At 33.9% G+C, this 72,089-nt stretch overlaps 3 protein-coding genes and 1 pseudogene across 3 annotated transcripts; all 4 read left to right on the forward strand.

Moving 5' to 3' along the window:
* Positions 1-14,656: 14,656 nt before the first annotated feature.
* Positions 14,657-15,298, forward strand: LOC130612794 (putative nuclease HARBI1). The gene has a single exon (XM_057434148.1). It carries the CDS (start codon positions 14,657-14,659, stop codon positions 15,296-15,298), a length of 642 nt encoding a protein of 213 aa, XP_057290131.1.
* Positions 15,299-17,831: 2,533 nt separating this feature from the next.
* LOC130612795 (uncharacterized) lies at positions 17,832-20,074 on the forward strand (annotated as a pseudogene).
* A 3,447-nt stretch (positions 20,075-23,521) lies between these two features.
* LOC130612796 (putative uncharacterized protein DDB_G0271606) lies at positions 23,522-26,414 on the forward strand. The gene is made up of 3 exons (XM_057434149.1): positions 23,522-23,622; positions 24,455-24,551; positions 25,297-26,414. Exons 1-3 carry the CDS (start codon positions 23,522-23,524, stop codon positions 25,861-25,863), a joined length of 765 nt encoding a protein of 254 aa, XP_057290132.1. The 3' UTR covers positions 25,864-26,414.
* On the forward strand, positions 26,349-27,808 carry LOC130612797 (uncharacterized; the record flags this gene model as incomplete). The annotated part of the gene is made up of 5 exons (XM_057434150.1): positions 26,349-26,866; positions 27,078-27,114; positions 27,208-27,282; positions 27,478-27,495; positions 27,740-27,808. Coding segments are annotated over 5 exons (717 nt in total), but the record flags the coding sequence as incomplete, so codon positions are not given.
* Between the last annotated feature and the right edge of the window lie 44,281 nt (positions 27,809-72,089).

The following is a 72,089-nucleotide window of genomic DNA, read 5'->3' on the forward strand; positions in this document are numbered from 1 at the left end:
AAAATACAAAGTTAAAAATCACCATTTGCGAGGAATGAATTAAACCAAGCAAATTTGAAAATTTTATGAATTATGTCCAACACTGAGAATTAAACACAGATTTACCTGTTGCAATATATGCTCAACTCTTTATTAAGAAGCTGCCTAACAAACTGAATAATCTTTTTTGATGCTAATTTTACGATAGCCCTTTTTCATACTAAATTTTACATATTACACAAAATTTTAAACTACTTAATTTTGTACAATACATGGTATCACAGTCCCAATATTTAACATGTTAATGGTAAACAACAGTATAAACAAAAAAGACTTTTGTTTCGGATGGGTCATTATTTGACAGTAACTAAAACTGACTAACTTTTCACGGCAAGAGGTTCATGTATTTCTGAATAACAAATGTGATCTTGCTTGTCTTTGCTAAGTTCAACAAAATTTATAAATTTCAATATCTCTTTACCGTTTTTTGAAAACACACGATCCTATGTGTATAGGACCATGCGTTTACAACAACAAAATTGTGATCAGGGTTTCAATCTCTTCACTTGACATATAACATGTTAACAAATTTCTAAAGGGAAATTGTGCAAATTTAAAAGACGGATCTTTTTTACTGATTTCTTTGCCTAAGCAGATTTTTACACGGAACCTTGTTTTATGGTAATTTGCTAAGTCTGAGTTTAATTCTTATAAAAAGGATGTTCTTCGTTTTATTTGTTAACTGGCGTGTTAGGGAACACTTGGGATCAAAACGAGGCCAATTTCCTTAAGATTGGTCAATCACCCGTTTCAGAACAGGCGGGTTTATAACGTCATAACAAATCTCTTTAACTGTGGTTAATATAATGTAACACTTCAACCCTTATAGACTTTAAGTTAATATTTTTTTTTATTATTTGCTGTTTGATTATTTTGCAGCAGCTCCAAGCGTTGATGTCGATGTTTTTGCTGCCTTTTGCTTTTCTACATATTAAAGGGATGTAAATTATTTTGATTAAGTCGTCTTCTTAAAAGAATTTTCAAACACAAAATAAAATAAGTATTTGAACTTTTACATGAGGCTACCCTCTTTATAATTATCAGGATGTTTGTTGATGTTCTTCTTCTTGATCACGTTCAGAGTATTTGCGACCGCCTAAATATGCAACGATCTATCATTGTTGTGCAAAATTTATAACATGCTAAGTGGCGCGAAAGGAGAAATGCAAAAATACATTGCAGCCGAAATTCTGTACGAGTTTGCTGCTGCGATATTTCTGTACAGCTTTGATTTCTATGACGTCGTTAACGCTACTCATTTGACACAAAGTTTGTGCTGTTACTGTTGTTGTTGATAATCTTCTTCTTCTTCTTCATGTTGGTTATATTACTTAAAGAGAAGGAAGATAGCAATCAAAAATTAATCTTGCTCAGCTTTAAAAAAAAAGAAATTACCTGTAATATTGACCAAACAAGGTGATTCTTATATGTCAACTTGGAATTAAAATCTTCTTCCGTTAATGTTATCTTCTTCGAATTTTCGTTTTCGGTCTGAATTAACTTAAATGAAACGTTAGTTATATTAAAGCTTTTGCAAGTCCGCCTGGTAAAGAAACAGTAAATTTAAAAGCTAACAATAATTTACTTTCATTTATAATATCCCTATAATACTTAATGTATAGTTGTTTATAGTAAGTGACAGCTTGAATTTTTATTTTCTAATAAGCAACAAAATACCCCTCTAGTGCTACATTTCCAAGTGGTAATTGATACTAAAGAAAAATTTCAGGAAAATATCGCATATCTTTTTTTCTACTGCGCTGTAACTGCCAAGCATTAATTGAGAAAATTATTATAGCATCTAAAGTCATTGGCTGGAAGAATTGTCGCGATTTTTTTTCGCCTAGCGGAGATTAAGTTTTAAACTAAAACCCTCATCAATACAAAAACCCGTAAATTATTCCATGTCTACTTAGAGAAATAACAAGGTCAATTAGGTTATATTTGACGTTTTAATCGAAAATGCAATAATATTTTGTTACTTTTTCTAGCAATATTTTTTTGGGTTTTCCATTGAAAAATAAGAACACTTCTATCTGAAAAAAAAAAAAAAAACAAGAAACATTTTGAACATGATCAAGCCGAAGAATTCCTTCAGAAAGATGTGTAATATATTAAAAATAAATATAATATCTTTCATATCCGACTGTAAAACTTTGTTTGTGGCACAGATTATAAATTAATGCAGCAGATTATTGTAGCAGGTTGTTTGTTGTTGAAAGTTTTAGTTGGAGGAAAGCTCCAGAACATCGTACAACACTAATCCAAAAAGGTGTGTCACACGAGGATATTTAACTATATAAAAAGTTACTCTTCTAACATTCAGGTATGAAATATCTTTTCCCTATTTCATCTATGGACAACTGGCTGTTAGCATCCCTGTGAGTAAAGAGAGAACTTCTGAATAAATATTTTTTTTAAATGCAGCAAAAATACACATTTTTTAACATAAAGATTATAAATTATTGTCATCGAACCTTGTTTTGATACAAAATTGAAAAAACATAACATGTTCTTCTGTTTTATACATTCTACTCATTGCTGATTTGTGCCACAAAAAAGGAAACAGGAATTTCAAACAAGGAACATTGATGAAACTGCAATGACGGACATCTTTCAATTTTCTTATATTAATAATACTTTAACGCAAGGCACATATTTTGTCAGTTTAACTTTAGAAGTTTCTAATTGGGATATCCTTATTCACATTCAAGTTAACGATGACTCTGGTTCTTCTTTCACTTATAATGTTGAAAAAGAAAATCTTACAGTTCTTATTCGCACCACAATGAACAATTTAACGTCAGATTTTTGCTAATCGTTAGTTATCCTTAAAAGCAATTTTACCTTTGTTACCTTAAAATCATATAATGTAACTAAAAGATATCTCATTATGAATATTTTTTTTTATTGTGGATTGGATAAGTATAAAGTTTTAGTATGAATACTAAGAGTAGTACTCTAAATCAGAATTATTATGTTCCTCTTACGCCTCTTACTGAAAAGAAATTTTTTTTTGTCCTAATGACGTGGTGAAAGAAATTCAGTTTTTTGATTGGCTCGCAAAATGTATGTTTTTTTTGCCTAAGAAAGATCAGGTTTTAAGCTATAAGTTTTCGCGAAGAAACTATTATCACAATGCTACCAAATTTATGAAAGTCGATCTGCAAGTGAGCTGTATTGACCCAATAAACTCAGTTTTAAAGCGAGAATTTTAGTATGGCTGTTTGCCTCAGTTTATACTAACTAGTTCTGTTGATTGTTTCGTGTTTTTAAAACGAGTGTATTACTAAAATATCGCTTTGCATGTATCCTATGACTTTATATCATATAAATTGATGATTATCCTATTTCGAAGTAAGACATACGTATGACAACAAACGGTATAAAAAGTAAGTACTTTACATGAATTCTAAGCAAACTGTATATGTATTTATAACATGACGTTTTTTATATGCATGCAACTAGCTGATGAACAATACTGCAATTTCTTTATCGTCGGTTTGGAGCTAACACAATTTATATGATCCTTTGCCCAGTGCACCATCGTGAATAATTCTGTTGACCAGTAAATCTGAGTGCAACCCTGTCAAGCATATTCACAGATGGTTATTCTTGGTAAGCATTTCCACAATCTTAAATCGTGTTTTTGGCATCATTATTACGTTTCTATGTGAACTAAAAATCTAGTTATTCGAATTTGATAAAATTCCTTGATTGTTGAGGAGTATTTGGCAGAAAAAGGAACTTTAGGTCCTTTTGATTTTTATAGTTTCTCTTATTCCATAATTCGCTTTAGTGACATGGGGAGCTCTGTTCTAGTCGTATAGACTTTTAAATAAATTATTTTACTAATTTTCTCATTGTTTTGAAAATCTTTGACCTTCGAAACCTTTTGTTTACAAACCTGTTTGTCCACAATTCCAGAAAGTTATGTGCCTTGTTTAACTGGTATATTTCTTATGAAAAATTAGAAAAGTTTATGATACACAAGATTGTTTATCTTTGTCTTTTCTTCAGGAACCGTTGAATTCATGATTATCCTTCCAACAGTGTCAAGGTTTCAGGCATTTGAAGCATGTAAACATGTTGAGACGCCGGATTTGCTGTTGCGGCGTCCTATCGTGATTCGAATTCGCGTGATAGTGGCCGATAGACATATCAAATGCATTTGTAGCATTTCAAAAGCCAACTTATGTACTTTTTTTTGTAGCATATGATATAGAGCCTTTGACAACAAGAATTTTAATTTACATTTTTAACCCTAAAACCATATATTTTAAGCATAGAAAAATAATTTTGTCTATTTTTGCAATAACTTTGGCTATAGCAGGTCAGCTAACGTAGAAAATTAGATAGCCAAATACAGACAGACAGGTGCATTTTGACGCTAGCCATCGTTAATACCCTTGTGTTATTTTTACCCAACCTGAAGCTAGCTACAATAGAAAGTAATATGGAGGCGTACACTTTTTAATAATAATCCAGTAAATTTTAGCTACAATACTCAGTTTAACATATTTTTCTTTTCATACATCGTAATTTATTGTTTACGGTTTGACAAGAATCCCACGGCTGTGATAAAATCTAAAATTTTGACAGACAATAAAATTCAGACATGCTAACCCGCATCTGAGAATAAGCGAAGAAAGTTAACAACAGCCATGAAGAACTGATAATTAGCTTTAACTATGCGGTAGATGCATATACAGCTAATACCGAAGAGATACTTTCTGTATGAGATTTCCACACTATACCTCATTTCTCGTGTCATGTTAATTCGATATTTATTATGAAATTCATGATATGAAATTTATCAGTCATTTCAATTTTTCTAACGAACATTTCACTTGCTTTGTTGTGTCCTTTATTTTATCGAGCCCTTAACAATATGATGACATGTTGTATTTGATTTTCCGCGGTAGAAATGCTTAATGCGTTACTATCCGACAGAGAGGGAAGGTAATTATTTTTTAAATTTTCGTTTTTAGTGGGACTTAACGAAAAGTCCAAGAAACTTAAAAAACCTCTGGAAGTAAAACTGCATTCAAAGTTGTGATATAGCAACAAAAAGAAAGCAGCGTATATCGCTACAAATATTTGAGGAGTTAAGAAATTCGTACTCACAGTTAAGAAGGAGAAAATTAAAAAACAATATCATAGCATATTGAGAAAATGGAGGAAAATACTGATGCTGCATGGTTTGATAACAGCTGATCTGAAAAAGAAAGTACGCTTTAAAAACGAGAAAAAAGAATACAACTTTGCCATAAACTGAATTAACACCAATTTATTTAATTATTGTCTCTTTAACCTCTCTTTTCATTTTTGAAAAGGAAATTTATTAAAAGGATACAAATCAATGTCATGTAATGCACAACGTATATTACATATATAAATGTATGTATATAAATTTATTCAAGCTGGCTTTTGATATCTTTGTTGAACAAGTAACATATTAAGCAGGCAGTACATGATTTTAAGCAAAACCTGTGGACGAAACAGGATTTATTTTGTTGAAATCGATTATTGAATTCAAAAAAATTGATTGTTTATTATCCTTTTTTGATTCAATTTCTTGAATTTTAATTTCTTTCAGGGAAAACCTTTTGAGGAAACTGATTGGTCATTGTTTCGTTTGACAAATCCGAAAAGTTGAAAATATCTAACTTCTGAAATTTAAATTGACAAATTGAATTCAACAAGTTGAAGCAAAAAAGGGTAAACACACAATTATTAAATTTGTGGATTTGATAAATCGATGGTCCTTTTGTGAGATTTCTGGTGGACTCTCGATGACTCGAACAACCACAGGGAATCAGAAACTGTTCAAGTTATAAAGAGGTTCGGGTAATATAGTGTTGGGAGTTTTTGTATAAATTTTGTATAAAAGAACAATTAAGCGTGATTTTTATGACTCCATTTTCTTCTTTACGTTTTGTCCCAGCAACAGACGCCATGATCGTAAAACTTTAATACCAAAGAATCATGTTTACGTTTTGTTTGAATGACATTTGAATCATTTGAGACTCCTTACACACGTAAATATAAAAAATCGAATCAGTTAAGACTTTATTTAGGTTTACAGTGCCAAAACAAAGCAACAACGGCAAAGTTCTAGGTACATGTTGCGGCACTGGAGTTTTAAGGAGAGGTTCGAATTATAGGGGTTCGAGTAATAGAGAGTTTTTATGAGAGTTTCTTAGGAAATTATACAACAGATATTTTTTTTACTTAAATTTCCACTTTTCTTCTTTATCAATGTTCCCATAGCCATCCATATTTATATAGACCCACATACTTCAATTAAAACCAAAAATAGAAACAAGAAACGATTGTGAAAAAAAGTTAATTTTACTGTATTTCGCAGATGTCGTATTGTTAACCAACAACAATATTCCAATTTCAAGTATAAAAATGGAAAAAATGCGATAGCTGTAAAGAACACAAAAAAGCTTTTAATGGCTAATTATACTAAGCGTAGCGTCTAATAATCCTGCACCGGCTAAATACATATTCTGTCACAGGCTAATTATCAGTTCACCCAGACTTTTCAGTGCAAGTAACAATAAACTGTTATCAGGTTTCGACAGTTTTTCTTTGAAAAAAAAAAGATCCTGTGGGAATATAAATCTTTATTTGATAGAAGTACCCCTTTTTCCCATAAGAACAGGAGTTGTGTGTCCACAGGCATGAAAATATTACACAAAGCAAGACAAAGGTTTTTTGTCGCTGGCTCTTTAAGAAAAAAAGGCACTCTGATCAAAGCACTATTTTATGTAATTAGCTCTAGCTAGCTCAATAGCTAAGTAACTTCACGAGTATTAAAAGGGGTATATCTCCACCAATCAAAAGGATTGTGTTTAGCTTCCAAAAACTCAATAAAGCCATAACGACCACTTTTAGTCATGGACGTACACAAAATGTTCTGGCCACAAGAAAAGTACACAAACTTTATTCACATTGGTCATTAAATTGGCAAAGATTAAAATGAAGCAACTCCATTGGCTTGCAAGATAATAGAAATTTTCCGAGGCTTTGGCCTGAACACAAATCTAACAGCGTCCAGCCTAGTTGCCCTGTCTATATCTATCTATCTATCTATCTCTATCTCCTCAGGCGATTTCAAAGATTCCGCCTTCGCTGGCGGCAATCAATAAGAAATAAAAGAAATAATAAAAGGGTAAGTTAAAACAACTATGAAATTTAATTTAAAATAATTTCTTACAGGAAATATGAATTGTTCAGTTTTCTTCGACTTTTTCAAATTCATTGCTTGCAGTGTGTGTAATTTTCTTCCCGCAATGTGATCGTACCATTTGTCGTGTGGTAAAGCTATATCTGTATGTTATCAATGTGTTTGTAATTAAAATAGAACTAGAGGAACCACCAAAACTAGTGTCTTCTAATTTTTACTCTACATAAGGTTTAGGATGTCCACATATATCTTGCATAACTGTTACACTGGCAGTCTCATTTATATTGTAACTAGATATAAAACGTTTACCACAGATTCCAGGGCTACCTTTAATATTTTAATACATTTGTTAAAAATAGATTATAGAAGAGGTTCAGTCTAAATTAAATAAAGTGTTTATATATTGTTTACAATATTCGACTACTAATCACATAAAAAAATTCATATTTTTTTAATCCCAAAAGTAGTCATGATTGTTGACAAGCGACTTCTTTTATGATATAAACTTTCTTGGTTTAGTTTGCTTATTATTACTTTGCGTGGTTTTCAAACATTCAAATTACGACAATGCATTACAAATATTAATACAATAATAAACGATTACTCTGGGCTTTATCGCAAAATATCATGTGAGACCGTGTTTGTGAGTTGGTCTTGTTATTATCACTAGTAACTGCAGCAGTAGCGGTCTTATTACTCAAAAATATGTTTGCAGGATTGTCTATCACTTATAAACATAAAAATGTTTGACTGCTGAGATTTTAATGAAAAAAAAAAATGAATAAAATAAAAAAGTGAATATGTTAAATATTGTTTTCAACTACACATGTAACCTTTTTAATGTCAAGTTTTGTTGGAAAACATATTTCACACTATTTTCGACGTCGAAATATTCGCAGCTTTCACTATATTAGAATAAATATCGAATGAGCCGCGGATATCTTAACTGGACGTGACATTTGCAACTTATTTTTTATACATATATTGTTCCTTCAGTGCTTAATACTGGCTCTGTTATTCCTTGATAGTAAAAATATTACAGTTGTCTAGATTCTCACAAATCTTTTCGCCCCCAATGTGTCTTAGTGAATTAGACCCTGTCGTGCATCTGATGCGCCGATTCCCAGATCTGGAATCCTACCAATTTGTCATAATGTCCTGTTAATATAACTTGCACTATCATTGCTCTCCATGTTGAAAGAGTGAAAATCAATATAGTGCTAAATTACTTAGAGAAATTCTTATGATGTTAACTTACTTATACAAAGAAAATTATTGAAAAGAAATGCGGAATTTCAATGTTCGTAATAAAAGTTTCTAAGAATGTCGGTATAACAACTTTTGCTTTTATACCGCAATATTTCTATTTGTGTTATTTTTACTAACCTGTATCTATTCTTATGCATTATTTAGCTGTAACTTAACATTTAACACTCACATTAATGTGAATATAACTGCTTCCTCCATAAAGAAAAAGTACAAACAATTAAGAGGATTTTAAATAAAGCAAGTTGATAAACGCTGAGGCGACGATGTGTAAAGTTAATTTCAAGATTTGAACTCAGCGTTGTTTTAACGTTACTACAACGATTAGACCGAAGTTATTTGAACGTTCATAATGTCGTAGTTGTAATTATGTAGATTGAAATAGAGACAACGTGGGTTTAATGGTAACGCAGATATAAACGGGATATCTGCTTCGGCTGTAGTATGATGATGGTATTACCGATAATAATACAGTGGTCAAGTCGAAATCGTAGAGAAGGTACTGTGTGCGTTTAAATATTGCTAAGCCACACTTAGCTAGCATTTGTGTTAGCTAGCAATTTTAAATTTCTGTGTAGTAAGCTAGCTATACGTAGCTAATAGCTAGCTCGCTAGCTAGATAGTGAGGGTTACAAAAATTGTAAATCATGACCTATAAATTAACTTTCAATTATTTAAATATATAGGTAAGAAAAACAACATCGAGAGTCTACCTAGAGTAGTAGCGGACTTCCTGAGTCTGTAAAGTTGGTAATAGCTAAAAAAAAGTAGAGAGAAACGAATATGCGCTGCAGGGGATTAAAAATTTATAAAATTTAATAGCATACAGGGGTAGAACATATTATACCTTGGAAGAGTTCACCACCTGAGGAGTTATTAGGGTGGTCACAGGTCTTTTCATTATCTTGAAGAGTGAGCATAGATTGATGATTGAGCATAGATTCTTTAAGAAAATCACAGACAGATAGAACTTGGAAATTTGCCTTGTAAAGTAACATATACAATATGCTACTAATACTTGTAGACAACATTCCATAATTCTTTAACTCAAACAGCCATCTTTTTCGTACATCAATTTTACCCCGTATCGCTTATCTGTTGTCACTTTACACGACAGGCGTCATTATTTGGCAATATATTTATATGCCTGCCTTATTACACAGTTTATCGAAAACTATAGACAATAAAATGTTTAGAATGATAAAATGTACAAAAGTGGCTGTTCAAAATCAGAAGTGATATATAAATAGCCTGGAAACTTAATAGGTCAATAAGGTCATTCTTAATGAGTTAGCCCACTTAAAATAGGCAATAATGATATATTGTTGAGAGATAACTTACGGATACATTATTTTGTGAATTCAAAGAACTTTTTCATATTGTTTTCTTACACCGTTTGATATTTAATTCTGATGATGTCTAAATGTTGCAATGATGCACAAATGTAAAAGATGTATTGATGTTTTAACATTGCTATATTTTATGATGTTCAACAGCCAAACAGGTACGTAGTTTTTTTCGTGTTTTGTTTGTCTCACGCCTTTTTTGTTCACCATGAGTTTTTGATCGGCATAGAAGATTAAAGAAACCTTAACCCTAATTATACTATATAAATTATCCTAATCTCTATGTCCTACTATTACAAGTCCTTAACGTAACCAAAACTAACCAGTCATCACCTGTTAAAACGTAGTTGCACTGAGTATGTAATACAGACTTTGTATGCAATAAAACTAGTCTTTTAATTGTATTAGTAATAGAAAAACACATAACGTTAACTATATAGGTTATATTCTTAGTAAACAGCGAGCTCATAGTCTATTTGTTGTTAAAGGCGCACCGATTGTTGCCATTTTACACATTGATATAGGTGAGGGATCACTATCACCTACTCCTTTTGAAATACGAGAAAAATAAATTTGCGTGCGTCGAGGAGCAACAGCGATGGAGAAAAAGGAAAACAATTAATGGCCATTCGATCATTTACATTTTTTACCTTTCTCAAGGATTTACTATTGTCCTCAATATAGCTACTATAGCTACAGGCACAAAATAATGTTGTATGTCCTAGTGTGGTCTAAGATTTTTACCTTGATCTCTTGTTTGCAAGAGTACCTTAACCATTGCACCAATAGGGTATGAATACATACATAATTTAAAAATTGTGTACTATACCCAGAAGTTTACTTATGTCGAGTTTACTAAGATTTTCAAAATTCAGTTTTCTAATCCGAATGCCTCAGAGAAAACACAATATTTCATGGACCAGTGACACATATTATTTAGAATTTAAAGTACCAGTAAATGCTACAAAATGTTAAAGGAAACTAGAATGGTATCCCGTGTTGGGGCTATACACAGTTAAGCGTAAGTAATACAAACAAAATTTATTTCCCGATTAGTAATTTTTTCCAATTTTCTGAAAATTGTTCTGATTAAAAATTGTCTTTTTGACATGCACACAATATAGCTATAATCGTAAATAAAATTCATGAGCGGTGAAAACCATTAGACGTGACCACGTCAAACTCTATGCATTGATGATGATTAGAAAGGGAAGGACTATCGGTAGAATATGTAGCTATTTTTTATTGTTGAATTTGATAAACTTTTTGGTTTGGTTTGGCCTAAAATTGCCAAAGCCACCATATTTAGTGAACGATTGTAGCAATGTGATTGGATATCCTAACAAGAGCAGAATTATCTAACTCACTGTGCAAGCTAAAACGTATTTCTAGAAGAATCCTTTTCTGCTAGCTAAGTAGCTAGTTTTACTTTAGATTAGTATTTCCATACCAACTAGCTTATGTATGAGTGAGGCTAAGAAGGGTTCAATAAATGCAAAAAAATAGTGATATACTAGCTATATATATATATTCCCTTTCTCCATTTAAGGCAAAAAGCGAAACTGCAACAAAGCGGTGGTTGGTGACCATGTTTTGTTTTAGTTTGCTCTAAACTTAGAACTGGAACATTTTCCTTTTTTTCTTGTCTACCTAATTTCGAAGACTGCCGTTGGAAAATCGAGGCTCTTTCGGGCACATTTAATACAATGGATACCGCTTCCCATTGCACAGTTAGGATGATCTGGTTCTGTATAGTACACCTTGCAGAACAATTTTATCCAATAAAATTTCCTCGCTAATTAATTTATTTCATGGTTTATTTAGTTCAAAACGTGTTTGATAAAATTGGAAATTTTTGGAAATATCCATATAAAAGTTACATTAAAAAGTAACAGAACTTCAAAATTGACGCTTTAAACTTGATGAATTTTGTTATTGCATATCTCTTAATGGGTGCCACTTCGACTAACATCGCGATTACAGGATCCCGCGTTGAGCGGTTTTCCCCGAATTTGTGTAATTTAATACTGTTGTTATGTTGCTGCAGTTTGCAAACATTAGTGGTGAAATCTTTCTTTAAAAGCTTTTACGGCTTACACCTGTTGTGGAAGCAATCTATGATACTACCATCAGCATGCAGTGGAGGATAAAACTCGATACAGGTCAAACAATTAGCACCTTTCATGTGAAGTTGGCATCACGATTGAAATCACAACCTGAAGATCTGAAAGTAGTAAAGGGTGGTACGAATTCTCAAAATATTTTAAACAAAGGAAAGGAGTTATTTGGAAACAGACTTTCCGCTGTGTATGTCTAGACCACAACTACATATACAGTGACATTGAAGAATATCCAATACAACGAAACCTTATTTTTTTAGTTAGTTACGCTTTTCTATAATCCAATATTTGGAGAGCAAGAAGATATTGAAATAAATCATGTTGCAGGTACTTTGTTTGTTTTAATATTTATCTTTAGTTCAAAACTAAACTTTTGGTATATTATCTTAGGATGTAATTAGATGTATCAAAACAAAGAAGCAATTAATATCCAAAATTATTAATATACTAGCCGAGAGACCCGGCGTCGAAACGCTGGGTTAAGCCATGAGTCAAGGTGTCACCCGCCGTTAAACACTCTGTGGAGCACTTATTAAGAATCGTAAACTGTGCCACACAATCAAGTGCAGCGCTCTAGATTGGTATACAGTATGTCGTGAATCAAGATAAGCGCATACGCCAATTTAGTTTTGCAAATGTAACATATTTTTCAACAAACAACTTTCCCGCAATGATAGCTGAAATAAAAACACAGTTTACAAATCGTTATCACCCCGTCATAGCAGAAGTGGCTGCTACGATTTCTGATCTGTTTAATATGTTATCAAAACTTGAGATGATAGCCCCGTACCATATATGATTATTCTCAAATATCCCACCCATTCACCTCAAACCCTGTACAAAAACGGTAACATCAATTCATCGTTGAACATCATGTTTTTATTTTGTGTTTAATTTCTGATAATTGTTGCTCTTTTTTTGCTCAAAGTGGTTTTATCTCCGTCATATTAGCACCCGCTGTATTCTTTTACCCTTGTATTCTTGTTTATCATTTTTTTAAATTATTCTTTCTTTATCATATCAGATACATTAACGACAGCTAGTGAAACTAGACTTTATAGTACACAAACCTTATCAAAGTTGTTTGTAAGAATCACTATCGTATGTTCTTCTGTCAGGACCTGACAGCGACATGAGACTTTATAGCGCGCAAGTTATTGGTTTTAAACATAACTTTCAAGAGCTTAGGAAGTTGGTTTTCTCAAATGACATGAAGTTTAATGACCTTGTTACGAAAACCCATATTAAGTGGAAATAATTTTTCTGGATTTTTTAGTAGGAATAATGTTTTTTTTTTAGATAAGCATGTTAGAAATTTAAATCACTTAAAAACACGCCTAAAGTATCACAACGTATTCTTAAAGTCACAACATAGCGACATCATATACATTATGAAAAAACTTGAATAATACGAAAAATTTTTTTCCATAAAAAATCATTGAAGAGTATTCCTTAGTAATTCGTTAACCCATAAAAACATCTAATATTCCGCCCGTCGTTTATATTCCATTTTTTATATTTTTGTTTTTTATCCATATCCCAGTCACCACTATCTTTAGAGAAACGTAGCGATTAAGCAAAAATTATGGACACACAAAATACGGCTATTACTGTAGCGATATGATTAAAAATACTTAAAAAATATATTTGACATAACTTTTATTCAGAACTTTAAATGTGTACATAGTGTTTCTGAAGTCAAACAGATTATAAAAAACGTTTCTAGATTAGAAAGTAATTTTTTTAGAACTTGTTCATACGCTTTAATTATTTCACATGCAAAGGAACTTACTTCGTTAATTTGTATAAGCCACCCCCTGCAAAGCTCTGGGATGTTGTCCAATAGCAAAACATCCAAAGAAAATAGATGCAGTTGTGTTTTTACATAAGCTAAAACTTTCTCCAATTCTTTTTGTGGAAAATGTTGAAAGGATAATCTCTCTTCATTACGATATGACAAAGATTGTTCACTGTGAATATTGACAAGTTACTAAGTCTAACATGAAAAGGCCCCAAATTATTGCGCGTGGGCATGATCTAAGAAAATTTGTAGCTAATAAGTCGATTGGGATGGTAAATTACGTCCCCTTTATAAAATAGCGACAATGATCAATTACTGTTTAAATATAGAAATAGCTTTTACTTTGTATTAATAACAGTTTAGTTAATCGGCTGAGTTAAAAAAAAAAATTTAAGAAAGTAAAGAAAATTGAGAACCCTTAAACTCTGAAAACCTTAAAAATAGAAATAATGATAAAAACATACCTAAGGGGCTGTTTATATGAGAGGCGGGACGGGACGATTGCCGGGACGGGACGTTTGCCGGGATGATTTTATCCCGCCTTTATATGGAAAAAAGTGCGCCGGGACGATTTCACAACACAAGCGCCAAATTTAAATTTTTCTAAAGTATAATGACGCGTCAAAACGAAAACAAAACAAAATTGCAAGCAAATAAACAGATTTTTTTAACATCATCAACATTGTTGTTGCAGCTCAATACATTGTTAATGATTTTAGCACTTCAATACACTCACTATAGAACTCTTTTAACTGCATCACTTTTGAGTGGAAGCAAAAGAAACTGTTGGATAAAAAAACAGAAAGCATTGAAAGAGCAAATGAAAAACCGAATTCCTCGTTCAACATGGTTCAAACAAGGACGAGTGGAACAGTGATGGTTGAACATGTTTTTTGATGTTCTTCCCGAGGAGGATTGGAAAAAGAACTTCAGAATGACAAAGGCTATGTTTACTGATTTAGTAGATCAAATACGCATATGGATTACTCCTGACAACACATCTCCAAATTATCGAGCCTTGTCTGCAGAAAAAAAAGTTGCAGTAACGTTGTACTACTTGAAAGACACAGGATCTTTGTCAATGACAGCAAACACTTTTGGCCTGCACATATCTACGGTGTCAAAAGTCATAAGAGATGTTTGTAACTGCATAACTTACAAGCTTGGACCAAAAACCATAGCCCTGCCAAAAACGAAAGAAGAGATGCTTGAAAAAGTAGGAGAATTTGAGGCCAAATTTAGAATGACGCAAGCTTTTGGCTGCATAGATGGCACCCACGTACAAATCTTACGACCTAGTGAACATTCACAAGATTATTTTTCTTACAAAATGTATTTTTTTCTTAACGTTCAGGCAGTATGCGATTTCCGTGGCTATTTCATGGATGTTGATTGTAGGTGGCCAGGCAGTGTACATGACGCGAAGGTGTTCGCCAACTCAAATATTGCTGCTAAACTTAAAGATGAGATATACCCATTACTTATGAGGACATCCTGCCAGGCCGAGCCAAAGTTCCAAACTATTTGATTGGTGACCCTGCATACCCCTTGACACCGTACTGTATGAAAGAGTACCATAGTTGTTCAACAAATGCTCAAGTGTTATTTAACAACATGCTCCGGTCAGCGAGAAACCCAGTCGAGTGTGCTAACCCTAACAAATGTGTTATTGACCCTGATTTGGTGAAAATTAAAATAGAAAAGCATAAAGCAGAGACACAACAATTAGATTACTCTGTGTATTTAGGAAATCTTGCAGAGGGTGATGTTGTACGGGAAGTAATAACAAATTTTATACAGGACAGTCTTCCATACTAACAATTATATATATATACAATAAATACAAAAAATGTAAAGATTTATAAAGTATTGCATGTTCTGTAAAAGGAAATGATAAAGGCTAAATTCAAACATTCGCACATTAATTTCAATAAAAAGTTTCTTCTGATACTGCTAAAGATTTGAAAGCCTATTATGCTCAATGTAACTCACAGTGAAAATATTTTTGTTTGTTGTTAATTTTTGTTAAAAATCTACGGATTAGAACGTTTTGGTCATATAGTTTGTTGGGCAACTAACATAACATAAATGTTTAGGCAATCAACATAATATAACTTTTAGGTTTGTCTGTGAACATAAACTTGCATCAATGCAATTGTTCCTGACACACTCTCTGAACTATATACACATGTTTTTTTTTTCGTATCATTCCCTCATTAATGATTGATAATAACCACCGCCACTGGGATCGTTGGGACTTATGTTGTTGTTTTGGGTTACGATGCTTGAGACGACATTACAATTTGGATTTTTATGCTGAAAATGGTGACGTCTACCATAGCTTTCATAATTTTGTGAGCTTGGACCTGCTTGCTGGCTGAATGATTGTGCCATCAGCTGCATGGAGTGTGACATAGTTTCACTAATTTGCAACATAGCCTGGCTTATATTATCAAGTGCAGCTGTAAAGGACTCATTAGAATTTGTAATCATCTCTTGGAGCTCTTTACGATCAGATCTTTCTTCTTTTGCTTCTCTCAACAGTAAGGTATCACGCTGAGCAGATGACAACTTTCTCTCAAGTTGTTTTCTTTTATTATCAATAAGTTTTGGCACTGCTGATGTTGTTTTTGGTGTGGAAGTAACAATGCATGAATTTTTCGAGACTGACTGATCACTTGATGACAAGCTCAAATTATCGTCATCTGCTGGATCTTCATATTCACCACTGTCAACACTATTAATATTTGCAGTTGGATCATCATGGTCAGATAACATTTCATTACTTGATTTTGTTTGATTCACATCAGCACTATCAATGCCATTGGGTAGGGGCTCTGTGATTGCACTTCCACTCCAAAGGAGCTTCAAACTGTCATAGTGTTTATACACTAATCTGCCACAGCCACTACGCGTGCCACTAATTACTGCTTTAGAAAATCCCTGCCGTAAATCTTTTATTTTTTCTAACACTCTTTGGTAGCCTCTTGCTATCATTTTTTTCATTTCCCTAACATTTTCTTGGGAGAGCACAGTGGAGGTATCCTCCACTGGTCCAAACACTTCTTCTTCATTTTGATATAATTTTGCCAACTCAGTTCGAATGACTTTGTATTGCATTGGTTTGTCTGCATCAAAATCAATGTTCTCAAACTCACACTTTGCTTTATAAACTCACACTTTGCTTTATAATCTAATAGACAGTTAATGAGGTTAAAAAACCATTTCATCATTGAATCTAAAACACTTTTTCTTGGTTGGAACATCTGTTGGCTTCTTAACAAGTGCACGTTTAGCAGCCATGTTTGTTTTTTTCTTTCTATTGAAATATGCTGATAGTGCAAATATTACCTCGTTTGTCCCGGGACGGTGTGTTTATATGGAAAAAAACGTCCCGCCTAAGCCGGGATCCCGCTTAGCTCAAGCGGGATCCCGCTCAGCCGGGACGGGACGAAATTGTCCCGGGACAAAAATTTTCCATATAAACGCAAAGTGATTTTAAGTATAATTATTAATGAGAGCGGGATCCCGGCAAACGTCCCGTCCCGGCAATCGTCCGTCCCGCCTCTCATATAAACAGCCCCTAAGTAGAATGTGAATTAAAGAACACAATGGAGCTATTTGTTTTTTGATCACGAAGTCTGTCCTTCAAACCCAACCAATTGCGAATGCGTCATTAGAATTCCTACATCTCGAAGTGGCAAGAGCGCACGTTGCACAGTTGGAAACTGTGCAACTTGAATTAAATTAGCATCTTTATGTAAATTCTTCTATTTAATTTCCGTTTGATTCTAAGCTATTTGGAACGTAACAGTATACACAGGTGAGATGACAGGGAGATAACTAAAAGAATGAGTTTAGTTGCAGTGTTATTTTGCAATAATTTTTTTCGAACCTGCTCTTCACATTTCTACTGCATTGACAAACTAGATAACCCTTGTGGTTTTATATTGTCTAGAACATATTTTATCATAGTTATGTTCCATGTACTTAACTCTTTTTTAATTTATTTTAGCAAAGCAGACATTTTCTGTAAATAATTTAGCAACACATGATAAATAATGTTTTTTATTCTTACAGGTAAATCAAACTTTTGTGACATTAAGTATGAATATCAATATAATATAACCGAAAGTACAATTTTAACAGTGGCGCCGCAGGTATGTGGATATCCAATACTTAATCTGAAATGGGAAGTGCGAGAGGACAACTTCAGTACTGCATCTAATTTTCTGTTATTAATAATGCAATCAGACAATACGAATACAGTTTTAACACTCGACTTATCACTAGAAGATTGTGGAAGAAACCTTGCATTAGTTACTTCTAATACATTAGGAAGTATGGAATCGTCGTTGAATGTGAGCATGAATGTTAGTATATGGTTATTTAAATAATTTTTCTGTTTTCAAAAAAGAAAAAAATTCTCTGCGTGTTTTATTTCATAGTTGTACCTTCACTGGTTTCGAACGTGTTATTTTACAGACACAATGCAAGTTGTGTTCGTGTCACTTGGGATGGCGAAGATACTGGAAAATGTAATATCACCTATCATTTGCAGTTTTCTGGTAGAGAGACTATTTATACCACCTCTAAGGCAGACCTTACACTTTGCAATTCACCAGATATTGATGTCGTTCTTATTTGGGCATGATACAACAAAAACATTGGTGTAAAGCTTGCTAGCAGAGTTATCACCACTATCTCTTCACCAGATAATACTCCAACCCGAACTATTGCGACGATGAATACAGAAAGAAAAGTAGCGAGGACATGTAAATAGATGTTAATGTTTTTAGGTGCTACTAGTAATAATATATTTATGAAGGGATTGGTTAGAAAATATGCTAAAGTCGTTATAGAAGTTTCTAAGAAATCCCGAATAAATTGAGAGAGATTGAAAAATTTAATAATCAAATAGTTTCAATTTATTTTAAACTTTCCTAATGCTTATTCAATTTGTAGTTCATGGTTAATCACACTTTTAGTATACTAAAGTAGCGTTCCTTCCTCTTTCTTAAAAGCATCTTGAGTAAAAAAGAAGTTGATAAAACCTTAGTTTGTTGATTTCAAATAGAATGTATTTTAAACCGCAGGAACTAAGAAAGACTTTATGAGAAATTTGAAAGGTTGGAAAGATTTCTAATAGCTGTATTAACCTCGTAAAACAATACTAGCGATACATATAACGTGTAATTTTAGTTAACCCTTTAGGAAAGGCTGTCTTAAAATTTGTGGCTTTTACAACATCCGGATTGGTTTTCTAAAACATGACGGGTTTTTTTATAAAAAGTTTTCTAGGGCCCAAACTTAATTACAGTTATTTCTTAGCGAAAGTGATGAATTTTTTTTTCAAGATATGCACGATTTTTCCGACGACAAAGAGTTAAATAATACACATTCTCTTAAAAATATTCAAAACATTTTAATACCACACATGCTTTATTCGGGATAAAAGTGAAAATAATATTTTCTGGTCATGTGGTTCGAGTTAAAAGTTAATAGGAGTAACATCCACCAACACAGAAATCTTATTTTCTGCAATTAATAAATATTTCCCTATCAGGTGGCCATCAATTTGCAAGTAATATTAAAACTGCGATCGTCACATCGGTTATCGCACTGATTTTAAATACAATCATATTTGTCATTTTGAAACATAAATGTCAGTATGTCATCTTTTTTTTAATGACTTAAATTGTGATTGCAAGTCTCAAATACCCAGGCATAAATATTTAAGATTTGACCAGCTGAAAATATAGTATTTTCATACAAACTGTATAAGTGTTATATATTATCCTGCCTATGTGCATTTTTTCATTATCGACTAGTTTAATATAAAAGAGGCGCCAAGTTTCGTAGATTTGTGAGAGGAAGATATACAACGATATAGTTATTATTTTCATTTTTAAAGTTCAATTTTATCTTACCTTTTTCTTCTAGTCAGTTCAAACATTTTAAGAAACACTCTTGAAAGAGAAAAAGAATAAAACTGTGGACATTAAAATCTTATATTTTCACATATAAAATGTTTCCTTTTTTATTCATGCTTTATTATTTTTTTTAAGGTTTTATAATTGTCAACATGATCCGGACGGGACCTCCACAAAGCAGTAAAAATCAAAGTACTAACGATTATGACGAAACAGGGAAAACGATATCTCATTATGCAGACATCAACAGCAAAGCTGTAAAACCAAGTATATGTGCCGATTTGACACCGACAACTGATCATTCGAAGTAGTATTGTGAAATTGAGTTGAATACAATGCAAAGCAACATATACGCCAATATTACAACCTAAAAGTAACCGTGTACACGTAAATAAAATAATAAGATAGTTGATAAATCCACATAACAAAGTTGATATTTATTCAAATGTACAATTTGCTAGAACTATTTACTTTTTCTCTGTTTTCTAACTGAAAGTTCCCTAAAAATGGAAAAGAGCACCTCCTATATTCAAGCACGGGAGAGAACATATTGAATGACTACAGGATTGGCTACTTTTTGGGCGGTTAACAGAACTTACGCGTCCAACCATTACTTTCTATTACGCATCGCGTCTCTCTATTACCCATCCATCTATTGCCCTTCTGTACCGGCACAATATATATTTCATCTCGACACTCTACTGCGCAACACGGCACCTTATGGCGTGACTTTTGTCCAGTACATGACTCCATAACAAAAAAAATTGACTGTGGGTAGTTTAAGACTAATGTAAAGAAAATAACGTTAAACTCGTTTTGTGTTAGCTATACTTCCTGAGTGTAGGAGATTATGAATTTTAGATGGGGGCGATAAAACTTTTTAAAGAAAAAAATTAGTATAATTTGATTTTTAAAATGATTTCTCTAAAGCTCATACATGTGCGAAAATGATTCAGATGAGTATGTCATTTCTATTTTGAAAAAATGTAGACAAAGGTCAATCTTCACATATTTTCATGGTCCACTAAACAGTTTACGTAGGGTTAATACTCTGCATTATACATCACCATTTAATTGCAACTTTTACATTTTTAAAGGTTATTAGATGTCCTTCCGAAATACACGAAATATCAAACATGTAATTCGTAAAATATTTCGTTATAGGTATAAGATTTTGAATTATTAGTTTTTCACAAGATACTTAATTTTTTTAATCGACAAGAAAACACGTCTAAATAAAAAGTAACAAAATAATAATGCAGACTGTCATGTTAGACGTATTAAGCATGCATACTTGAATTTATTTATTAAACGTTGACTTCTGTATAGTTAGACAATGTTGTCCGTGTTCTTTTTTTATTGTCAACTCAGCATACACACTGGTGTTATAAATTGAGGATTAGGATCCGCATAATGCGATGATGTTGCTCCCGTCACTTTGTAACCGTCATCATCTCCAGCGTTTTGCAATGGTAGTTGATACTTGTTAACAAAATTTGAATGAAAAAGAAATGATAAGCAACTTTTCGGCAAGATATTCAGCTTTAGTTTCTCTAAATAAAAAATCTTAACTAGATTATTATCATTAGAAGAGTATATTTTAAATAATCCAGTTAAGAAGAATAACTGAGAACCTATTAGCCAACAACACATTAATTTAAGTTTGTTTTTAATATGTACACATCAAAATTAAACAAGATATAATGTGGATGTAACTAAAGTCAAATTATAGCTGCTCTGGATATAGAACTTTTAACCGGAGATAGGTACAAAAAATAATATGCAGTTACATTGATAACCTCTAATGAATTTAATGTAATGGTTCTTTGTGTACTTTTATTGTCTACAATCCTGAAAGTAAACATTTTTAGACAAGTTGGGGAAAGGTTAAGTACTATAGCTAAGAGAAATTTCCTAGAAGTTTTTCCCTGAACATTCTTTCTTAGAACGCAACAAATTTAAACTTGAATGGAAATTTTCACACCCTAACCCTAGCCCTAACGGTTAAACTCGGATTGTAAGGGATTACCAGTGATAGTCATCAATTCTTTCTTCATGCAAAAATAAATTCTGTTTCTTTTTTAAATTATTTTACTAACCCTTTGTAAACGGGTGATAACAAAGAAAAACGTAGGAAATAATGTTCACAAAATCAAAGTATCCTCTCCTGATAATATTTTAACTTATACAGACAATACATAGTTAAACAAAACTAACGATAAGTTAAAATCTCCCCAATGTGCATAAAGTTCACGCTACGTATGTTTTTCAAACAATCAAGTAAACCTCCTACGGGAAATCAGTTACTCAAAGTGCTGTTTAGAAAATCACGAATTTTTTACTAATAAAAACTAATCCAGCAAAACATATTAGTCTTACATGCGTAACGGAGGGTTTCCACTTAAGCGAATGCAGTCGAAGTGAGCAACGGTGATCGAATTTGTACATGCGCAATAAATTTTGCTTTTCCTTGTTCGATTGCTTCTTTAAAACGTTATAGCGGCTATTTCAATTAAAAATATGACGAGATTACATATACACATAGATATTCGGTTGAGTCCTAGTAGCCTCTAAGAAGCTACTGTTAGCTACTATTAGATGCATTAAAGCTGGCGGGGAACTCAAAAACGGACGTTTCTGTGATGGAACATTTAGTCAGTGCTGCTATCCAAACTTACATGGGTTCGTCAAATGTATTTATACGTAAATCATGTTATGTTCTGTTCAGAACTCAGTTAATGTCACTTCTTTCCCGTCATCGTGTCGAATATCTTTAATACCATGATCACATTGAAGAAACATTTTAGTTACAGAAAAAGAAATATACCGAAATAACGCTTTTTTGATATTGTCCCCAAATTTTGAAACATCCTTTTAAAACGTGCTTTCACAGCACATGCATGAGACATCTCGTTCCCAGGAACCTGACTCTTTGCCGGAAGCGGAAAGAATTTTTTTATCTTTTTTGTTCTTTGTGTAACGAAAACAATATCGCTACTAATGACTCAAATGGAAGTGAAAAAACTAATAATTTATAATATTTATTGACTTTCCCGATAATCTCTCTATGCAAATTTTGGTGGATGTTTTTATTCAGAGATTTTTTTATTCTTATTCAGAGATCTGCATGTGAAAACCAGGCATGGGCGTAAATGTACAATTCCCTAAGCGTTGTACTACGGTATAAAAACAACTAACTGCATAAAAACTTGTTCCTCAGTCATTATAAAATTTCAAAATATTTTATTTGAAGAACTTGTCCAATATGGTAAGTTTTATTTAATGAATAACTATGACTTTTCATTAACCTTGTGTGATTAGGATTCCTTTTAGAATTATATACATAAATACTTCAAAAAATAGAAGTTCGTTTTTCAGTTACGCTTTAAGTTTTATTTCTTCGACAAAAGCTACAAAAAGTTCAGTCTTAAAAAGTTTCTAAAATTCTTTGAGCTTTATAAATCTTGGAGCCCACTATTTTTTAATGTTTTACCTTCATTGAGGTTATCAATGACATGATATTTTTGTTGTATAGCTGACCGTAACAAGTCAGCTCAACAATTTGAGTTCAAGTCTTTACCTTGTGTGTAATTATTCCTTAGCATAATATCAGTTGTTTTTGAACACATACATTTCTGTTAAATTTTTAATGCAACTGTTTGTCTAAAGAAATTAATTTAAGCAGTGGTTACATGTAAATTAGGTACACTGGTGGACTTCCCAAAACAACTTGTGACACGGTTGTTGTAAGAATCAATTTAAAGTAACTTTGATTGACGTCCACAAAATTATGTTACCATTCATTATTGTACTGGTCGATGAGGCCTTCGGAGAAATCCACCTGGCAGGGGAGCAATGAAAAAGAAAACCATCACTTTAATTTTGATAACATCAGCAAGGACGGGTCAAGACACAAAAAGTATTTTTTTGGAAATTTATGTACCCATTGCCTCTATTGCGCAGAGCCTAAAACACTGATCAAAATATTGTTTAGATTTATGTGGTTTTGACGAACGGTTAAGGAAGTAAAAAGGTTGATAAATTTTGCTGACGTCAGGAAGGTCTGCCAAAATAAAAAAATTATAGTCTATAAAATTTTTATGCAATCTTTCTAAAAATGAAAGATATTGACGTTAAAGTAGTGTTAGTGACGTAGTGCTGTTACGTCAAAAAATTTAACATTTGAGACATATCTTTTTCGACGACATCAAAGGAAAATGCTAATAAATATTTCCATCTTATTAAGTGATTACGTGTCAAAAAAAAGGCTGGCAACAGCAAGCACAAGTCACTTAAAATAGGTTTCTTATGCATTGCATTTACACTAAAGGTTTTTACAACAGCTTATACAAAAAAGGCATAGTTTTGCAATTTAGAAAAATCGTTTATTCAGTTGCATACCATCCTTTCCCCCATAAGTATACCCAATCAAAATGTAAAAATTAACTGGATTCGTACTGTCTTTTACCAACAATTTTCAAATCTAAGTATCAAAAAAGCAATGAGCAAGGAGAAAATGTGGAATCAATAAAGATCATTATTTTGGAAACATTATATACGGTCCGTTCTCATAAAAGTTTACAGAAATATAAAATAGACCTGTTTTTGAGGAGCACATCCAAATAAACAAAAATCAGTTCATTCCATTGGATTACAAAATATAAAAAACAAAAACAGTTTATTATATAAAAGACATAAAATTTACAATAAAATACACGAAGCTTTTCGTAAATAAAATTTTACATCGTCAGGTACACAAACAATATAAATTGTCGCATTACATGTGGCGCTCTTGCAAAGTTCACAGGAAATTTAAAAAAAATTATACTCTACGGGCATCTTGACATGGCATATTCTTACTCCTGCAGCATTAAAAAGTGAAACAAAAACTAAAAATATCGATATTATATGCCAAAATATCTAACTATTTCATGTCACGGTACATTTCAATGGATACCTCTTTTAGACTTGCAGTATATATGATCACGTTGTAAATCAGCCAGCTAACAGCTTTATGTAGCGTTTTGAATTTTGGTAAAAATGAATTAGTTACGCACCAGGGGAGACATTAATTATGCAAAAAAATATGCTAGCCAGCTTTTTTATAAAGCTCCTACTATTTGTGAATTCAAATCTGTTTTAAACTCTAGTCTTTATTTTCTACTTCTAACGTCTCTTCACCACTTCTAGCTCCATCTTCACTTATAAAGTAAATTATCTAAGCTTACAAATTCACTTTTCTACTTTTAATTTTTCACTTAAATTTCCTTTTGTTTTTAAAAATAATTTTTATTATTTTTTGCACTTTTTTCAAGATGGAAGGATCGTTCTTTTGTTGTTCTTTTGTGTCGAGGGTAACCATTTTCCGAAAGTTAGCCGTTAAATTTACTTCAGCAAATCAAATTAAGTCGTTTCATCACGTGACGTAAACAAAATAAATCCGCTGACAAAATAGACATACTTTTTCGGCAACTTCAAAGAAAATTTCGGCTACATCAAAGGATAATGAACTCATCACTTTGCCTGTTACAGACACGCACACAGTGTCTGTGTTGCGATGTTTTGTTGTCTTATAATACATACTTTTTTGTAGAATAACGAACAACCAGAATATCTACAACAACAAGCACAACAACAACAAGATCTACAACAACAACAACAACAAGCGCAACAACAACAACAAGTGCAACAACAACAACAAGCGCAACAACAACAACAACAAGCGCAACAACAACAACAAGCGCAACAACAACAACAAGCGCAACAACAACAACAAGCGCAACAACAACAACAAGCGCAACAACAAGCGCAGCAACAACAACAACAAGCGCAACAACAACAAGCGCAACAACAACAACAACAAGCGCAACAACAAGGGCAACAACAAGCGCAACAACAAGGGCAACAACAAGCGCAACAACAAGGGCAACAACCACAACAAGCGCAACAACCACAACAAGCGCAACAACCACAACAAGCGCAACAACCACAACAACAACAACAACAAGATCTACAACAACAACAAGATCTACAACAACAACCACAACAACAACCACAGCAAGAACAAGTGTGGAGGAATGGGCAACGATACCTTGTGTATCACAACGTCCGAAGGGTAAGTAACATAAAATTATTTTCTCCTTACAGAACTTTATCATAAAGTTATTATCGACACTTTTATCAATTTAGAATCCGAGAAGAGCAGTCAAGAGAGTGGCGTAAGTATTTTTCTTGCTATATTTTTTTTATATCAGCCACCGCCAATGCATGCTTTACATAAAGTATTCAACTTTCTTACCTCAGAAATCTTTTTGTACTAGTATTTGAAGAAACTAGCTACATTAAATAAAGGACACGCTAACCAATATTCGAAAGAAGTATAATAGAATAGTACAATCTTTTTCTGGAACAACGTTCTTGAAACAATTGTACAAAATTAAGCTGTTCTTAAGTTTGTAGTGATTTTTTGCGATCGTTTGTTGAACAAGGCTATATTTTGGCTCTCGTATGAAAAGAGTTATTGTAGAATTTAGCATCCGAAAGACAATTCAGTTTGTTAGGCATCTTCGTAAAAAAGCGTTGGATATATATTGTAGGAAATTATTTTTGGTGTTTGATTCTCAGAAATACACTTAATACACATAATTTGTTTCGTTCAATACATTATATACATTATTTCTTTCTTGTAGACCAAATGATGGCCAGCCAGTTTATGTGAGAGAGCGACGGAGGAGGAGAGTAAACCGAGATCCACCACCACCACTACCGCAGCCACCAGCTGCACCAGCACCACCACCATCACCACCACCATCACCACCACCATCACCACCACCATCACCACCACCATCACCACCACCATCACCACCACCATCACCACCACCATCACCACCCCCACATCCAGCTGCACCAGAGCCACCACAACCACCACCAGTACCAGCACCACCACCAGTACCACCACCACCACCAGAACCAGCACCACCACCAGAGCTAGCACCACCACCACCACCGGAACCAGCACCACCTAGGGAGCCATCACCACCACTGGCGCCAGCACCACCAAGTGTAACTGCACCACCGCTACCGCCACCACCACCACCACCATTAGCTGCACCACCTGCAGCTCCTGTTGCACCCGCAGCAGCTGAGCAGTTCTATGTTATTCCGTATGTATAACTTTTTTTCTGCGAATTTATCATAATTATAAATTTCTTTTCGCGCGTTTACGTGATGCAACGAGTCTCGCTAATTTGACTCAACCTACTACACTTTTTCATGAAAACGCATTCGTGCGAGTTTTTAATCTATAATACAGGCCTCAAATTGCTCTCACAGAGCTTCTATTCTACGATTGACAATTTTTTCCCCTTTCACTAGGCTGGATCCACCGGAAGACTTTCAGCCTTGGCTTGAAGTAAGTTTAACGTATTCTCTTTGTTAATGCTTCTGACTAAATTTTTATAAATAAAATGAATGATGTATTTAAAACTTATCCTTCATTATTTAGCGCACACCGTTATGGTTCAGGAGGTACCTGGATGCAAGGGAGGATCGGATTCGTGCATTGGAGACTCGTGTTGAGGTACATTTATTTTTAACAACTATTCCTGAAAGAAGGCATCCACGACTCTCAGATTCTTTATAAACATAGAAATAAGGTTGAAAGGGTTTTAGGTCAATTATAATTAATCAAAGCATTTAATCAACGGGATCAAAAGACAATTAACATCGTAGCGACAAAAAACGTAAACGTAATAACGTAATTTACGCGTTTAAGGATGTTTTGTTACTTCATGTGAGGATTAGTACACAGTAGAAAAATCGCTTTCTTCATTCACTTTTCAACTTTGGATGGAACCTTTAACCCCAATTTTTGCTAGATATAATAGGCTGTGCTAGAAAAAAACTCGACTAATAGTTTATTTTTTTGAGGACCTTAGTTTAGCATTTTTTCACGGCGTTACGGACGAAAATCAATTTCAATCTCTTAGCAAATCGGTAGAAACTTACGCGCTTCTTAATACTGCAAAATATTTAAGATTCCTTTAGCAGTGGAGAATTTTGTCGCTTTGGTGAGTGACCGCGCAGAGTACGTGTTGCTTTTTTAATGCGATTTCGGATTTTGCGGAATTTAATTTATTTTGACTTAAAATTGCGGCAATTATTTTCGCGAAAATATCTCTCTTGTGCGAATAGTTCCAGAAAAATTTGCAACCTTGCCCATTTTAATTTGATTAAAAGCGTATGATAACGCAATAGCTACAAATAGCAGTCCCTATGCACGCCAGTTAAAAGTTACTTGAATGTCAATTACATGCTCCCGAAGGTAAAAACGCTTCTTGGAACACGGATAGGAAAAAAGAAGTATCCACAAATGGTTACTAGAGACACTAAAATATTTCTTGTTATATGTCTTGAAGTCATTAAAACATGCTATATATTTAATGACATGTCTTTTGCTGCAGAAAAAGTTGCTTTAAACTGATATTGTAAATACTGATATTGCTTTACGCTGAAAAAGGTTTCGGCACGATTCGATGTTTAAGTCTAAATGAACTCCTTTTTCTTACTTAGGCAATAGAGCAAGACTTTCAACGGAGGGATCAAACCAGGGCACGCCTAAGATCTGTTTCCAATTTATGTTCTGCCTCCTCATCCTCTACCTCCTCGTCTTCCTCGTCTTCAACCTCTTTGTCTTCCTCTGCACCTTCCTCATCGTCCTCTTTGTCCTCATCTTTACCTTCTTCTTTGCATTTCTCACTTCTTCAAACACCTCCATCCACTTCTTCATCCACTTCTTCATCCTTCTTGTCTTCATCTTCTTCATCATCTTTTGTGTCGTCAACTCCTGCTGTGTCATTGTTGTCTCCACCGTCTGTGTCGTTGTCGTCCTTGTCTTCGTCTACGTTGCGTCAGTCTTCTCACCGTCCACAATTGCATCCATACTTACGACACCATCCATATTCGCCTCCATATTCACCCTTACGGCCACCCACAATTCCTCCTCAACATTCCACCCCATTACTTCCTACACTGCGTCAATTTCGAACTCATTCACACGGTGGTGGTGATTCAACAGTGGCATCGATATCGATGCCGCTGCCGCCACCACCACCACCACCACCATCGCCGCCATCGCCACCATCGCCACCATCGCCACCATCGCCACCATCGCCACCATCGCCACCACCACCACCACCACCACCACCACCACCACCACCACCACCACCACCACCACCACCACCACCACCACCACCACCACCACCACCACCATCACCACCAAGGGCACCACCAAGGGCACCACCAAGGGCACCACCAAGGGCACCACCATCACCACCAAGGGCACCACCATCACCACCAAGGGCACCACCATCACTATCACCTCTACCAAGGCCACCACCACCACCACCAATACAAAGGCCACCGCCACAACCACCACAATCACCTTTGCAAACACCGCCATCCTCTACACGTTCTTTATCGTCTGTTATTGTTCCTCGCCGTTCTATACACACACGCATTGTACCCCGTCCACTCCCATACCACCGTCCCAATATTATTCCCCAAAATCCATTGCCTCCTCCACGTCGGGTTCCCCATGATAATGCTTGGTCGGTTGGTCAAGCATTAAGGGACCTGCGTGAATGGGTCAATGGATTTTGGAGGCGGTAAATTATTACATTAATTAATTAGGATAATAAGAAATGGTGGTTTATATTTTTTTCTTGTTTTACTTTGAGTGCTATTGGATGTTTTACTAATACCTTGCAATTTGTTCTTATGTTTGAGAAAGTACGCATCCTTACATAAAGTTTTATACTGTAGTACAAATGCTTTGATTTGTTCAAGAGTTTGCAGTAAGAAATTCATGCACATCCGCTATGCAGGTTTATGCAAGCAGATGTCTAACATGTTTAGTTTACGCAACACTGAGTTGCTTATCACTTTAATCCTGCTGTCCTGTTCAAACTGACTGCTGACTTACCTATCTCCGTCAGAGCTTCATGACATGAAAAAGATCATGCATTGCATTTACAGTATATCTAATTACCGTTTAATACAGATGGTAACACACATCAGAGGAATGCTTTAACTATTGTTTTTGTTGTATTAACATATTGAAGATTTTTTTGCTTACTTCTGCATTATCAGCTAGAATCAGATGAGAATCATATTTTTTATTGTGACAAAAGATTTCAGTAAAAAAGTAATTAATGTATTCTGTTCTAATCATGTTAAATATTGTTTACTTGCCTTAGCTGTTACTATATAAGGGAGAGAAGGTAAAGGGGAAGGGGACAATTTCTTCTCGTTCTATTATCTTCTGTTTTTGTCTTTTTAAAAAGTAATTGAATATTGGGCGATCCAAAGCATGTGCTAAATTAATAATACTGATATTTTTATATAGTATTTATAAAATCGGTGAATTTGCGACTATTAACTAAAAATGGTAAAAATTTTCTGTACAAAAAGTCTGTTTTCAAAATCGGTGGAGAAAACAAGCTTTTGATTCATTATCTTAAACAATAAAAACGAAAGTAATTCTAGTGCTTTGAATCCGGGTCTCTGTCCTTCTCAGATGCATTATGAAAACAAGATCTCCTCTTAAGTGTTTTATCAAATGTTTTAAATCAATGATACATGATGCATTGACATACGTTTTTTACATTTACACAGTTGAGAGGTCAAAGCAATAAGTTTTTTTTTCATTTCTTTATATAGCTATACTTTGAGTGAATTTTCTTAACTTTAATTTCTCTTTTTTAAAAATAAGTCTTTCAAAAACGCCGTGTTCAGTTGTTGATTGATATGTTATTTTTGTTTTTCAGCTTTTGATTGTTGAAAGTGCTTTTTTCCGTCCGGTACAGACGATGTTTATAAATTTACCAATAACGAAACGCATCACTTGCTTACTTCCTACAATTCCAGACACAGTATTACAAAAGATCATTGAACCTTATTACTTAGGCAGGGTTGTGGATCGAGTAATCAACGTAAAAATGCGTCGCACTCTCTGTAACGTCTGCAAGAAAAGCACAAAATATCTTAATTTACAGGCGCGCTGACGTCTGCAAAATTTAGTACCCTTTCATGTTTTGGAACTAACTAAATAATTTGATTAAAACCAAATAAAAGATCCGGTGTGAAAAATACAAGTGAAATGCGACAAGTTTGGCTGTTTGTTAGAGACTGTTTCTCAATTGTTTGTGGCTACAAGCTTTTAATTTCTCCCTCCTTTGTAATAATCTATGTTCAGAATTGTAGTTAGCTAAGTTAGGTTCAAAAGATCAGTGGCAAACAACATGTTTTTCGTCCTTCTTTTCAATTTCTCTTCAATTGTTACAATTTCTTTAATGCCAGGCTTTCTTGTTCGCTTTTTACTTTCTTAAGATCATTCTACTCCAACAAAGAGTTTGAACTTCAAGTGTTTTTTTATTCTTAATTAGAAGACTCACTCTCAGACAATAAAATGTTTTGACGGACTTTGGTAAAACTTCACTGGCTCATGATGCAAAAAAAACTTATTTCTTATAACCGCATAAAAATATTGAAGAGATACAATTTTGATTTCAAATAAAGAGGAAATGCTGTTTTATTTCTTGTTTCAACTTTCTTTTTAAAATAATGTAAGTTTACTGAACTACACTATCTTTTAACTTAGGTATTCAAGGTGAATGTACCCTGGCTTATGATATTCGTGTCTCAGTTATATTGTCATGCCAAACTATATTATACAAATTTTGTACCTGAGTTGTCAAAGGTGAGAAAACAAAAATTACAAAATAGAGAAATTGAAATGAATGAAGATGGGCCTATTTCTGATTCTGCGGTATAAAAAGCAAATGAATTTTCTTTGGTAGTAAGGCTCACAGATGGTCGAAAAACGAAATTTGGAACAGGGAAAAGTGACTTAAGATCAAGAAACTTCTGTAATTAATTTTTGTTGAGGTCTTTATTCATTTTAAAAATCAATTTTTAATTGTCTTGATTTTTTGAGTTTTAACATATTATATTTGTCCATATTTGTTTTATATATTCTAATAAGTTGTGGGAAAGTATAACTGGAACTCAAGAGATGTTTCTTTATAAAAATGTCAAAAATTTCCACGTTTCATTAGTAAGGAGAATAATTATTTTTTATCTTTGGTTACAAAAACAGTTATAAATTGTATATCCTATAACTCATCAACCGTTTTGCATAGTAAGATACCTCTATTCTTTAAAAAGGGGGCAAACGAAGTTAGGCTGCTTTGATGTAAACTCATAAATACTTGATAATGTGAAATTTTACAAAAATTTGCTAAAATGAATTATTGTCGACGCATCAATTTAGTTGCATTTCAAACTTAGTACACTCCAAAATGGTTATAGAAAAACATTCTTTTTATTTAAATTAGTATTTTGAAATTCAAAATACGTTCCAACTTGTTTTGTATGGTGGACTAGTAAAAAATGGGAACATTTCTTATTCTTCACCAAAATTTAAATAAACTACATAGCAACAACAATATCTACTTTTCTTGTCATTTATCAGGAGGTTTCCACCATTTTCGGTCTGTTTTAACACCTTTCAATGGCTACATGATACACGAAGCCGTCTTAGGAGAGTATACTAAAGTTCTGCAGATTTGATAAGAAGTTAAACAACTTAGCCAGTTTATAAATTTACGACGAAAGTATTTGATGGCTTACGGATAAAAATCGTATTTCATTAATCGATCAAAAGTTCTTCGTCAAGCATGCCATAAATCCAAAAGCTAAGCCTATTTTATCTCAAAAAAACCTTTGTAAGTATTTCAGTTTTACATATTTAAAAAGATTTTATTTTCAATCATTTTATTGCGTGAAGGAGTTACTTTTTTTCCAAACAATAACTAAAAAAGAAAAATTTTTGTTCGTTTAAAGCGACTGCATACTCCATTTGTTCACTACCTACTGATAACCGTGAGTTGTCACGCAGATTATAATCGCGGCAATCTTTTAATTTAGTCGTATGCTTTCATATCCTAATCAAATAAGCTGGAGGGAGGGCGTTTTTTACACTAGTGCACCATCTGTAAATAAATTAGAAATTAAATACTACAAAACTAAGTATTTTCGTAAAGTTTGCAATCGCCAGAAAAGAAATCAAACGTTATCTTTTGCGATGTTATCTTCTGATAATATCAGTATCTTGAGATGATATCGTCAATACACTATTAAAAGTAATTCAGATCTTTTACCACAAATGTCATGCTGGTGTACATCCACCTTAAGTATTTTTACTTTAGTACCGGAGTTAGGTTTTCCTCTGTACGTGTTAAAGGCTTGTGTCCTCGTGTCTACAAGTTCTTGTTTGTTTCATTCAAAAAATTCATTGTTAAGGATTTTTTATGTTTGCAATCTTATTTTATTAATCATTTTTAGAAATCTGTTTATCGATAATTCTTCCATCCTAAATTTGAAAAACTATATTGGATTCTTATGGTGTTTACGATTTCGATTAATTTTTGTACGGCTGGGCTTCTGTTTTATAAAAACTTTACGAAACAAGAACTGGAGATATCTGCGAAATTGCGTCATACAAAAGACGCGTTAAAATTGATTACAAATAATTCTAAAAAAAGGGATGTAAAAAAAAATCAAAAAAAAATATGACTAATGTCAAAATTTCAAAAAAAAAATTTAAACTAACAAAGAGACTGAAATTAAGTCGTTGAACACACAAAATTCAGAAAAGAACTTTAATTCGTTTTTGGCATACATTATCAGTAGTATTTCCGAATAACATTTTTGTCTCGTTAAGACATCAGAGGTTCCATTCGCAACGAAGGTACTTTTCAAGTCAAAGGTAGAAAAACATTTTTTAAGGGGGCTCGCCCTAACATGGTCCAGTCTGTGTTTCGTAAGCTTATGGCATTTCTCGATATCTGGATTTCCCAATGAACTGGACGATAAAACGAAAAAAAGTAGGTAAGTGGAAGAAAATTGAATTGATATAACTTGTTATAAAAAGTTTAACGAGAAGCAACGAGTTAATGTCTGTATACTGAGTTACTTAGAAATCCTTATTAATGAAATTCAATGAAATATCGAATAAATCTTTCTCCACATCATTCTCGCGAGCTAACGGACAAGAACTCCAGTACATAGTATAAAAAGTTTATCAGCGTTAGGTTTGACATTTTCTTTCGTTTGAGGTACAGATATCGAGATTTGGCAAACCAAAAATATCTTCACAAAAGTATAAATGCGTGAATTGTACATATTAATCATATTTATTCATTTTGCGTAAATAATGATTTCAAAATATGTTATATAAATCTTAATATTACAACAATTTTTAAATATACGTTGTTTTTAAAAAAGCCGTCAACGACCATATTTTCCACGCAATTTTTCGACGCAGAAGACAGCTATTTCTGTAGAAATGAAAATTTGACGTAACGATGAAACGTTGAAATTTCACTGTGTGTGTTATGTTTAGAGAAAGCTAAAGAATTGACAGACAATAATTACAAAAGTGTTTTAAATCTATAAAAAAGTTTATTATATAAAAATTGTCGATTGGCCAAAAAGTTTCTCAAATTTCGGTGATCTAGTGGCACGTCCATCATTGAAAAGCCTATAGAAAAGTTTATAAAACTTATAGTATTAAATAAATGAAAGACGGACAAGTTTTTGAACTGCTGGACATAATCAAAGTCTGATTTTTATCTATGAAAATGTAAAGTCCATTCACTAGTGAAAAAAAGCATCCACTGAAATATGTCGTGGTGACTGGTTGGACAAATTTACGTCAACTATTGCCAAGCCACATCTTTTTTCGGAAAACTTCGATTTATTTAAATGAGATTCCGGAAAAGCCTACAGAAACAGAAGTATTTACTGAAACTCTTCGGTGAAAAACCATTTTCTTTAACTTTAAATTTCTTCTTAAACAAATTTTGTTGCCGTTGTTTTTTATAAAACCACACGTGTCATAATTATAAATTTTACACACTACCATAATTCGTAAGAAAACACGCTTTTAAGTATTAGAACAGGAAGAATTATTGGTAAACAGGTGATAATTTTTTTCTGTATTGGCACTTTTAAAAAAATATTTATTTTTTTATATTGCGTTGGATTTCTTGTAGTCTTAACATTCAAGAATTTTTGGTCAACGAGAGCAAGAGCTTAATATGCGTATAAAAGAGCGGTTTTATTATTTATATTCGCTGCAATAAATCTCTTTATCTGTTTCATTGAAGCATCTTTGACAGACTGGTATGTTACAGGACGCTGTACAGGAGTAAATGCAAGATTAATACGCTAAGTCAAAGCATTGTTGAACTAACTACACAGACGTGACATCTGCGTGCATCCACCTCTTTAGCGAGGTGCATCATTTTCTTGTTACATAACTTACTGGGCAAATCATCACATTTGTGTGTCAATACAAAACTCTATGCAGGGATGCAATGCTTTTCTCCTGCATAAGAATAATAGCAATGGTATTAATAAAATGTTTAGTGGTACTCATTGTAAAATGGTTAAAAGTATAAATCACCATAAGCTTGACCCTATTCGGTCCGGGTTTCTCAAACATATTATGATTGAGGGTTATTTGAATCATATATGGCACACTTACAGTTTGTTATGAAAGAAACGAAATACTTTGCTTATTTCAGCATTTTTTGTGACACCACAAGATCGAAATTTGTCCAAAATACCATATCTGCTTAAACTTCATTTACTTGAGTTGTAGAATGATTGAGGGTAGTCCTATCGTAATATTACATTGAGTATGTGTGTTATTCATAAAGTCAAACAATAAATAAATAATGCCATGAGTCACAATAATGCGTTTTCAGAAATCTTTAGTTATTTTATTTCTCAAATCAGCATTGTTACACTATGTAATTCCTGTTTTAGTCTTAAGTTTTGATAATTGTTTACATCAAGGTTGTGCAAACTGATGATGTTGTCGAACAACCATAGTTTCATTTAACATTCGGATTTTGTCAATAGTTTTTGAGAATCTATTGTTGCAATTAGTTAAGATGGGATTTGTAAGTGGATTTGTAAGTGGAATGGTGGAGTGTTTGCTTGAAGTTGTCTTGAGCTCTATTTGATGCACGGTTCATAAAAGAAGCGGCAATTCTTTTAGTTAGTTAGTAAATAGGTAAGGACTGTAGGTATTCAGATAAATTTCTTTTTCTTCCATCTTTTGGCTCCACAACCAAGCAGACAACTGTTTCGGGTCTTAGTAACTAAACTTTGTAATTGCTTGAAATGCATGTTCTCATTTTAATGCCAGATTATTTCATTGACAATAACAAGAGCATCATTGTCTTAGGAGTTTCCATCTGGTCATTTATCGCATATAGTGCATCGTGTTACCGATAATTTCTTTAGTTGGAGTCATCTTCATCCAATTTGTCTTTTTCATAAAAAGTAGGCTCTGTTTTAATGCTGAGTTGTTGTAACTCGTAAACTGGGGAGCATAATAGGCACATAATTTAGTTAGTTCAATACGCACTTTATTATAAATCACATGACGTCATTTCATATAGTAGTCTTGCAGGTTTTTGTTTTATATAATCTTATATCAAACTAAAGGCACAAATTGATGAATCCTTTAATTTTTCTCTTTTTTACATATCTTATTCAATTGTTAAATGATTAGTTCTAATTCATCGACCTTAACTATGTTCGTTGATGGTAATTCCAAAGCTACTTCCTAAACCTTACCGTCAAGGGATGGTGCTAGAGCTGGATTTTTTAGTTCGGCCAAGAGTGGTCATTTCAATCCATAATGCAATCTGTTTCTTCCAATCATCATTAGTTTTTCATTTTAATAACAAAGAAAAAGTTTTGTTGTAAGAGGCACTGGTCATGATGGAAAGGTTGTAGATCGTTTTATTGATTTTCCTCTACCCCCATGAAAATCATATTTTACATCGTTGTAAACAGAAAACCATTCTCTGCCACCTCGAAATATTGATATTATATTTTACATTAAAATAAAATAATCTCTTCCACCAAGAAATTTTTTTGTTATTATTAGCAGAAAATTACACAGTGGCACTATGAAAATCATATTTTACATTTACAGAAAACCACCCTCTGCCACCAAGAAAATCATATTTTACTTCATCAACCGCAATCAGCTATCAATACCGCAACTATTTTTAACACAACTCTTCTATAGTTAACCTCATACAACGTATTTCACAGTTTTTATCAGTTTCTTGTAAGAGATAGTAATAATAAGGTTTTGTCTACCTAAGCACTTGACATGCAGGTGTCTAATAGATAAATATGGAAAGTTAGTAAGTATCACAATCATGCAGCACAGCAACAAAGAGTTATTACAAATAAACAGCAGGGGAGGCGGAATCCGCCTCCCTCTCCAATACCTTCACCCCGGACCGAATAGGGTGAAATGGGACGGTGTTTACTCCCCATGTTTTATGTTTTATGTTATTTGTTATATGTTTTATGTTCCATTTTTAACTTCTATTTTCTTCTTTCTTCTTTATCTCATAGCTGGTGAAAAAACCCTGCGCTTAATCTTTCTACTGTTGCCTACTATATATACATTATTTGAACCGTTTTTATTATTATAAACTCATATATTACATTATTTCTTTCCGATACGAAAATCATTCTATAAGATAAATCTCTCTACACGGACAAAACAATGATTTTCTCTAAATTAAAAGTTTTTCTTCGACTTACATTGTTTTATGCATGAAAAAATAATTACTTCAAATTGGCATTCTGATTCATTTATGTTTTAGGCGATAGTTCTCGTCAGAAGTAAAGTTATTTATCTATCCTATATTTTGTGCACCTTAACTGATACATTACAAAATAACACTTTTATGCAAGAAACACAAAATTTGCGTAAAGCCTTCATGTTTTCTATTTTTTTGTATTTTTCTTAAATGTTTCTAATTCATCTTGGGACTCAACCTCATTTGTCGAGCAAGGTTTTGACTTAATAAGACTGGAGAAAAGATCATCATGGGAACATCTTCGACTTGTTTGCAAAAGGTTGAATTTTGTAGAAAAAATGTTCCTTAAAAGTTTCATGAGTATTAAAGCATTTAAGTACCGAACTTTAAATTTTAAATACTCATCTTTGAAATATAATTTTACCATAATGACAGCACGCTTATTATTCTCGTTAGTGACAACTGAAATTTGCTATCTATTTCAACGTTCAACCTTAAATATATTTTCTCTTTGCGCCCGATCTCATTAAAGGCAAACTTTTTATCTGTTATATTTTTTGCGTATCTACATTAACTTAACTTTAACGACATTATAACCTATTTACTTGATCCTAATCAAGATTTTATCTAAATAATATTTAAGTATTCAAGGATAAAAATTCGGTATCAAAAAGCGTCTTTTCTTCTAAACTCGTCTTTCTAGTTTTACTCTGCACTCGCTTTATTCATTTAAAAAGATTCTGAATAATCATTTTGATCAATGAGTTCTTTTCTTGCAAAGAAACTTTATCTTTATATATTTTCCGGAAAATCAATTCTGGATAATTAAAATTTCATTGTCAGATACTTATCAATTTATATTGATGTCCATAAAAATCTTATTTGTAACAAATTTTATATAGAAGTAGAGCAACTTTGTGCATTGCTACTACAGTAATTTCGTGGCAATGAGATTCAATTTGCAGTCCGCAGAACTGGCTATTTGAACGTAACCTTGTACAATCGGTAATCTATCTTACATCAGAAGTTACGAGACATCTTTATATTTACTAAACCAGGGTTTTATCACCAGCTATAATGCAGTGGTGGATTTAGGAATAGCGAAATTACAGCAAGATACATATTTGGTTAATCGAATTATCACTCTCGATATCACTGTGACTAGCAAAATCAATATTACTTTCTCCAGTACTAAAGTTTTTCTTTAATATCCTGGATCCACCACTGCACTTTTCATCTTTCTCACAATCTTTTCCTTCGTGCCTGGACTGATCCAGTTGAAAGAAGCTCTCAACTCCGCTAGAAGTTTCCAACGTTTCCGTGATCCTTCCAATGTGCATCCAGAAAATCTGGTAAGACATAAATAGCATTTTTGTCTATGGGTTGAGACAAACGATAATATTTATAAAAAGTGCTAGGAATCTTTGTTCCTTTTAACATGTTTTTAAGCATATATTTTTTCTGAGTAGTTAAATATCATCTGTTTTTTCATTTTAGTGAACCGGTGCGTGTTTTGGCTAATCCTGACTGTCAACATGGACTGCTAATGCTGCTGCTGGGTAGTATGATTAAGTATACAGTTGCCGCTCGACATGTGGAACTCGTCATAAGTGAAACCTTATATAAGTGGAACCATGTTCGCAGGTTCCTTGCATTGGTCTTTTTTCAAGCTTTTATAATTTCCTTAGATAAGTGAAAACTAAATAAGTAGAAATTGTGGATATGGTTCACGGATTTTTTAAAACTAACAGTTTTTTTTCTGAAGACAACATGTCATCCGTACAGGCATCAAAAAGAAAGTTTTTTAACTAAACTTTTGTTTGAGAATTAAAACGTCTTTAAAGACAGAATGTTCAAATAATTAAAAGAAAGTAAGGTGTCCTCAAAAGAATTAAAGTCGCTATGTTTAATCTGTAAATTTCCAATCTGTATTTTTCACTTTCGATATATTTGGATAAGTGAAACGATCGCTAAGTGAAATCATTTTTGTGTTTCTATGAACGTTCCACTTATCGGGCGGCAACTCTATTATAAGAATAAATTCAATAAATATAAATTCAATAAGTATAAATTCAATAAATATAAATTCAATAAATATAAATTAAATAAATATAAATTCATAAATTCAATAAGTATAAATTCAATAAGTATAAATTCAATAAATATAAATTCATAAATTCAATAAATATAAGTTCAAGCTTCTTTTATCTTTAATTCTTGAATTTTACGGACATATTTCTATTTAAAATTTCACAACTTATTCTCTCCCTTCTTATTTCTTTTTTTAGATTTTCAATTAGAAAATCTTTATCCCCCCTTTTATTATCCCATTCAGAGCAATTTCCCACTTTTGCGATATTGTGTCAGTTATCAGAACAAGTACTTTGTTAGCTTTCAATGCCACATAACATTTTTTTTCATTGGCAATTTCTTCTTTGGTCATCGCAAAGAAAATGTGTGATTTTATCTTTGTAGTCCAAATGCAAAGTTGACATATAAATATAAGTGAAATCATTTTACACCGTAAACGTTTTCACATTGTTAGCATCTTTTTTCCATATTAGACAATTGTTGGCTAGTGCATGCAATGACCTTTCTATTTGAATACCATGTCGATGATATATTTAAGTAAGGATGGATTCCAGGCCGACTTGATTCAATTTACTATCAGTTCTGTGAATAGGGCCAAGCTGAAAATGTAGATTTAAAATTAAGTTAGTTGCATCATGTTCTTTGTTAATATCATTATTACTATTTCACAACCGTGAAATGAACTTTGGCAATTTGTCTTGGAAAACCTCTGATAATGCCTGAATTTGACAACATAATTTTGTATATCGCCTCAGCCCTTTTGGTGTGAAAAACATGATAATTCTCTAATTTTTAGAGTGGTTAGATCTCTTTGTTACATAACATTCAGTGGCTGTCTGCTGAATTTTAGAAGACAAACACATGATATGCCACAGTAGGGATAGAAAGTTCTTTTCCTTGCTATAGCTCGTATTTGTAAAGTAATTAGCTGTTTTAATTCCTAACAACGACTCTGATTATCTATTTAAATACGTTTTTAGGTACTACAACGTTGTTTTAAATAAACCTAAGAAGTTCTTCCTTATGCTTATCATCTTTGTTGACTTTTGTGATGATTTTTCTGTAAGCTTAAAGACCGAGCACATATTCAGTTGCTAAATGAAATGTGAGCTACCTTGAAGGTGATATAATGCAGTTTGGATGACTGAATTATAATTAACTCGAAATTTCTTAAATGGTAATACCCTTTTCAGAACTTAATTCTTGATTGATCCATGAATTGACTTCGACCTTCCTTTAAGAGAAATGACCAAGCCTGCTAATTGTGACTTCTCTACTTCAATTGCTCTTTCATGGTCTAGAATATTTTTCAATTTGAGGTGTCATCTACAGTTCATTGACAGTTCATAAATTCATTAACCAAAGATTCATTCAAATTGCTCATAAATTATAATATTATATATATACCTATGTAATTTAAAAATAGTTTTAAAGAAAATAATAAAAAAACGCAATTCTTACCACTACACTGCTGCGATATACTTCAGCTGTCTGGATTGTAAAGATTTCTTGGTTTGCTCAAATCCTCCGAAACTCTCTCACATACTCTGGAACTTCCTCACATCATCTGAAACTCTCTTGCATCCTTACCCGTTCTCGGATTATGAGGGGTAAGTTGTATTCGTGCATAATAGAAATATATTTTGAACAATTTATGAAAGGAAGAAACGTTTTTGCCAGCAAATTTTTCTATTTTTACAAATGTCAACCCTATTCATCCCGAGACGTAAAGAGAGAGGCGATTGTAGTGGTGAAGGTTGGGAGGGAACAGTCATGCTGTACCCCCGTAACTTATTATTTGTTGCAATCGTAAGTCATAGAAGTTAGTACAAATGTAGAAATACAAGTTTTTTTTAAGACCCGTTGTTCGGGGTATATCTTTCGTAAAGGATTAAAAATATTTTCTTCTTTCTTTGAATAAATTTCACCATAATCAATTAAACTAACTGAGGCGTCAGTTAGACAAAAAAAAAAAAAATGATACGCTTTTTAATGAGTTTTATTGTTCATTCAGTGCATTTTTTGAATTAAAATTAATAATTTCACATAGCACCAAACCTTAACAGCTATTACCCACACACTGGGGGCGTCAACGAGTGTGTAACGCAAGGGACGCAAATTATTTACTACGTATGAATAGGGTTAGCACTTAAGTATTGATGGTTCTTTCGACATCTAGAGTTCCTGTTTTTATGAAGTTTTATTTTAGCGTTGCGACATCCATTCCTCCCACAATAACAACAACATCTTTCAGCTTATATGTTCTGCATTGAGGTATGTTTATATTCTTCCAAATTAGCAAGGCTTACTATTTATTTTGCATACTGATATGAATTGCACCACCTTTTCTTTCGTTGATATTAAAAAGAGTGAATTAAATCAACTAATACTTTTTTCTCTAAATAAGTGTATTTCTATACCTTCTATTTTTTATTATGGTTTAAAGTGGATTTCATACCCTCTGGTTATTATAAATAAATTCATTTCGTCGGGTTGCTTTTAACGTGAGTGAATTTCATCTCCTCTTTTGCTGTTGTTTTTAAAAAGTGATTCCAATCCCCTTTTTTACTGTTGTTGTTGTTTTTAACACAGGTAGATTTCTATCCCGGTTGTTTTTATTGTTGTGCAGAGTGAATTACATCTCCTCTGAGTGAATTTAATCTCCTCTGGGTGAATTTCATATTTCATCTCCTCTGCTTTTTAAAAAATCTCCTCGCTTGTTGTTGTTTTTTACATAAGTGGATTTTTATCCCTTCTATATTTTAGTTGTTGTTCAAAGTGAATTCCATCTCTTTGTTTTTTATAATTGAACTTATTTCCTCAAGTTGTTTTTGACGTGAGTGAATTTGATCTCCTCTTCTGTTGTTGTTTTTTAAAAGTGATTCCAATCTCCTTTTCTGTTATTGTTGTTGTTCTTTATATAAGTCGATTTCTATCCCGGTAGATTTTTATTATTTTTAGAGTGAATTACATCTACTCTTTGTGAATTTCATGTCCTTTGAGTGAATTCTATCTCCTCTGTTTTTTTAAAAATAAATTTATCTCCTTGGTTGCTGTGGTTTTTTAAATTAATAGGTTTTTATCCCTTCTATGTCTTTTTTGATTGTCCAGAGTGAATTCCATCTCCTCGCTAACTGCACTTATCTCTTCACCTGTTTTAGCGCGAGTGAATTTCATCTCCTCGTTTGCTTACCAATTAATTCTGCTGTCAAAAAAGCGTATTTCGTTGTGTTTTATCACCAAATAATCAAATTATATACAAAAAATATTATCTATTTAAAATATTTTTGTCTTATGTTATATGTTGAAATAGGATTTAGTTAGAGTAGAGCGATGTGTGGTAAGATTGGAGTAGAGTGACGTGCGGTGTGATAGGTTTGGAGGTCGGTAGGGAAGGATAGAGTAGGAGGAAGGGTAGGGGTATATGTGGGGGTAGGATTTGAAAAGTAAAGGAATCATAATGTCACAAAATTTCTTCGTACGTAACAATCATAAAAAATTTCCTTTATTATTTAAAAAAAAAAATTAACATGGAAACTCAAAATATTATAACATGAATTTCAAATATTATCGTGTCATTATATATTGGAATGGGATTTAGGAGAGCAGAGTGACATGTGGTGAGATAGGGGTAGAGAGGTAAATAGGTTTTGAGGTCAAAAGGGTAGGGTAAGATGTAGGATAGGGTAGGGGTGTAGGTGGGATAGGGGTATGGCTGGGATAGGGGTATGGCTGGGATAGGGGTATGGCTGGGATAGGGGTATGGCTGGGATAGGGGTATGGCTGGGATAGGGGTATGGCTGGGATAGGGGTATGGCTGGGATAGGGGTATAGCTGGGATAGGATTTAAAAAAGGATAATTATCACAAAATTTCTTTGTTCGCAACAATCATACAAAATTTCTTTTATTATTAAATTAAGCCAGAAAGATCACTTTATCTATTTTGGAAGCCTAACATTTCACAGTTGCAAATGAAATCAGTTTTCATAGAATAGTAATCAATAATAGTCAGTTTAACGTTCTAAATAAAAAAAAATATAACCTATACATTCAATATAGTTTATAGTAGAAGTGTAGTTTGATATCTGACAAACAGTCATTTAAAGGCTTTTAGGCACCTGCTTATCACAATGCCATTTAAAAAAAAATCAGTGGACATTTTGCCGCTCGTGTTGTCAAATATGTTTTTCTAATTGAAACGACGCATTTCCAACAAGCTCATGGTAGCGGATATTGTTCTTCAATTAAAGGTAACTCTTCTACTATTATACTTTCTGCAAAACTTACGACAGTGAATTTAGCAATCTGTATTTTCTTAACTTAACTTGCATTTTCCATTTTATAATTGACACTTACTCCTTCGTTTGCGTTGCTATTTTTCTAATATTTGTAGTTAAAATGTTGTAGTTTATATTTTATTAAAAAAATCTTTAGATCAGTAAAAATACACTCGAGTACATCACAATGTGTCGGATGACTGTTAGTTATAAAAATGCTTTTCAAGAAGAATGAACAACATTTAAAATCCGCGCACATTGGTCCTATCCATAAAATGTAAAGGTAACATTTTTTTAACATTGTACAACTTTGTTTCGCTTATCACAATTTGCAAAATTGACACTTGTTGTTTAGAAAAACAGTTATAGTATAAACCCTTTCCATTTATTTAAATAAAGATCTTGGTACTTGCGTATCATGAATAGCATTTTTAAAACCTACAAAAGACTTTATCGTCAGAAAAGCATGCGTTATTAGACGTGGCGTGTTTCTAAATTAAATTTGTATTCCTAACTGTACTTTTGTTTTATTAGATTACCATTCCAGTCGGCTGATGTAACAAACTCTTGTTAAATATACTGTTACTGGAAAATCAAAATGTTGAGCTACGAAAGGCGTGCAAGCACAAAGTCGCTTAACTCGACAACCGCCTAAGATATCAATCCTATTTTCATGCTGAACGTTAAGCAGAATAAATCGATTCGCACGTTTATATTCTCTGCCATGGCTCGGCTGGAGTCTGAACACAATGCCTTCCCCACTGAAGGCAAACGCTCTACCACAAGGCCAATGTTAGACCTGCATGAGTTCTAGTGCATATAGATCTTCTATTTGAGTTACTGAAGTTGTACAAACACAGCAACCGCATAATTAGACAATGGCCAAATATATCAATCCTATGCTTATCTTAACTCAACGTAACAAGAAACAATCTACTCTTGAGTAGTAACTAGTTGTGGTGCAACCTGTCAATGTATTTTGTTTCTTTGTCAGAGTACGTGGTATCATTGCAATTATTGAACAATAATTGCACACGACTGTTACGGTAATTTGACTTCATCTTGATCTCAAAATAAACGAATGTGATAGTCAAAGAGCTATAAACAATCCTAAACATATAAAGAGTGGATCAATAAATATAAACGGCGAGTTTTCGATTATCGTTGATTATGTGATTTAGTTAATGTTGGGTAACCAAAAAACATAATCTCCTAGGTAAGGAAGAACGATTTTTACCTATTTAGATCTAAGGTTAGGCTATCCAGATTTTTTAATAACGTGTAAATTACTCGAGTTTACTTGGTGAGTTTCTGTCTACATCTATTAAAAATATTTTCCACAATACAAATTTCAAAATTTGCTAAGTAAAGTTTTTGAAGGATTATAGAAATATACTCTTCATTTGTGTTTTTATTGTCTAAAATAAAGCATGAATTTATATTTAGTCAAAGAATTGAATATAATTTGTTGCCAGTGAAAATGTCGTACACTTCTGTTGCATGTTTATAATTATAGGCCGAAGAAAAAACATGAAACGACAACAAGATGCTAATGGTTATTCTCAACAATTTATGAAGAAGATTACATTTTCAATGGTTTTCAGAAAAGACAATGTGTTTTTGAGAAGAGATGTTATGATTTTGATTGTACAAAGTGCTAATATCTTTAATTGTACAAGTGCTAATATCTTTGCATCTAATCATGTAATTGTAGTTATTTATTGCTTTCCAACGTTTTATTTATTTTAACAAATAATTTATTTTGTTTTTTGAAATGGAAATCTGTCAATGCAGAAATACTGTGAATGCAGACATTTGTTTGTATACTTTTAATTGCGCATTGACTGAATCATTTTTAAAAGTGTATTATTTTGCTTCTGGTTTATTTTTTGCTGCAAATATGCGATATCATAAGCTATTGGAAATGCCTCTTACGCAAATTGTTCTGCAGACAACATGAGAAACACGACGCGATATTTTCCTCTTTTGTTAACTTTTACGTGTAAGTCATAGTAGAGAATTGATAGCATCTTGTTATGGACGAAAAGAACTAGACTATATTTAGTAAAATATATACATAGTGCATCGAAAGAGTTAGTTTGAAGTGTAGTTTCGGCTTTAATGAATTTGTCATCCATCATTTCATTACATCTTTTCCTGGTTTTGATTCATACGTACAAATGATGTAGAAATGAATAATTTTCTTATTCTTCTAAGAATTCCCTAAATTACTTAAGGAAATTACAATTGGGAAGAATTTGATTGAATATGTTTTTAAAATAATACAGATACCGGTACAGCCACCTTTTTTTACATTTTTGAGCAGTTAACAAAAATACTTATTTAATTTTGATTATCTTCTCTACAACTAGAAGGCATGTTTCATTGTCTAAATGACATGCCACTATTTTATAAATTCTTATTGTTACAATCCAAGATATCATAAAGCCTACTATTTAAAGGGTTATTAATTGTATTAATTGTATAAATGAGATAGCATATACTTTATGATGTTACTATGTTTTATAATTCTAATTTGGAAATCAATTTTGTACGAAAGTCGATAATTGTACGGAGTTGTGAGTATATCATCAATGGATAATTTAGTCCAAGTACGATTTTAAAAGCTTGGTTTGAAGGTAAAATGGAAATCAATTTTGTTGTCTGTCAACCGAAAGTCGATAAATGTACGGAATTGTTGGCATATGATCCAAATGGGTAAATTAGGCCTCGTTTAATTTTGCAAGATTGGTTTGAACGCGAAATTGGAAGCGATTTTGCTGTTTAGCAAGTGAAAGTCGATAATTGTATCACATAGCCGTGAGCAGATATTTAATACGGAAGACTACATTGCGCTATCAGGACGTAAGTATTCTCTTTGTTTATCAATCTGACGTATTTAGCTAAAGAAAGAAAGTTTCAAATCGGACTATTTATTTAGACCTTATCTCATCAAAATAATCGTGACAGCATCAGCAGAAGGTAAGATACGAAATCAATATCATTACCTGTAAACCATATCAAGCTCAAAAGAAACTTAAAAAACTAATTTTAGTTTCATACAAAATAATTACAATACCCTTTTTACATCTGTCCAACATGTTCCATATTTATTGCCTCTATTTCTTATTCTTTTATCAATTTTAGGTCAAAAAGCTTCAGAGTAGTTGCAAGTATGCGATAAATTTCGCCGTTGCTGTTAGTTACATTTTAACACTCCTATTGCGAAAACCATCGGAAGTTGTGAAGTTAAAATCACGGAAATGTGGAAAGGAGAAAAAAATAATCAATTTCCTGACCACAAGCAATTAAGAAGCCATTTTTATGTAAGTAACACGTACTTCGAGCCTCAGCTAACTTAGAACTAGGATGTTAGGCTATTATACTGGATCCAAAATCTTAAACGGTACTAATTTTTCTTGATGTCAGGATGCCCAGTTCTTCGATTGTTTAGCCCTATTTAGTCCTGGCAAAGTTGTATTGTTTGGCTATTCTAAAAAAGCGCCTACAAACTGCTTTTCACATAACTACTTTGCCAAGCGATGCAGAAGTAATTTTTTTTAATTAGCCATAATTTTTTAGCCAGCGTGGAAACACAGTATTTACTCGGATGTTGGTTAGCATTTATATACTAATTCCAAAACACAACTCCAAATTCGGCAAAAACACCTGAGTTTAGTAAACAAAATACCACATTAGATCCACTAACTTGCTAATTAAAAATTTTCGCTAATGGTGGTGTAGCACCGAAGGTTTATCTGTGATTAGAGATACCGAATCAGGCCAAAATTCGGCTTTCCAAACAGAATGGTTCTTTTCTCCGAAAAAATGCGGAATACAAGCTAGGTCAACCCATCCTTTTCAAAACACAAGACTTTTATCAAATTTAAAAGTCAGAAAAAATGTTACGTATAATTTGGATTCCGCAACATACTTTATTCCGATTATAAATGTTTGAATATTTTATGTGCTCATAACATACTCCATATTATCTAATTCTAAAATCAATGAAATGATCTAAGATTAGCAACACATTTATAGTACTTAGTCCGGTAATAAATATCTCGGAAGATTGTGGTAGTGCCGGCAACGGTGCGTAACATGTCTTAATTCATCTAATTCTGAAGTCAAGGAATAAACATAAAATTTGGAAATACAACTTCACGTAAAATACTAATGATTTCCTTTTTATAATTTTGTGCCATTCGTTTTGGTGCTATACATCAATGCAATTTTTTGTAATTCTAGAATGAATTGTTTTCAGATGTGAAATAAAATTATTTCGATTCATATGATTTTGTGCTGGTGATTGCAGTGCTTAACATCTATGCAAGTTTTCCTAGTTCTAGAATAAATTGTTCTCAGATGTTGAATTAAAGTATATCCATGAGTTTCTACTTTACTAATTAGAACACTGTGGTGGTTGCGGTGGTGCCTAACATATGCGTTGCCTTATTAATTCCAAAATCAGAGAAAAAATGTTAAATTTAGAAACAAAATTTTACCTCGAATAAAATTATTTCGATTCTTATGATTTTGTGCTGGTGATTGCAGTGCTTAACATCTATGCAAGTTTTCGTATTTCGCAATTAAGTTGTATTCAGCTGCTGAACTCCATTATCTCAATGAATTTCTACTTTGCTAATATGAAATTTTTGGTGGTGTTGGTGGTGCTTAACACTGTGTTATTGATTCAATTTTAAAATCAAAGAAATCATTTGGCTTATTATAATATTGCGCCGGTGGTTGTGGTGCTTAACATCAATGCAAGTTTTCCTAATTCTGAATAAATTGTTCTCAGATGTTGAATTAAAATATATTCATGAATTTTATTTCGCAATTAAGTTGTATTCAGATGTTGAACTGAATTATCTCAATGAATTTCTACTTTGCTAATATGAAAATTTTGGTGGTGGTGGTGGTGCTTAACATTGGGTTTATTGATTCAATTTTAAAATCAAAGAAATCATTTGGCTTATTATAATATTGCGCCGGTGGTTGTGGTGCTTAACATCAATGCAAGTTTTCCTAATTCTGAATAAATTGTTCTCAGATGTTGAATTAAAATATATTCATGAATTTTATTTCGCAATTAAGTTGTATTCAGATGTTGAACTGAATTATCTCAATGAATTTCTACTTTGCTAATATGAAAATTTTGGTGGTGGTGGTGGTGCTTAACATTGGGTTTATTGATTCAATTTTAAAATCAAAGAAATCATTTGGCTTATTATAATATTGCGCCGGTGGTTGTGGTGCTTAACATCAATGCAAGTTTTCCTAATTCTGAATAAATTGTTCTCAGATGTTGAATTAAAATATATTCATGAATTTTATTTCGCAATTAAGTTGTATTCAGATGTTGAACTGAATTATCTCAATGAATTTCTACTTTCCTAATATGAAATTTTGGTGGTGGTGGTGGTGCTTAACACTGTGTTTATTGATTCAATTTTAAAATCAAAGAAATCATTTCAAATTTTTAAAAAAGAAATTTACCTAGCGTAAAATTAATTGGCTTATTATAATATTGCGCCGGTGGTTGTGGTGCTTAACCTCAATGCAAGTATTCCTAATTCTAGAATAAATTGTTTTCAGATGTTGAATTAAAATATATCTATGAATTTGCACTTTGATAATTAGAACATTGTGGTGGTGGTGGTGGTGCTTCACATATGCATTGATTTATTCAATTTTAAAATCAGTGAAATAATATCAAATTTTGAAACAAAATTTTACCTCGAATAAAATTATTTCGATTCTTACAATTTTTTGCTGCTGATAGCAGTGCTTAACCTCTATGCAAGTTTTGCTAATTCTAGAATAAGTTGTTTTCAGATATGCATTGATTTATTCAATTTTAAAATCACAGAAATAATATCAAATTGTGAAACAAAATTTTACCTCGAATAAAATTATTTCGATACTTATGATTTTGTGCTGGTGATTGCAGTGCTTAACATCTATGCAAGTTTTCTTATTTCGCAATTAAGTTGTATTCAGATGTTGAACTGAAATATCTCAATGAATTTCTACTTTGCTAATATAAAAATTTTGGTGGTGGTGGTGGTGCTTAACATTGTGTTTATTGATTCAATTTTAAAATCAAAGAAATCATTTGGCTTATTATAATATTGCGCCGGTGGTTGTGGTGCTTAACATCAATGCAAGTTTTCCTAATTCTAGAATAAATTGTTCTCAGATGTTGAATTAAAATATATTCATGAATTTTATTTCGCAATTAAGTTGTATTCAGATGTTGAACTGAATTATCTCAATGAATTTCTACTTTCCTAATATAAACATTTTGGTGGTGGTGGTGGTGCTTAACACTGTGTTTATTGATTCAATTATAAAATCAAAGAAATCATTTCAAATTTTTTAAAAAGAATTTTACCTAGCGTAAAATTAATTGGCTTATTATAATATTGCGCCGGTGGTTGTGGTGCTTAACATCAATGCAAGTTTTCCTAATTCTAGAATAAATTGTTTTCAGATGTTGAATTAAAATATATCCATGAATTTGTACTTTGATAATTAGGACATTGTGGTGGTGGTGGTGGTGCTTAACATATGCATTGATTTATTCAATTTTTAAATCAGTGAAATAATATCAAATTTTGAAACAAAATTTTGCCTAGAATGAAATTATTTCGATTCTTATGATATTGTGCTGGCGATTGCAGTGCTTAACATCTATGCAAGTTTTCTTCTTTCGCAATTAAGTTGTATTCAGATGTTGAACTGGAATATCTCAATGAATTTCTACTTTGCTAATATGAAAATTTTGGTGGTGGTGGTGGTGGTTAACATTGTGTTTCTTGATTCATTTCTATAATCAAAGAAATCATTTCAAATTTTTTTAAAAAAGAATTTTACCTAGCGTAAAATTAATTGGCTTATTATAACAACATCAATGCAAGTTTTCCTAATTCTAGAATAAATGTTTTCAGATGTTGAATTAAAATATATCCATAAATTTATACTTTGATAATTAGAACATTGTGGTGGTGGAGGTGGTGCTTAACATATGCATTAATTTATTCAATTTTAAAATCAGTGAAATAATATCAAATTTTGAAACAAAATTTTACCTCGAGTAGAATTAATTGGCTTCTTATAATTTTGTGCTGGTGATTGCAGTGCTTAAAATCTATACAAGTTTTCGTAATTCTTAATTAAATTGTTTTTGAATTGTTAAAGAAAATGTCTCATTGTATTACTATTTTGTCAATTAGAATAATAAAAAATTCAGCGAGATTATCGAAGCTACTGAAAGTTTTTGTAATTCCGGAATAAATTATCACGAAATTATAAATATAGTACTTCTTTACTAATTCGAAACTGTTGGTTGTGGTGGTGACGGAGCTTAACATATGTGTAATTTGTTCTAATTAAATTGAAATTAAGTAAAGTGATACTTCTAGCTTTTTTGAAACTCCAAAACGAGTTCTTTGCAAACATTTTTTGTAGATAACTTTTTTTGTAGATAGCTGTTTTTGATAGTCCTAATAAAAAATTCAGCGAAATATTCGAAGAATCTAGCCAGCGCGGAAAGGTTCAACCCAGTATCTAGTGGGATGTTGGTTAGTACCGCTGGCTAGATTACCTAATAATTTTAAATTATAATTCAAAAATTGGAAAATAATGTGAGAGCATCATAGTACTTTTGATCCTCAATCAGGTTTCAAATAGCTCAAGTTTGAAGAACAGAATAGTGAAGTTTGCATACAAATACGAAGGAAAACGTCGTCGATATAAAGAAATATAACTACGGATAAAGCTTTAACCAAGCTGATAATTCGTGAAATTTCCATCGAATGAAACCGTCGTCGATAAGAAGAAAAATAACAAGGGATGAAAATTTTACATAGCTGATGATTCTTGAAAAAGCCAATATAAAATAATACAAATGATGACATTTTTACAATAACTGGTCAATCGACTTGTTTTAAACCTTTCAAACGGGTAGGTCGCCATTCTTCGATGTAATAAATTTGATTCTGCTTTGTTTTGAGGAATTAGAATTTAAGTAATATTTAATTTAACACCAATATCCTATAATAAATTAATGAAGCCATTACAGTGCATATAAAACTTTGAGGCCAAATAACTTAGAGACAAGGTGGTGACGTCAATGATTGTTCACCGCGTGGGTAACTAGGATCACTTAGGACCAATTTGGGTAAGTTTCCCAAACCTGGGTCCCCAAATTCGTTTCGAAATAGACGCATCCAAAAATTGTTCTACAAAAAAATTGAGATGAGCGTCAACATATGAAGTAACATGACAATACTCGTTGGCAATACTCGTAGAGGTGAGTAACTCACATTTCTACTTGCTCCAATTTTCCTAAAAACTCAAAACTAGTGTAGATGATTACCAAGTCAGTAACTTTAATGATTAACTTTACATTAGGGGTTCTTTTGCGCCGATCAAACAAGGAGAACAAAGTATGCGTACGCGTGTGCTTTGTATTGCGATTGCTGGAAAATTAAATTTTAAAACGGGCATCTAATTATTTTAAAACTCATTGTTTTCCTAGAATGAAGTTGCTGAACCTGCATACAGTTTAAAAACGAATGACAACTCAACCAAAAAGGCGATCTTCACCGTGGAAGAAGAAGCTCAACAAGTGAAATAGAAAGAAGCGCCTACATACAATGAGGTCCAGTTGTGGACAAGATCGTGCTAAAGTCCAAACAAAAACAATGTTAAACAAGAAATTGCTATTGGATTACATATTTCTAGAGAATTTCACAAAAATATGATCTTGCTGGCAGTAACTCTTCGGGAAGTTTAATTGCACATATTATTGGCCGTCGATCTATGCGAATGGTTTATTTATCTGTACTTAAACAACGAAATTAAATAGACTCCGTGACAAAGAAGGCCGTGTGACAAAAATTTATCCTCTTTGACGAAGGGCATTTGAGCCGTAAAAAATGAGCTGTACTCCTTGACGGAGGATCACTAGACCGTAAACACCAGATTCCAGTGTTGCAAGGACAAAAACGGGATAAAAAACCTTGCCTGCAGACCCGCAATTTACGGTATCAGATAACGTCGTTATCTTAATGCATTTCTTTTCTTCAATTCATCTCTTTGTTTATATGGCATTCGAAGATGGCCTGGTTACTTTTGAATCTCAGAGTTGCTGAGTATTAGGTTCAGAGACATAGGTTTTTTTATATCTTTTTTCTTGATGTAATTATTCCGTCGACGTGGCACACAAAAACTACTGATTCAATAATTCATTTATTTATCCGTTCATTCGCCAATTTATTCGTTCATTCATTCATCCGTTTATTCGTTTCTTTATTCATTCATTCGTTCGTTCGTTCGTTCGTTCGTTCGTTCGTTCGTTCGTTCGTTCGTTCGTTCGTTCGTTCGTTCGTTCGTTCGTTCGTTCGTTCGTTCGTTCGTTCGTTCGTTCGTTCGTTCGTTCGTTCGTTCGTTCGTTCGTTCGTTCGTTCGTTCGTTCGTTCGTTCGTTCGTTCGTTCGTTCGTTCGTTCGTTCGTTCGTTCGTTCGTTCGTTCGTTCGTTCGTTCGTTCGTTCGTTCGTTCGTTCGTTCGTTCGTTCGTTCGTTCGTTCGTTCGTTCGTTCGTTCGTTCGTTCGTTCGTTCGTTCGTTCGTTCGTTCGTTCGTTCGTTCGTTCGTTCGTTCGTTCGTTCGTTCGTTCGTTCGTTCGTTCGTTCGTTCGTTCGTTCGTTCGTTCGTTCGTTCGTTCGTTCGTTCGTTCGTTCGTTCGTTCGTTCGTTCGTTCGTTCGTTCGTTCGTTCGTTCGTTCGTTCGTTCGTTCGTTCGTTCGTTCGTTCGTTCGTTCGTTCGTTCGTTCGTTCGTTCGTTCGTTCGTTCGTTCGTTCGTTCGTTCGTTCGTTCGTTCGTTCGTTCGTTCGTTCGTTCGTTCGTTCGTTCGTTCGTTCGTTCGTTCGTTCGTTCGTTCGTTCGTTCGTTCGTTCGTTCGTTCGTTCGTTCGTTCGTTCGTTCGTTCGTTCGTTCGTTCGTTCGTTCGTTCGTTCGTTGGTTCGTTGGTTCGTTGGTTCGTTGGTTCGTTGGTTCGTTGGTTCGTTGGTTCGTTGGTTCGTTGGTTCGTTGGTTCGTTGGTTGGTTCGTTGGTTGGTTGGTTCGTTGGTTGGTTCGTTGGTTGGTTGGTTCGTTGGTTGGTTCGTTGGTTGATTCGTTCGTTGGTTGATTCGTTCGTTCGTTGATTCGTTCGTTGGTTCGTTGGTTGGTTCGTTCGTTGGTTCGTTGATTCGTTCGTTGGTTCGTTGGTTGATTCGTTCGTTCGTTCGTTGGTTCGTTGGTTGATTCGTTCGTTGGTTCGTTGGTTGATTCGTTCGTTCGTTGATTCGTTCGTTCGTTCGTTGATTCGTTCGTTCGTTGATTCGTTCGTTCGTTCGTTGATTCGTTCGTTCGTTGATTCGTTCGTTCGTTGATTCGTTCGTTCGTTGATTCGTTCGTTCGTTGATTCGTTCGTTCGTTGATTCGTTCGTTCGTTCGTTGATTCGTTCGTTCGTTCGTTGATTCGTTCGTTCGTTGATTCGTTCGTTCGTTCGTTGATTCGTTCGTTCGTTGATTCGTTCGTTCGTTCGTTGATTCGTTCGTTCGTTGATTCGTTAGTTCGTTGATTCGTTCGTTCGTTGATTCGTTAGTTCGTTGATTCGTTCGTTCGTTGATTCGTTCGTTCGTTGATTCGTTGATTCGTTGATTCGTTGATTCGTTGATTCGTTGATTCGTTCGTTCGTTGATTCGTTCGTTCGTTATCAACGTCGTTGATATACGTTCGTTCGTTATCAACGTCGTTGATATACGTTCGTTCGTTATCAACGTCGTTGATATACGTTCGTTCGTTATCAACGTCGTTGATATACGTTCGTTCGTTATCAACGTCGTTGATATACGTTGATATACGTTCATTCATTCATTCATTTATTCATTCGTTTATACGTTCATTCGTTTATACGTTCATTCGTTTATACGTTCATTCGTCTACTCATTTTCATTCGTCTACTCATTTTCATTCGTTCGATTAATTTATTCGTTCTTTCATTCGTTAATTAGTTGTCATTGGTTTATTGTCATTGTTCCATTCTATCTGGTTTGTTCTGTCATTGTTTTATTCAGTATATTCCCTTATTTATTTATTCGTTTATTTATTTATTCGTTTATTTATTCATTCATTTGTTTATTTTATACAGCATATTCCCTTATTTATTTATTCATTTATTTATTCTTTTATTTATTCGTTTTGTCTCTTTATTTCTTCGTTTATTTATTTATTCCTTCGTTTATTTAATCGTGTCTTTGTTTATTTACCATAACATCATAAATATTTTCATCAGTTTCAATGCAAGATAAGACATTATGAGACGCCTTAAGTAAAGAATTCTTAAAGGCTCCCTTTCGGATTATCAGCAGTGATTTACCAGCTGTGTCGTATATTTACACAGTGGCCTCTACATGTTCCTCTTTGTTCTATATAATGCCCTTCCATATATTCTACATCAAGCGGCCAGTTGTATTAATTTAACCACCGAAATTAATACACCTACCACCCAGGCTGATTGCAGATATTTGACTAGCTACCTTTTCACATTAATTAAAATACGTACAAGTATCTTAAAACATCGCCTATAAATTTGTACAAAGCCATTGCATTGCACTTTTAAACTTAAGGTTAAATAACTTGGAAACGGGTGGAAATAATTGACATCATCTTCTGCGTGGGTAACTAGGGACCACCTGGGACCAATTTGGGTAAGTTCCCAAACTTGGGTCCCCAAATCCGTTTTGACATAAACGGATTTATAACGTCATCAAAAACCTTTTAAGCATAATATTCCCGTAACCGTTGGTCAAAAGTACATGATCCTACACATTTTCTTGATCAGCGGTTCAAGAGCTATAACATGAGGGCAACGGGTATACAAATTTCGAAAAAATAAATTTCTGTACTTTTATTAGGGACTTTGCCGACGTCTTAGCTACTGTTATCTGATAACTAATGTTAGCTAAGCTTCTTAGCTAGCTTTAACCTATCTCTTCTTGGTGTGACTCATTGTTATGGCCATATAGTATAATTTTTTCACATTACCTGTGAACTTTTACAAAGGAGGTCACAATATGACAAGTGGAACGAATTTTATAGAATTTTAAAGTGTGTGTGTTAGGTTATTTTTATTGTTTTGTTTCTGACATCCCGTTAAACGTTTGTCAGCCTACATGTAATATGCCAGTGTTTTTTACAGGGTTTTTTTACATTCGATTGGAAATTTAGTAAGCTGTTGTATAAGATGTCTTCATATTTCGTAATATAAGCTATTGTTGGGGAGAACTAACTGTATCTGATGTCATATTTGGTGGAAGAAAATTCCAGGTTTCACGGTTTTGTTTTTCTTGAGAATTTTACAAAATTTTGTAGGGATATATAAATATTTGCTGATGATAAAAAAATACTTAATGTTCTGACTGAAACTGTTTTTGTTTTTTATATTTTGTAATCTAAACGGATGGACTGTATGCACTGAAATGACTGATTTTTCAAAATTTTGATGTGTTTTATAACCTTTTTGTGGAAGATTAATGGGTATTGGCAATATACGATATGCTGAATGAAATTATTTTTGTTGATTTAGATGTGTTTCTGTTTTATCTGTTTTACATTTTAAAATAATGAGCTTTTTTATTCAAGTTTATTCTTTGCTTATTGATTTTTTGACATTAAGGTTCAAAATTGTTGGTAAAGGGCAGTACGGATCATCATACTAAAAAAAAAAAATTTTGATGGCTTTTTCATATTTTTGTATAAGCTTTTAAGGGAAAGACAATATTTAAAATATGTAACTCTTGCAGGCCAACTTTTTGACATTTCAGAATAAAATACTGAGGGTTTTCAACATAATCACTTATAAGATGTACATGTTTGAGATGCGTTATTTCTGACATTGTTATTATCCGTGTTGTGACTGTTGGTGTTGTAACTGTCGGTGTTCTTACTGTCGGTTTTGTGAGTATTGCTGGACTTTTTTTATTTTGTGTAAGTTTTGTGTGGAGGATTTAATGCGATTTGACATTTAATATTTGGTGTAAAATTTTACGGGCCTTATCGACTAGTCTATATAATAATACGCCAGTTCTGTGTCTCTGTAACAGGCAAAGTGGATGTGTTCATTTTTCTTTGATGTTGCCAAAATTTTCTTTGCAGTAACCCATATTAAATTAATGAATCCGTTACAGTGCACTTAAAACTTTGAGGCCAAATAATTTGGAATCCAGGTGCTGACGTCAATGATTTTTTTACCGCGTGGATAACTAGGGACCACGTTGGACCAATTTGGGTTTTCCAAACCTGGGTCCCCGAGTCCGTTTTGGAATGAAACCCCTATATCTCTGCAACCGTTTGTCAAAAGTTCATGTTCCTATACATTTTCTTGATTAGTATTTTAAGATATAGGCGATTACTATACATTATTTTGATCAGCGTTTCAACCTCTAAACATTACAGACAAAAAATGACTAAATTTCACCAATTTTCTTTTTGTATATGTACTGCTGACATCAGTAAAAGGTCTAAAATAACCAATTTTTACATTGTCCTCTTGCCTGCCACGGGCCTTATCGACTAGTATATTATATTTTTACGCTTATATTCTCCTGTAGATAGCCTACCGATTAGTAAAAATCCGCGCAGGGTGGACTGTAATTTATCGGGATTTTTCATTTCAGGTCAGAAACTACTGCGGGTTATAGTCGTAAATCATATTGTTACCCAAGACACGCAATACAAATACGTCGGTTGATCGACCTCTCCATATACTGTCAGTAGTCTTCACCATCACATCTCCATGACATCTGAATCTCAGAAAGACATTCAGTGGTGGTTAGAATTTTTACCCACTTGGAATGGCAGGGCAATAATTCAAAATCAACATTTCACATCTGAAAGCCTTAATATGTTTACTGATGCCTCACAGCGTGGCCTGGGAGGTTTTTACAATGGGAAATGGTTTTCTATACCTTTCGATAACTCTAATAGTTACAGTATTACATTCCTTGAGTTACTTGCAGTTGTAATTGCCGTGACTACTTGGGGTGCACAATGGGTTGATACCAAAATTACTATCTACACAGACAATGAAGCCATTGTGCACATATGGAAAACGGGCTCTTGTAAGTGTAAGGATATCATGAGGCTTTTGCGGTTGCTGTTCTTCTTCATTGCTAACCATAACATAAATGTTCTAATGCATCATATTTATGGGAAATCAAATACTTACGCTGATTTATTCTCCCGTTTACAGGTCAACCAGTTCAAGAAGCAGTGTACATACGCCGAGCCGCACCCCACCCCTCTTTCGCCGTTGATCCTGGACCTCTTAGAGTAACCATGAATAATTTTCTTGATGCTGCGCTTTCACCAAATACCAGACTTACTTACCGTGCTGGACTAAAATCTTATAGAATGTTTTGCAATCAATTTCGGTTTCCGATGTTCCCGCTAGTTAAATTAAGACTCCAATTGTATGTCACCTTTATGTCCGCTCGTGTTAAATACTCTACAATCAAAGTGTACTTGTGTGGTATACAGTACCAAAGCTTGGTTTCCGGCTTCAGAGAAAAAATTTCAGACATGGGTATACTATTTTACGTGTTGAGGGGAATTCGGCGAACAGAAAATACCATTACACGACAGAGAGCACCCATCACACCATCCCACTTACAGGAAATGTTAACATTTATTTATAAATCCAGATTTACACCTTCTGATAAAGCTATGTGGAAATGCCTAGTTTTGTTTTTGCCTCTCTTCGTGTAATGGTACCCTTACCATGACAATTAAAAGCTCCAAGACTGACCCCCTTTCGGAAAACATTTAAAATTCGTTTTGGACGAATTGGCGGTAGCATGTGCCCATTGGCAGCGTTCTCCCAATATCTTGTGTACAGGGGTACCCATTGTGGTCCCTGGTTTGTCTTATCCACTGGAGAATTCGTTACAAGGAAATTGGTTTGTGCTTTTTTAAAAATTAGTGTTACAGACAGCCTTGACCTCAATACACATAGTTTTAGAATTGGTGGGGCGTCGGCAGCAGCGTCCTGTGGTATACCAGATTCCGCAATTAAGATTTTAGGAAGATGGTCCAGTGATTGTTACCGTCGATATATACATCTCCCAGACAGAGTTCTTAAGAATTGGTGTTTCAACATGGCTAACCTAAAAGACGTGCCCAAGTTGTGGGATATACGTTTTGTATAAAAATTATGACAATTAACATTGTTTAGTTGTATTGCTCTTTATGCGTATATTGTTGTTGATTATATGGAAACATAGTTTTTCTCACCAAGATACTTAGATTTTCCTGTGTTATGCCTGTGCCAATTTGGGGACAATTTGGGGATGTCGGGCTTCCTAAGTCAGCCAAAAAATTTGGACAGATACACGTGTGTGGCCTGTTGATTATATCATTACTTGATATTATTACTGTATGCTATTATTAATTTATAATATTATTATTATTTATATTGAAGAATAGAAGAGAATAATGAGATGTGAGGAAGTAATGCCGTGGGAGACATTCACAATTGCAGTGCAGCCAAGATGTACATGTCATTGTGAGTGTGTCATACCATTAAAGTGCATTTTGACGAAGAGAATAATGAGATATGCCGTGGTAGACATTCAAGCTTGTCGTACCATTGAAGTGCATACGTAATGCCGTGGGAGACATTCAAGCTTGTCGTTCCATTGAAGTGCATTATGATGAAATGATGATGAAATGCCGTGGTAGACATTCAAGCTTGTCGTACCATTGAAGTGCATTATGACAAGAGAATAATGAGATATGCCGTGGGAGACATTCAAGCTTGTCGTACCATTGAAGTGCATATGATGAAATTAATGCCGTGGGGGACATTCAAGCTTGTCCTACCATTGAAGTGCACTATGATGAAATGCCGTGGGAGACACTCACAATGGAGTGCAGCCTAGATTGCATGTCATTGGGAGTGGGTCATAACATTTAAGTGCATATGCTGGGGTTAGTGCGGTTTTTGTATCTGCACATGTATCTGTCCTGCCTGTTATTGTTTAATCTTATTGCCTGGCATCCCAATCCATGCCCGGCGCATTGAGGTGAAGCGCTTTAATACAGGTATGAAGTGTGTCGTAAATCGAGTGAAGCACACACAATATTATTCTGTTTCCGGTGTAAAAGTTCAAAAAAAACCTTACTCCAGGGCTGAGGGCTTAGTACAGTTACACCCATCCATATAGGTGTAATACCTATCGCCAAAAAACTGTACAACTTCATTTGGATGGTAACACAGAAAAGAGCGCGTCGTTAACACTTCGCTGAGCGCTTAGTACAGGTATGCAGTGTCGCACATCCATATAAGCGCAATATCTTTTTGCAAATCTAGATAGCAACCACCCCAAATAAATATAAATAGGAATGAATAAAACTAGCTAGAGCTAGCTGGCTTAAGCAGGATGATTCCCTTAAATAATCCTACAGATGCAAAGTACGTAGAAAATATCAAAACCAATCTTACAAACCTCACACCATCACTTTCAAACCAAGATAGCAATCCTAAATGTAGCATGTTACCTCCGTCGGCATGTTAATGCCACGATGAACTTGTATTGGTTATTAGAAAAAAATTGAGCCCCGTGATTGGTCTATTACGCGTGAGCGTCAAAACAAAGGCAGTAAAAAAGGGATCTGAAAAAACGAGATGCCATGTTGCGAAGAGACCGGCAGGATGCGGCTATTATTATAAAGACTAAGCTGTTCATATTTTGCGCTCATGCATTGATAATTTATATTGCAAACATCTTGCGACAAAACATGAGAAGCAGATCATCAGCACTTTCTCAATTTCAGCCACGTTTAATTTCACGCGTTCCCTCGCGCGAAACTACACAGAAATATAGTGCTTCTTTTTCACCCCTTTCCACTGCGGTTTAATTGACAGAAATCTTTATTTTGTTAACAATAACTACAACTGAACTGAAGCAATATTGATCAGTCAAAGCTCTTGAGAAGTAGAATATGAATTGACCTACCCAGCTAGCTCGTGTACTCAGTAATCGCGTCTCAAGTGTCGAGAATCCTATAAAAAGTCTTTTAAAAAACAATCCGTTCTTAATCGTACATTGCTGACGCCCTACCGTATTCTTTGAATACATTGATATTTAGGCTTGCGGCTTTAGAATGTACGGAATTCCGCTCAGCTTTGCTTTCCGGGCGTGAAAACTACAGCGTCTGGAAGTAAGTCCTAATGGTGATTACCGCATTTTTGGAAGGCCCGTAATTGACTTTGCAACAGGAGTATTCTATTTATTTCATTGAGCTATAGCAGCTAAATTAACTTTAATACTTTCTTTATTTACATACAGTGGTTTTTAACGAATGAACAGCTTCTCGAGCGCGTCACAAAAACGGTGAGGCTGCTTTCAAAAACTAGGAGAAGTTGGCTGCACAATAGTGAAAATTGATTTTTGCGGATCGCCGCGTAATTAAGAACAAACAGGGGTACCTTCGTTGTTAACATCACCCCTTTGGTCCAGGTACCGGGAATTTATGCACATTTTCAATTTCCACTGATTGTGCATCTTAGTGGGGTCACCAGATTAAAAACATCTTTTTGCAGAATGCTCCAGAAGTCAGTATAATTTGGGTGCCTTTTTTATTTACATTGATTTTTCGCTTTCGGTTTGGTTTCGGTCCAGCATTTACAGGAATTCGTAATCTCTTTTGCAGAGCGCGTTACGACAAAGAAAAAAACACTTCAGAAAGTGGATCTTGTGGTTACCATGATGAAATACGTATATTACGGAATACGGAAGTGAGATAAATCCTAGGGTATTTTCTTTATTTATATTAAGTTTTCGACAATTGGATATTGGTTTTACGAAAAACCGCACATTTTGGTTTCCTGCAATTAAACTGTTAAATTAGAAGCACACAGGGAAATTTGACTTTGAATCTCGTCCTCCTGGGCTTCTATTTTCTATTTTGGATGTTTGGATAGCTAATTCTTTCGCACTGTTTCTCATTCGAAAAACATATCCTATTAATTCCTATATTTTTTTAGTTAAAATGATTTTTTAAGATAATATCCGATAAAGAACTCAGCATACTGATGTCGTATGCTGAGTCCGTTTGCATGACAAAAGACGAGGTAGGACTGAGATAACAAAAACGACACAGAACTGTAGTTGGTCGACGATTGCGCAAAAACAGAAAATTGCGCGTTATGAATGTAGTATAAAATGCTGACGGGTTGTATTTATGAAGAATAAATTTCAGAAAAAATAAGTTGCGGGCAGTTTTTTTTCCTAAATAAAAAAATTGCTAGAAATGTCACGTGTGATTGTGGCATGTATATGAGTGGTGAAATTTTGTCACTCCTTCTCACTTTTAGTTGGGATTTCAATGAAATATATATTTAAAAAAAATTATGCGTTGCGGGGGTGGTATTGCATTATCAGACTGTATAATTTTGCTGACTTGCATGCATGGCGGCTGTATTTGTATTTGTTAAAATTATTTATTACTTGTATATTTGTGACCAGGTGGTTATTTAGGAGTGCTAGGAATAAACAAACAGATAGATATATCGATGCCAGGGAATCACGTCATTTCTGCTTTTATTGTTTTCTTTACCAAAGTACCATATTTTAAACATATACAAAGTATAATAACATTATATTTTGTGGAAAATTCTGTTCTAAGGATGCACATAGGGCTGCTATCGTTGACTTTTTTTGGAGCTTTTACTAATGGAAAGAATTGTCACCCAAAAATCTTTTCGTTTTTACAAATGAATATGTTGCGGTAAAAATCCACTTTTTTGTAAAACGTTTTATTAGGCGCACGTGAAAAAAAGGAAGTGGCTGCATGCTCCTTTGTTCATTAGTTAAGAACGTAATAATAAGAGACTAGCTGAATACCTGTGGGAGAATCCATTGAATCTCTCATCAAACCGATGTAAGGGATACCAAACAAAAACATACAACACAGTAATATGAATTTTTAAAAGTCACAATTTGTATTATTCTAGTTTATAACCACTGGAACAAAACGTCCAAAAAAATAAACAGGTGCAGCATAAAAAAATAATAATAAAAGAGAAAAAAAGCCCTGGGATTGAAGTTGCTCACAATCTGCGTTATATTTGTACCCGCTGAAACACAACGCCTAATAATATAAGCAGATCCAGCAATAAATAAAAATGCAAAAGGTTTAACAAAATCGAAGGTGGCTAACAAATCTGCTAAAACTATATACTTGCTTTGCCATACCCGAAATACACCGGGGAAAATGGTATACCAGACATTAGAAAAAATCGTTAAGTCACACAAATATGGTTATTGCAAAGTTTCCACAACGTACAGTTTCTAATGCATCATACCAAATCAGTTATTTAGTCTATTGCATACAGCAACCTTCCCAATGCGCAAACGTGCAGTGCATGATAACAATGCAGTGTTTTCGAATGGAAGAATCGAATATTATTTTAAACGGTAAAGTAACAGTTGTAAACATTGATTTAACTTTGTTTACATTAAGGTTTATTATGACGACATCAACCACTTTGTAGCGTTAAAAACAGTAACAACGAAAAAATACTATCAACATTTTATATAAACTCTTCTCTATTATATACACGCTGTATTTTATAAGAATAGTGTTTTTTTTTCGTTTCAGCCTTCATGTTCTTAACTCTACCTGGTGTACTTGCCCATTGTTTTGGAGAGAAAAAGGTTCAGTCATACAAATTTTTATATTAAAAGAAACAACCAAGCTTAGACATATTCTTAGGATATTCTGACCCATTGTTTAGAGTATATTCTTACAAAAAATGTTAAATATGTTCATGCTAAAGACAAAACATATTTAACTTCATATTAAAGGGAAAGTTTAGCTGGAAGCGTGTAAACGGCTTAAAAACGTCGCTTTACATTTTAGATTGTTATAAAAATTGTGTCAAAAGAAAACGCATTTAAGCTCAAGACGCAGCAAGGAACTAAAAATTTAAAAGAAAAGCTGAGCTCTGAAAGTTAAAACGGTTAAAAAAAAACGTTACACACCTAAACTTATCTCTTTACCAGATAAACTAAACAACACACCTCCCTTTCTTTGGCTTTCTCAGTTAGATAGCGTCTCTGGATAAAAGACCAATCAGTTTTTTACTTCGATTATTAAACTTCGCTTCATCCCAAAGAAAACATATTGAAAATGTATAGCTAGCTACAATTGTCTGATAAATTTCCAATCAGTTCTCTTTTTGACGTTATATTATCGTACGTTTTTCTTCTTTATAACAAATATTTCTGGCAACAACATAAACTTTTTTTATTCTCGCTCGACATCAACAGTCGCTCTACAATGACAACAGTTTTGTTCTTTACTTCTTAGATTCGAATTCGATAGTTTTTTTAAAAGAAAGCAACTTCGGTCCCAGAACACAAAAAAGATAGAAGAAACAAATAAGCTTTAATCTAAAGAGACAACTTTCTTCGCTTCGGTTTTCATTTTTCAGTTAATAAACTTTGCTCCGTGAGATACGGCGCGCATATGGTAAACCGGGGGTAAAATTTAATTATTCTATCTTAAACGACCAGCGGGGCTTTTGCAACAAAAAAACAAATAAAACCATTTGAAATTAAAATAAAAATTAGTTTTAATGAGTAAGGAAAAAGAGTTTTATTTTAAAAAAAAAATAAGAAAAGAGAATTAAATATTTATATAGTAACCCCCTGATTTGCGTTTTCTTTAACTTGGTAAATTTTAGCGTAACGCCACGTCGTAAGAAAGTGACCTGTGATTTGTGTGACGTGGCCTTACCGTGCGCACACACACACAAGGCGTATTAATATATAGATTATAATTTTCTGTTGGTGATTGCAGTGCTTAACATCTATGCAAGGTTTCCTAATTCTAGACTAAATTGTTTTCAGATGTGGAATTAAAATATCTCAATGAATTTCTACTTTGCTAATTAGAACATTTTGATGGTGGTGGTGGTGCTTAACATATGTTTTGATTTATTCAATTCTGAAATCAAAAAATAATATCAAATTTTGAAACAAAATTTTACCTAGAGTAAAATCAATTCGCTTCTTATAATTTTGTGCTGGTGATTGCAGCGCTTAACATCTATGCAAGTTTTCGTAATTCTCAATTAAATTATTTTCAAATTATCAAACAAGATGTCACATTGTATTACTATTTTGTTAATTAGAAAAAATTCAGCGATATGATCCAAGCTCCTAGCCAGCGTGGAAAGGTTCAACCCAGTATTTACTGGGATGTTGGTTAGTACTGTTGACTAGATTACCTATTAATCTATATAAAAACACGCCAGTTACGTGTGTCTGTAACAGGCAAAGTGGATGTATTCATTTTCCTTTGATGTTGTCGAAAAAGGCATGTCTAATATGTTAAATTTTCTGACGTCACGGCGCGACGTCAATAACACTACTTTAACGTCAATATCCTATATTAAATTAATGAAGTCATTACAGTGCAGCTAAAACTTTGAGGCCAAATAACTTGGAAACGAGGTGGTGACGTCAATGATTTTTTGCCGCTTGGGTAACTAGGAACCACCTGGGAACATCTTGGGTGAGTTTCCCAACCCTGTGTCCCCGAATCCGTTTTGGAATGACGTCATCAAAAACCCTTCTGCATCCCTTTGTCAAAAGTACATGATCCTATACGTTTTCTTGATATCAGCATTTTATGATCTATACGATGAAGACATTAGATATATAGAATTCAGGAAAAAAATTTTTGTGTGTTTTTGCTGGCGTCAACAAAATTTTCAAAACCTTATATTTCCTTATACGTTCGTCGAAAACCCATGATCCTATACATTTTACTCATTAGGGTTTTAACCTTTACAGACTACAGGCACCCAATAAACTAAACATCGCTAGTTTTTCTTGTATCTGCACTGCTGATGTCAGCAAAAAGTCTAAAACAACCCATTTTTTTATTGTCCCTTCGCCTAAAAGGGATTTTTCCACTGGTCTTATTGTTTAGTGGTTATTTTTACACTATTAGAGAAAATACAGAACATAATACTAGCATATTGCTAATTAGAGCAATGTGCTGGCGGTGGTGTTTAACACATATTCTATATTATCTAATTCCAAAATCATGGAGATAATGTGAGATAAACAAAGAATAAAGTGCATTCATCTTGAAACTGTTGGTGGTGGTTGCGGAGGTGCTCAACATCTGTGTTATTTTATCTAAGTTCATAATTAGAAAACTTATTCGTAGTTATATAACAAAATATGACTTAGAATACTATTAATTTGCTGTTCTAATTTTTGTGCTGTTGGCTGTGTTGCTATATATCTATGAATTCCAGAATAATTTGAAACTGTTGGTGGCGGTGGTGATGGTGCTCAACATATGCGTAATTTGATCTATTTAAATTGAAATTGAGTAAAGTGATGCTCTCTTGAAACAACTCCAAAACGCCTTCTTTGGAAGCAGAATTTGTAGACAATTTTTTTTGATGGTCCTAACAAAAAAATTCAGCGAAATAATTGGAGGTTCTAGCCAGCGTGGAAAGGTTCAATCCACTATCTACTGGGATGCTGGCTAGTACTGCTGGCTAGATTACCTAATAATTTTAAATTATAATTCAAAAATTGAAAAATAATGAGAGAGCATGATGCCATCATTAATCCTTAATCAGGTTTCAACTAGTTCAAGTTTGAAGAACAGAATAGTGAAATTTGCATACATATACGAAGGAAAACTTCGTGATATAAAGGAAAATAACGGATATTTTGTCACCAAGTTATTAATGAAAGAGCCATCCGATGACCAGGCTGATAATTCGTGAAATCGTCATCAAATGAAAACGTAGTCGATATAAAGAAAAATAACAACGGATGGAATTTGTACAAAGCTGATGATTCATGAAAAAGCCATCCAATCAAAGGTAAGTTTTACAATATAAAATAATTCAAATGATGACAGGCCTGTCAACCTTCGATGAAAATCCTTTTACAATAAGTGGTCAATCCACTTGTAAGGAATGCAGTAGAAATAAACACCTAAGTAGCAGGTTTTGACCGTAACTCACAGGTTGATATAGCAAAAAAGCAAAAATTAAAGTTCGTGCCAAAAGAATATCAATAGTTGTCTTTTGTACATTTTGCATTAGTCTGATGACAACAAGGATTTAAGTATTCACCAAACAGGTAGGTCGCCATTTTTCTATGTAATAAATTTAATTCTGCTTTGGTGATCCTTAGGTACTAGTTGCTGATAGCGAAAATCTCCTAATTGAAATTAATGGTTCTTTACTTAGTTCTTTACTAACCTATTGTAAAATATCCTTTGTCTAATTATATATGACCACAACTTTTACTTAAACTTGAATTTCAGGTTCGTTACGAAGTTGTCTAATTCTCAGCATTTTCGTGTATATTATCTGAAGATTAAAGTTGACAGCAAGGTTATTTGGTAGACCTGTAAAGATTCCAGGTATAAATCAAGAAGAAAAAGGTAACTGATGGGTTGGAGACAAGTGGATTTTCGAGAGAAAGTTTGAAATGAACGACAACACTCGTAGTGGTGAGTAACTCGCATAGTTCTACTTCTGAAAACTCAGAACTGGTGTAGATGATTACTACCCTAATCACTTTAGGTGAAGGAAATGTATCGGTACTATTTAAATTTTGCGCTAATCAAACAATAAGAACGAAGTACGCGTGCGCGTGTGCTTAGTATTGCGATTACTAGAAAAAAATATTTTTAAATTTTAATTACAGGTTTTAAATTGACTAGTAACTTTTTAACACTCTGGATATCTAATTAACGCGCATTTTTGAAAAATTTTTTTTCCTAGAATAAGGTTGCTGAACCAACTAGTATGTATACTGTAGACTGACTGTGTAGTCCAAAAAATTATCAGAATATTTAACTCGGATTCGTACAATATCACTAAGAAAATCAAGAAAGCTATTGCTGATTCATTGAACGACGTTGTGCTGATGACAACCTAACGTATAAAGCGATCACTAGAAGGAGGTTTAGTTCCAACACTCGAAGATTATGCCAAAGTTGAACGAAACAATGTTTAACGAGCCAAAAAAAAATGTTGTCGAAGGTAAGGAACTTCATGCTAAGGGACAGAATCTGATTAAAATATCAGATAGAGAGGTTGAAGGGTAGTAAATTGTCATCAGTCTAACACAATTGTCTTTGATTTAGACCACGAAAAAATGTTGGCCAAGTCAAGGAGGCAAGCGACTTTAAATCGCGTAGAGGTGATAGCTGCAAGATTTAGGTCAAGAGCCAGAACAAATAAGAACATCAAAATTTTCATTTCTTACAGATCCAACCTCAAAAATCTGCTATTTTTATGGAAAAGAGGTACATTCTAATACACCTGCCCAAACAAACGAAACATGCATGTAGCTAGAATTCTTTCTGTAGTCAGCTCAAAGCAAAAGATTGGAAAAGCTTTAAAAGGTTTATTCTCCTGTATTTAAACAACAAAATTAAGAAACTCTGTGACAAAGAAGGCCGCATGTCAAGGATTGATACTCCTTGACGGAGGGTACTTAGCCGTGAAAAAGAACTGGTACTCCTTCCCTTCCCGTCTTCTCACGTGAAGAGGAACAAGCTTAGAATCTTCTTCCTTTTTCTTTAAAATTGTGTATTTTAAAATGTGCCCGAGAATGATGGAATCAAACAAACGGCTGATGGTTTGGGTGGTGTGGTGTAAAGACGACAACGAGATGAAAAACCTGCCAGCAGACCTTCTTATGTTGCAATTCTTTGACACCTCGTTTTCGAGACCTTGAACAAAGAAAGTATTAACAATTATATTCCAAGTTTCTTTAGGAGAGAGACAGGTGGTCGTCCATGGTAAGGAGTTGTCTATCAGTAAAATGATTTTCTCTCAGTAATCTCCGCAGAAAAATGGTGCACCTTACATATAGCCGTTTCGAATCCTACTTGCAGAGATTCTTTTATTCCTTTATTTGTTTATTCATTCATTCATTCATTCATTATTCTTTCGTTCATTTATTCGCATTCATTCATTCGTTCATTCCTTTGACACTCGTTCGTTCGTTCGTTCGTTCGTTCGTTCGTTCGTTCGTTCGTTCGTTCGTTCGTTCGTTCGTTCGTTCGTTCGTTCGTTCGTTCGTTCGTTCGTTCGTTCGTTCGTTCGTTCGTTCGTTCGTTCGTTCGTTCGTTCGTTCGTTCGTTCGTTCGTTCGTTCGTTCGTTCGTTCGTTCGTTCGTTCGTTCGTTCGTTCGTTCGTTCGTTCGTTCGTTCGTTCGTTCGTTCGTTCGTTCGTTCGTTCGTTCGTTCGTTCGTTCGTTCGTTCGTTCGTTCGTTCGTTCGTTCGTTCGTTCGTTCGTTCGTTCGTTCGTTCGTTCGTTCGTTCGTTCGTTCGTTCGTTCGTTCGTTCGTTCGTTCGTTCGTTCTTTCGGTCGGTCGGTCGGTCGGTTGGTCGGTCGGTCGGTCGGTCGGTCGGTCGGTCGGTCGGTCGGTCGGTCGGTCGGTCGGTCGGTCGGTCGGTCGGTCGGTCGGTCGGTTGGTCGGTTGGTCGGTCGGTTTCTTCGATTCGTTTGGTCGGTCGGTTTCTTCGATTCGTTTGGTCGGTCGGTTTTTTCGATTCGTTTGGTCGGTCGGTTTTTTCGATTCGTTTGGTCGGTCGGTTTTTTCGATTCGTTTGTTGGTTTTTTCGATTCGTTTGTTGGTTTTTTCGATTCGTTTGTTGCTTTCTTCGATTCGTTTGTTGCTTTGTTGCTTTCTTCGATTCGTTTGTTGCTTTGTTGGTTTCTTCGATTCGTGTGTTGCTTTGTTGGTTTCTTCGATTCGTGTGTTGGTTTGTTGGTTTCTTCGATTCGTGTGTTGGTTTGTTGGTTTCTTCGATTCGTGTGTTGGTTTGTTGGTTTCTTCGATTCGTGTGTTGGTTTGTTGGTTTCTTCGATTCGTGTGTTGGTTTGTTGGTTTCTTCGATTCGTGTGTTGGTTTGTTGTTTTCTTCGATTCGTGTGTTGGTTTGTTGGTTTCTTCGATTCGTGTGTTGGTTTGTTGGTTTCTTTTCGCTTCGTGTGTTGGTTTGTTGGTTTCTTCGATTCGTGTGTTGCTTTGTTGGTTTCTTCGATTCGTGTGTTGGTTTGTTGGTTTCTTCGATTCGTGTGTTGGTTTGTTGGTTTCTTCGATTCGTGTGTTGGTTTGTTGGTTTCTTCGATTCGTGTGTTGGTTTGTTGGTTTCTTCGATTCGTGTGTTGGTTTGTTGGTTTCTTCGATTCGTGTGTTGGTTTGTTGGTTTCTTCGATTCGTGTGTTGGTTTGTTGGTTTCTTCGATTCGTGTGTTGGTTTGTTGGTTTCTTCGATTCGTGTGTTGGTTTGTTGGTTTCTTCGATTCGTGTGTTGGTTTGTTGGTTTCTTCGATTCGTGTGTTGGTTTGTTGGTTTCTTCGATTGGTGTGTTTGTTTGTTGGTTTCGCGGACTCCATAAGAATTTTTTTGCCAACTATTGCTCCCTTCCCAAGGGTAGTTTTTTTCTGGCTTTTAGTTAATCTAATCTAATCTAAGCTAATCTATATGCACAGGCAAGAGGGAATTTATTGCTACGCCGTGATAAACACAACCATGTACTACTGGCTCTGCCACTGATAAACAATATAGCATGTCCAACTTAGCACCTTTTCAGTTATACTTGCTAACATGATGCACTTCCATATATTCTACATTAAGCGGCCGGGTGTTCACAGATTATCTTTTTGACTTATTCTTTTCTTGTAGATAGCCTTCCGAGAGGTAGAAATGCGCTCGGCAAGGGATAGCCAAGTTGTTTAATTAGTTTATTTCAGGTCGTAAACTTCGGCGGACTTTTGTAGTGAATAAAATTATTACACAAAAAACGTAATACAGAGCAAGAAAGAAAATTTCCGTTGTAAAAAATTGTTGGCGTCGGGAACCGGCGGTAAAAACGCTGGTTCAAATCACAAGTAACTGTGGGACCTAAATATGAACTGTGTCATGCATTCAGGTGGCACTTTAGTACAGGTATGTGGCATGGTGTAAATGGAGTAAAGCACACACAATATTATTCTATTTCCTGTATTGCAACTTCGGGTAAATAGAAGCATAAAGAACGACCTGTCGTTAACACTGCGCTGAGCGTTTAGTACGGGTGCATCCATATTAGCGCAATGCCTTTTTTTCAAACTTAGTCACAACCCCAAGTACAAATATTTAGGAATAAATAAAGCTAGCTAAAGCTAGCTGCCTTTAGCAGGATGATTCCTCAAATTTCACTTTTGTATGTAGCTAAAGCTTAATTTTGCTTAAAATTATACATGGGTATAAATCGTTATGAAATTATTACATAAACATGTGAAAACACACAGAAAAAAAATAATCCTATAGATACAAAGTACTTAGAATGTGAAAAGGAACCTACAAACATGGCATCATCCCTTCCAAACCAAGATAGCCTTGACAAATGTAGCATGTTTCTTCCGGCGGCATGTTAAGGCTTCGAATAACTTGGATTTGTTACTAGGTTATTATGGCTTATTAAACTTCATGTGATTTTTTGTGTCGTGTTGTGCCACCTATTCAAACTAATTCTCGGGGTGGCGCATATCCGGACATAATCGGCCAAATTCCCATAGATAATCTGCCAAAATTCTTGAGAACTAAATTATAATTTCACCTACAAAACCATCTAGCTCGTGTAATTGATATGCTCTGTAACAGCTGGAAAAATAATGAAGAGCATGCCCAGAACGTGATTGTCCTATGTGGTTCGTTCAGTAGATAGTAAAAGATTTAACGATGATTACGTAAAAGGAACGATTATTTAACAAACTTATGCCAGAATCACGCTTGCAGGCACACAACCGTATTCTTTGTTTACATTAACCGTCAGACGTATGGTCTCAGGATGTACCACATTCCGCTCCTCCGTGTAAAAGAACATTTTTATGGCGAATATCCCATTTTGTTAAACGCTGCGTCAGTAAAAACATTAAATAGCGAGAAAAAGAGCTGTGTCAACATAACCGATTTTGTGGATTTTTGTTTAAACAGGCCTGAAATGTCACAGCACACTGATTTCGGTAGGGGTTCAGTAAACTAAACAATGCTCAAAGCCAGCGACAGGACGGAGAAAATAAAATCTACAGAGCTGTAGCTAGTGGGGAATCTATATGTATGGATGCGTAGATAGTATGTGCAGTGTATTACCGGTATAAGTTTTGCCCGCAATTGTTGAAAATATATAAAGGTAGAGAAAACATAAACTGTGAA

Source organism: Hydractinia symbiolongicarpus, chromosome 10, assembly GCF_029227915.1.
Source record: "Hydractinia symbiolongicarpus strain clone_291-10 chromosome 10, HSymV2.1, whole genome shotgun sequence".
NCBI classification, from domain to species: domain Eukaryota; kingdom Metazoa; phylum Cnidaria; class Hydrozoa; order Anthoathecata; family Hydractiniidae; genus Hydractinia; species Hydractinia symbiolongicarpus.

Coding starts and splice junctions, on each gene's coding strand:
- LOC130612796 (XM_057434149.1), top strand. CDS start 23,522: ATGAGGCCTTCGGAGAAATCCACCTGGCAGGGGAGCAATGAAAAAGAA. Junction 23,623..24,454: donor GACGGGTCAAGACACAAAAA/GTATTTTTTTGG, acceptor TTACATCGTCAG/GTACACAAACAATATAAATT. Junction 24,552..25,296: donor TCTACGGGCATCTTGACATG/GCATATTCTTAC, acceptor ACTTTTTTGTAG/AATAACGAACAACCAGAATA.
- LOC130612794 (XM_057434148.1), top strand. CDS start 14,657: ATGTTTTTTGATGTTCTTCCCGAGGAGGATTGGAAAAAGAACTTCAGA.